Source organism: Cryptomeria japonica, chromosome 7 (genome assembly GCF_030272615.1).
Source record: "Cryptomeria japonica chromosome 7, Sugi_1.0, whole genome shotgun sequence".
Taxonomy (NCBI): domain Eukaryota; kingdom Viridiplantae; phylum Streptophyta; class Pinopsida; order Cupressales; family Cupressaceae; genus Cryptomeria; species Cryptomeria japonica.
This window is the reverse complement of record NC_081411.1, coordinates 659,352,773-659,424,861: the sequence shown is the minus strand read 5'-3', so window position 1 is coordinate 659,424,861 and position 72,089 is coordinate 659,352,773.

The following is a 72,089-nucleotide window of genomic DNA, read 5'->3' as shown; positions in this document are numbered from 1 at the left end:
AATTAAATCTAAGAGTGCTTTTAACTAGAAAATAGTTGAAAGGTGTAACTTTTAATTAGAAAGTTTTAAAGGATCACTAATGCTTCAAAAAATTACAAAATAATAACCTATCTTTCAATCGATTTTCACTCACATCTCAAAGGATGATGGGGATTAGAAGAGAAAACCTATCTTCATAATTAATTAACCATTGTTATCGACATCTATACAAAGATAGATATTTCACAAGAATGAGCTAATGAAAATATTTCAATCACTTACATATACAACAACAAGAATACCAAAATAGTTATGCATTTAACATAAGAAGAATGATATCCATACACCACAACACAAAGTCTCTGATCTTAGGAAATCATTTGAATAATTTTCAATGAAGCGTATCCAAGTAACTGAAAAATAAATTAAAATAGAACATCTACTTCTAACAACATAAAGTTTGCCAAAAGATCCTATATGCATATTGGCTTCTAACATTTATAGCCCATTTAGCATAACCGTTTAAAATCATAATAGCCTCAACAAAATGACCCATTAAAAACCAAGTCTTTAAAACAAGATTAAAAATAAACAGCTCCCTAGAGCCGATAGTTTGAGATGCATGACAAATTAAAGCATAAAGGAAATTGATCTAAGAGAGTATCGCTAGCTTCTTCCGCCTCATCTCTTGATGATGACCCCTCTTCTCTCTCTTCATTGGCTGGTGATCATTGAGCTTCTTAAACCACATAGTTTGCCTACCCAGCCCATGTCTTCACCTTCTTCTTGTAAGCACTAAACCTTAGGATGATTGGTGATAACATGTCAACATTTGGAGTACTAGTAATGTTTAATCTGATTCTTCGTGAGTTGATATTCTAATCTGCTACCACTATTCTTCCTAGTATATCCTTGACACTATCTCTGAAAGTACTGAGAAAGAGAATTGCATATTGTAGCCATTCCAAGGTCACAATTCCAACATTCACCACTAAAAAGTCTTCATCAATTCTTTTTCTGAAATCTCTCTTTACAATGTTAATTTCCAGTAATTCCTGCCCGCTCTTTTTGAAAATGTTTACTCTCAATGTAAAGAAATCACTCCTCAATTATTTGAGGTCATTTGAATGTTGACTGATATCTTTACTAATTTCTCCTTCCAAATCTCAAAGCACATTCAAGCTCCAATCCAACATTTCCTTCCAATTTTGTAGAATTATTTTTCATAGCATTACAAATAATTTGCTTAGTTACCTAAAGATTGGGAGACATGTTTGCAATTTCTTCCAATTCCATAAAAACTGATTCTAAGCTCCCTCTTTCCCTTTTCACACTCTTCAAATCAATATGAAGTGTGTCCAACTTTTCTATGAGAAGGGTGCAAGCCCATAAACTATTTTCAATAAAAACCATGCCACTCAGAACAAATTTTCTCGCCCATGTATCAACTGCCCATGTAACAGCTCGACATATTTTGATTTATTATAGTTTATCAAATCTAATACTCTCCAAAGCTGCTACTCCTAAAGTGATTTCCACAGGTGAAGCATAGGCTTGCAGGATAGGTTGAATGAAGGTTGTTAGGACATTTAGTTGCTACATCAGTTCTCGATTTTTTTTTCTTCCACTTTTATTTTTTTTGACAAACTACTCACCAAGAACTTGGCACGATAAATATCTCCTTCAATGGTGGAGGGACCCATATCAATCCAACTCAATTAGAATTTTGTTTAAGTGATATCATGTTCATCTTTGTTGACTAATGGATCAACAATCTCCAATACATGATTTCTAGTATTTGGTTCAATAATCATCGTGGACATACACATGAATTTGTTTTTTTGGTGTATCCCCTAGTAGTTTGGCCACTATGTCTACATGGATTTTGGACATAGGGATATATCATTTCTTCTTTTCAACAACCTTCTTTAGCCAGGGAGGAGAGGAAATCGTGGCAGAGCTATCGACAACATTGGTGATGATATCTTTAGTGATTGTAGTAGGGATAATTGTAGGTACATGTTATGTTGGGGTCTAAGGGTTAGGGTTCTCAAACAAGGAATTCAAAATATTATCTCCGCTAATCTGGTCAAAGATTAGAGACTCACTATCAAGGGCTGTAATGGTGGGAGTTGGAAAATGCTACCTAGGCAAAGATACAAGTGTTTGTGGCCTACTGTCTTTATTCCTCTTTGGTGAATTAGGTACACTTCCCTCACAGACGGACTTCAAATTTTTATTTTCTTCTGGTGGCTCTTTCTTGCCTCCAACTCGTGAGCTAGATATCTGAGTTACCCCTATATTAGGTGAATTCTTTATGACCAAGGAACCTTGAGAAGAGCTCCTTTTTGAATTGGTGTACCGTATTGTGAGGAAGAGCCAACATGGGTTTTGATTTTTGTTTTCAACCACCTACTTGTTCTTTCTAGCACATCTAAGGACCTAAATTTAATTGTTGTCCTCTCTTCTTCATCTAACCATTGGATTTGGGGAAGTGGAGTAGCAACAACATCTTGATATGATTCATCAATCAAGCCCAATCCATCATTAGTCATGGCTTTTTTTATTGGAAAAGGCAACTCAAAGCTTATAACTTGATCTATGGTCAACCTCATTGAACTCCTCCTTTGGACTTCTCTCTCGTCTGCACAATCCTCCCAAAAATCTTCCAATTGTGGCACACGAAGATACTATTTATCTCCATAAAAATTGTATCTGGTGAAACCCATGCTATCAAAATTGGGTCCTAGAGGCAAGGAACGAAAGCCAAACCCTGCTAATAGTTTATCAATATTCTTGGTAAGCTCAATGTTTCTACAAGAATAATTAAACAGGGCTAGGGGAAAAGAATACCCCTTCTTCTTCACATTCACATATTTGATATTGACAAAGGCCATCTGATGACAAAGTTCTAAGAAAACAAGATAGTCTAAAGCATACCTTGGCAATTGTAATGGGGCCATTTAATAACCCTCGACTCTCAATAAGAGAATGTGTTGAACAAGATGTAATAGCTACAAAACTGCATAATTGAGGCCAAAATTTTGTAAAAATTCTTCTTTCAAGTGACCCTTTAATCCTTTTAATTAGAGTCATGAAGAATGTGTCATGGACACATGAGAAGTTCCTCATTCTCACATCCTTTCACAGCTGAGGGAAACAATTGTATACAAGCGAGCCTGTTGCAAGAGAAACCTTCAACTTTCAAGCCTGGCCAAACTTGCTCGTTACCAGCAAGTACATAGAACAACAAGGAACACAAATAGAATCATGGATTCCTTTGGTAAACCACCAATTTCTCATGTAGGTGTTCACTTATTATTTTGGCCTATTTCACATAGTTGTTCTCATTAGAAATAGTCAACACAAACTAACACATCCATTCTTCAAAGTATTCAGAATTAGGCCTTCTAGCTACTTAATGTAGAAGTACAATCATGTCTAAAATATCCTCCCTAGACAAATCTCTTTTTATCTTGGAGGAAAGTTTGGACTCTACCCCCAACTGGCTCTGAGAAATGCAACCAAAACACCAATCTATCTGATTTTGGAAGAATTCCCAACCCAATTGTACAATTTTGTCTACATATTGCTCCTTTCTTGGAATTTGTAATGTTGAGGCTATTGTATTTGAATCAATTCTCAAAACTACAGACTCATTTAAAGTCCTGATTTCTTGGGCATTTGGGTGATAATTATGAGCACATTCAAGGACTAACTCTGGGCAAGCAACAACTGGTGAGAAACCCTTGGCTTGTAAGAGCCCACTATCCGAGATTTTCTGAGTAATGTGAGACCCATCGTGGCATTGTAATCTTCCCAAGACCTTGCAGAGATGAGTATCACCCATGTCTATGTCTCTCACTTCATCTAAGGTATTGTCTATAGTAGGAGACATTTTTGGGTTTCATCCTACATAAGAGAAGACAAACTAGGGCTTTTGTAACTATATTGGGAATTGGGTTAATTGATAGAGATATGAATTCATGAGCATAGCAGTGGAGACCTCTTTCTAATTTCACCCGTGAAGCCCTAAATATTCATTGAAGTAAAAAGGAAGGAAGAAGAATCTTGTCTCAAACTTGGTTTTCATGTGCCTAAAAATTCACCATGGACATAGTCTTTTAGACTACTTTCTGTTCACCACCCAAAACACGTAATAAAAATTTCAGCTAAAGGTGGTAACTCTATACATGCATGGGGAATTTAAGAATTGCATGCTTGGGATGACACACCATACTGTCCAGCTCGCAGAAATAAGATGACATTCTCTTTGCAAAGAGCACCAACTTTTTTCCCACATGTTGATTTGATTTTTGCATTTAAGGCTTATTAATTCTTTATGCTCACTTAGGTCGTGATTGGAAACATGCCTTGAAACATGTGTGTAAAAGTTCCTAAATAGTGTAATCAACTGATAACGAAAACAAGCTAACGACCTTTACTAACTACTACGACTCACCTAAATCAAGATGCTAGGTGATTGGGGAAAAATAATACTTGGGAACCATAAACTTTTGAGTGATTGTGTTCTGATGAGTTGCAATTCACCAAATATAAAAGGGGCTAGGGCCTTAAAATAAATTTGAACACTGCTAATGTCTAAACACTTCAAGGAATTGGTTGATTGGATGTTTCAAGAACTGAGGGGAACAACAAACTTGGTTCCAAAGATAGGAAAAGGATCGATTAAGCAATCAAAGGTTGGCAAACCAAGAAATGGATTAAGATGAAGTAAACTCAAAAACTAAAAGGTGGGAAACAAGTCCTAAGGTGAAGGGAGTAGTTATTTAAGTGTTTAATTTTGAATTTATTTTCTTGAGGGTATAAATTGGATTTATGTTGGTGTTCTTTGTTTATTTAGTCGATTTTTAATTCTTAGATCATAGGACCATTAGTTAGGAGCATTTTGGAATGCTAAAGTTAACTAAGGGTGTCTTTTATAACCTTCAAATTCACCATTTCCTAAAATGACAAAATTTGAATGTAGTTAAGAGGAGGTTGGGTGAGGTGTAACCACTCTTAAGTTGGTTTCTAGGAAGTTATGATGGGATCTATTTATTTATTCAATTCAAAAGAGTGGAAAGAGGGAATTTTTTCCTTATTTTTATCATCTTTTCATGTAACTTGGAGAGGGAAGAGAAAATTGGAGGAAGAAGGATTAGTAAAAGATGGTGAGGATAAAAGATTTAGGATAGGAGCTTGGAAGGAGATAGCCTTTGTCTTCATCATTTTCCAATTTATGTTTCAAAGGATGAATAGAGTTAGGCATCTTCATCAAATGTTGTAATTAATATTTGGTGTGATGTGTTAAATATTATTAGACCTATGTTTTTATTTCATTTTAATATGTTTCTACATTATGTGAAAGGGTTGTTATGGGAGAGAGAGGTTAACTTCTCCTTTTTCCCTCTTCATTTGAATCTTGTTCATGATTCAAATATTGTGTGTCTTCTTGGTCTTTAAGAGTGTGCCTATTGGTATAATCAAGATTACTATCTATACTTATTTAATATGTGGTGTGAGAGTGAACCCAGGCTACTCAAGGGACTCCTAGATTGGGGACAGGTTGTACTGAACTCAATGGCTAGGAGGTGAGTTCCCATTTGCCATTGTATAATTCTTTTGTTAATTCAAATAATGCAAGTCTAAAGGGTTATGTATGAAGACCATTTTGGGATCATTTTGTTCATAAAAGAAGATCACATAATGTTTATTATTGAGTTTTAAAAGATTCAAGAATTCAAAATTTTATAAGTTTTATAATTTTAAAACAATGGTGAAACATGGTTTTAAAATTATAAATTAGAAAAGATTTTTACCTTTCAAGTATTAAGTGAAAATATTGTTACTTTCAATAAATCATAATTAATATTTGTAAGGAATAAATACAAGTTGTTTTCAATTATCACTCTTATTGTATGCAAAGAAAGAGATAAATAGGTTAATCTGTTAAGTAAATAAATACAATGTGTAATTTATTTTAAAAGCATACCAAGCAATTTCATATTTTTTTCATTTTACTTTGGGTTAATAATCACATTACAAATAAGTTTATCTTATGAGGTAAAAATCTCAAGTTAAATTGGTTTATTTAGATTTTCTTGTGAAAGTTCATTCAACATTAATATAATTAATGATGCATTTAATTATGAAATTTAACAAAATAAAATTTACGAGCATATGTTATATTTTTCTTATTATAAAAACACACAATTTATAACCTTATGCATGGTTATATACAAATATTTTTTTTTGAAAAAATAATTTTAAAATATAGGATTACTGTGCCTAGACAAATTAATTTATAAGTGGAGGGTTGACCCCTTTCAAATAATATTATTTATTTGAGAAATAAATACATTGTTATATATGTGTGCATGGATGTGTAGGGTATACATGCAACTTTTTTTTTTTGATAGGTAATTGGCCGAAGCCTTAATAGCTTTTGACTGGAGCTATGAACCAGTGGGGCCACAGTAGGGGGCCCCATCCCCATTACATATCTTTGAATTGTTATTATTATTATTATTATTATTATTATTGTGTTTGATTAGATTGACCCCAAGACCTTCCCCATCCTATGGAAGGCCAAGAGTCACAACTTAGAATTCCTCTTTAGATGTCCCTATTGGGAGTTGAACTTGGGTCTCCACCATGAGAACCCAGTGTTTTAACCAGTTAAGCTCAACCCCTTGGACGGGTATACATGCAACTTAATATCAATGTTTTAAACAAATTTTTTTAGATTTATGCAATAAATTGTAATGGTTAGTTAGCCTACAAAATTTAATACAAAATTTCTCTCCGCAATAATAGCTCTAGTATCTAAAATAATCTTAAGAGGCTATTAATATGGCATATCTTTGAAGTTTATTATCCAATTTAAACTTGCAAATTGTTGTTCTTGAAAACCCAATGAACCTACAATACAAACAAAAAAAAAAAGGTTAGGGTTTCAAACAATTAAAAAAAAAACAATTAAATCATAGGAAATTCCAAACATAGAACCTACAAGAAATTTATGTACCAAAATTTTAAGTTGTTTCATTCTTCTCATTCTTCCATTGTTTTCACATAAATACAATAATAGTGAATATATAGAAAATAATTTTAAAATAATTTTTTGTTGCATTTAGTTTTTTTAGTTAGTTCTTATTTAATTACCCTAGAATTCAAAGATTAAGAATAAAAATTATATGTGGTTAAATTTTTTATTATTTTTCCTAAATCTTAAAATTATCAATAATTTAAAAGTTAGGCTTTGTTGGAATCATTAGGTACATGCTTAGATGGGTTTAGAAAAAAATTAAGAGACCATAATTTTAGAGGTGCTATAATAAATTAAATAAAATAAAATTAGTAATTTAACTTAGAAGTGATGGAAATAAGGCAAACAACTGAGAGCGGGGTGAATCCGTTGTCACAAAAACATACACTATTTAAACTTATTCTAAGTGATGCACGCTAAAAAGGAGGCATAAGACACAAGTTCAAATGTTAGTATGTTAGTGTCACAAACGAAAGACAAACGAACCTATAATCCTTAACATGCATATCAAGAGAGATATAAAGTAGCCAATGAAAAGCATACAAAAATGAAGGAAGGAAATAAAACCCCCCAAGATGCTCTCCAACATGCTCGTAGTCGCCCCTCCCTTGTTCCTCTCCTCCCCAAGTTCCACATGAGTATAGCCCTCAAATTTTTGCACTAACTATGGATGTCTTATGAAGATTCAAGATTATGAAACTAAGAACAAATGCCTATGCAAGTGTAAATAAATCACTATGAGAAAGCACCTAATTAGTCTATGTTAATTTTAGGAAAATAACAAAGCAAATGCTCCTAAATGCTCTCTCAAAATAACTATAATTTTGATGCATACAAGGTTTCTAGATGCTTTTGAAGAAGGAATGGGCTCTATTTATAGGAAAAATGGAGAAATGGATGGTTGCGATTGAGTAATCTCAACAAGGGCCAGGATTGATGGGTTTGTGATCCATGTGATGGCTTTCAACCCAATCCCACAATGACAAGTGTCAACATGAGATGGCTTGAGAGGAGAGGGAAGAAGCATTAAATACTTGAGATGACATGAAGGTTACCTTGGGAGGGTTTGGTTAGGCTTGAGTTAGTGAATAGAACTTTTATCCAATGAATAATGCCTTTATCCAATGGACAAACTCTTTTGCAAGAGCTAGTGGGATAACCATGGTCAAAGCAATGAATGCTTGAAGAGACCCATGAGTTAAATGAGGGTTAAGTTAGAGGGAAAGTCTCTAACCATGTGGGAAAGTTGAACTAACCATTAATGGTTATGTAAGAGCCATAAATGGTTATGTAAGAACCATTAATGGTTTGGAAGACTTTAGGGGTTAACTTACTGAAGACATAAAGCCTTTAATGATTTTTAAAGACTTTGGAGACTTTGAGAACTGACTTCTCTTTGCTTAGGAATGTGACAATAATTAGGGGATAGGATTAGGTTAATTTGGAATGGATTAGAAGAATCTAGAATGGGTTTAGGATGCAAGTGGGTTTGGTGGGTGAGAGAAAATAGGATTTTAATTAAAATAAAATTCATTTATTTCAACTAAAATTTTGCAACTTGCATTTGTAGGAGAATGCAAGTTGGGGGGGGGGGGAGTTTAGAGATTTAAATAAATATTTATTTATTTATTTAATATGAGGAAAGGGGTTAAATTAAACAAATATGCTTTATTCATTTAATTGATTGTTAGAGTGTGGTTTAATGAATTATTTTAAATAAATTGAATAATTTATTTAGTTAATAGAAGAAGAGGTTGAAGATGAATTAATTAAATATTAAGTTAATTAACTGAATATTGATGGCTAATATAATCAAATAAATACTAAATATTCATTTAATTAAGTGGACAAATTTAGGTGTCTACATTTGCCCCTCTTTGAGATGGTGCGGTTTATCGCATTGTTTCAAAAAAAGAAAGATAGGTGTGAAGAAATATGCCCCAGAAATGTTAATTTAGTGGGTGGTATGCCCCCTTGAGAGATGGGCCGAATTTTTTTGAAAAATCGGGCGATCTCTCAAAAAATTGAAAGAAGTTGGGGGGATGTAGAATAGAAGAAATTTAGAAATAATGGTGAAAGAATGGGAGAAAATGAAGTGAATACGAAGAAATGACAAGCCTCGAAAGTACATGGGGGTCATGGTGCAAACGTAGTGTTTATTCTCTTGATTGATAATATACAATTGATCAAAATTGATTGGACAATCTGGTGCAATCGGTTTAATTTTTCCGATTGAGTCAAAGTGTGATTGTTGATGTCCGTTGTTCACTTGGACAGGATAAAGTCTGAGTAAGTGAGTCAAAGTGACCTATTGTGACTTAGACAAATGATGTAATTGCCCAATGAAGTCAAGGGTAGCTGAAGAAAAATGCTTGTTGAGACTTAGACAATTGATGTAATTGTCCATTTTCATTGTGTTTGATTGGTTGATCAATTGATAGTGTTTGCGTTGTAGGTTGGTTGTGATGAATCATAGCAGCCCCGTTGAGACTAGGTCATTGTAATAAATGCTTGTTGTAGTCTAGGATTGTCATAATTGATTACTTGTTGAGACCCGAAGATACTTGATCAAAAAGTATCTATTGATAGTCTAGGTGTGTGTGAGTCGATGTGCCTGTGTAGATAGAGTAACTGGCTTGATTGGGTTGATGGGAAATGATGAAGGGATTATGATGATGACCCAGATGGAGAGGGTGGGGGGGGATTCGATGTTAGATAGAAGGTATGGAGGACCTAGGACTCATTCCTATGGAAGAAGATTGAAAAAAGAGAGCATCCATTGTCATTACTATGTATGAATGATATGCAGCAATATGCATGGGTGATATGGAATGCAAAAAAATGAAATATATACACATGAGATGAAATGACAATCCATAGATTATTCATAGTGCTTTATTTTCATCATCGAGCATGGTAGTATCGATCTTGGCCAAGGTAGCAGGAACCAAGGTTGAGCGTTTCACCTGTAAGTAAGCATCGCAGACAAGGAAAGTTCCCCTCCATTCTTGTTCATGTGCAAATGGTCGAGGTATATGCTGTAGTCAATAAGCCATAGTGATCCATGACTGTATTGTTGCATAGGATCACGTAGATTAGTGTGTTGGCAAATGCACACTCCAATGAGATATTGTAGGTGATTGAAGGTTTTGTCAATGATGGTAACCTTACAATCCTATGACACTGACAAGACAATTTATTGGCACCAACAAGGTCAGACTCTACACCAGCACACAGACCACCGATAGTGAAAGGAATTATACCGACGCAAAAGCCAACAAGAATTTTGTTTATAATATATTTTGTAAATTATTGTAAAATCATTGTAAGCCGACTTGGCAAGTTGTAAAATGACTCATATATGTATGAGATCACTATAGAACATTTTGTAAGAAAGAAGATAGGCAAAAGAAGGCAGACCTATTATGCGAATTATAGGTTAAGGGTTTATGTATAAAGAAGAGCTTAAACTGGTACTGGATCTGGCATAGTAGATGCTATTTTGAAGCAGTACAAGACATTGGATTTATATAATCCATTTTGTAAGTCAGTGAGACTTCCCATTTTGTAATTGAGCAGTGAGCTCTAGGCACTTGGCCTTCCTGCATGTGAAGGCCCCTCTTCTAGCAATAATATTCTCTTATTGGCCAGTAAGTGAATATTGTGGGTCACAAATCTCACCGAGGTTTTTCCTACACTGGGTTTCCTTGTTAAACCACTGCGTTATGGTGTGTTTTTCATGTGGTTGTTGTTATCTCTGTTTATTGCATTATTTCTTGTTTACCGGTATACAGTATTGATATGCTTTACATGTTTTAAGTTAAGAAAATCTTATAACCGGTTAGATACTGATTCACCCCCCCCCCCCTCTCAGTATCTTTGGGAATTCTAACAATTGGTATCAGAGCCTGGTCCTCTATTTTCAGAAGCCTAACAACTTGAGGAAGATCTTGACACCGGTAGAGATGGAAAACTTGATGAAGCAATTAGAAGCAACTCTCTCAGACTATGATGCAGAAAAGTTGAAAAATATCAAACTTGAAGATGATCTAAAAGCTGCACAGGATATTATTCAAGAACTTCAATAAAATCTTACCATTGCAAGGAACAAGAGAAGAGAACTTTGTGAAAAGATGCAAAATGAGAATGATGAAAAGGAAACTCTTAGTGATCTGATGAATAAGCTGAAACAAGAAAACATGACAACAAAGAATGAGATGCAGGATATGACTATGAGATTTTGTAAAGAAATTGAAGATAGAAAAAAGAATGAAGAAGACTTGACTAGAAGATTGAATGATGTTGCAAATAAAAACACAAGACTTAGTTATGAAAATGATATGTTGAAGACAGATCTGATGCATGCACAAAATAACTCAAATGAACTCATGAGACAGAAAGGTATCTTGGAAAGAGAACTGGATACTGCAAATCAGCACAAAGAAAAATTCAAGAAAAGCTCAAAAGAACTTGGTGACTTGTTGAAGAATCAGAAACCTAATGGCGACACTTGTGGCCTTGGCTTTGAAGTTGGTGAAGGCTCTGGTACTGCAAACACACATGATCATAGAAAACCGGTAAGACAACCTACTGCTTGCAAATTTAATGGCAAATGCTTTAACTGTAACAAGTATGGTCATAAAGAAAATCAGTGTAGATCTAGAAATTATCAAAGCACTAATACACCCACTGGTCAATGTTCCAAATGCAACAAAATTGGTCATAATTTAGAGAATTGTAGAATGAATGTAAGATGTTATGTTTGTGGAAGATTTGGACACTTATCTAATCAATGCAGATCACAAACTGACATAGGATATGGAAAAGATATTCAGAAAAATAATGTGACCTGTTATGCTTGTAACAAGATTGGACATATTGTAAAATTTTGTAGAAGTAAGGCATCACTGACAAGTAACAATGGTGCTAGTTTGAAGGGTAAAGAGAAGGTTGAAGAGGTAAAGCAAGAATTATCAAAACAATGGATTAGGAAATCAGAACTAAATGTTGATAAGAATTCTCCTCCACCAGCAGAACAGAGTAACACTCCACTGGCAGGAGACTCTTCATCCAATTGAAGAAAATTCCTTTGAGGGTTTGGCAATCAAATGTGAAAACATGCTATTATTCCCTTGGTTGATGGTGAGGAGTTGAAATTACTTCTATACCAGCAAATAAGTTAAGTCATTACTTAACCGACAAGCATTAAATGTGGTGGTTGGCAAATTTGACATTATAAAACAAGTGTTTTGGTTCCATTTTCATTTCACCGAGCATTCAAATATTTGAGAGTGCAAAAATTCTTGAGTGAAGGCATTCCAAGCAAAGAAGAGAAGCAATTCATCAAGCAATCATTCCTACGACAGATAAAGGTATTTATATCCATGGCTTCTTCATCTGTTCTTGAATTCATTGCAAATCCCACTGTTGTTGAAGTAATCAAATACCCTAGACCCATATTCCAGTTAGTTCCCGAGATTGCCAAGAAAGATGATAATATTGGTGCATTTTCTCAAATCCCCAAGGGAGTAGTTTTTGCTGAAGACCCTAGAATGTATATTCACTATCATTTAGAAGAATTAGGTGATGAGGAAATCAAGATTATGTATAAAAATGAAATTTGTGATGAATCCGGCAATATCAAACCTGAACACAAGATAGTGGAAACCCTAGGTTTCACTAAAATTCTCAGTATCCCAAATTTTCCTAAGGATGTTATAAGGATAGTTCTAAGTAGGGTACATGGTGCATTCTTTTGGTTGGACTCAGTTCACAAAATCACTAAAGAAGCAGTAAAAGCTGTGACATGGTTACCTTACACCAGCAACAGATCTGATAAAACAAAGAAAGTCTCAAATGACTTAGTGATTAACCTAACCGGTGCGACATCTGACAAGAGATCTTTAAGGGTAAATGATGTAACAGATATCAATGTCAAATTCATCAGTATGATCTTAGGTTACAAAACCACACATGCAAATAGGTTAAACTCAGTCTCTAGCCTATGCATAAAGAGTACCTATGACAAGATTAATGATAATACAAAAATAGATGTGTGTGAATGGCTTAAAGATGAGCTAATTGACAATTTGGGAAAGATTAAAAAAGACAAAAAGGGGACATTCAGATTTAAAAACCTACTTGTCTGTCTAATGCTACACATAACCAAACAAGTACTCGGTATCGGTAACAAAAATCTTGGTTTTGATATATTGGTAGGAAAACAATTGTCAGATTTACTAAACAACATGGGAGAGAATAGAGAAAAGAACATAGATGAGTATTTTCAGGCATTGAAGGCCCGAATGAAGACCAGAGTCAGATTGTCACAAGAAATTGTAAACAAGTATAAGGATGAAATTTGTTTTGTTATAAAGAAGGATGAAATTTGGATGGAGACAGTTATCCCAAGAACCATTTGGGTTACTGAAATGGGGTATGAAACTGATGACCACATAACAGAAACATATGCAAAAGCCCTCCTGGAAGCACCTAAGGAACCTAAAGAAGAGGTATTTGGCAGTGCCGAGACTATTGAAAACCAAATTCAATCAAAGAAAAGGGTTAAGAAGGTTGAAGAAACAGTTAGAAGAGGATCCAGACAAGCAAAACCTATTAAGGATGATGTACTCAAACAAATTGGTATTACTGAAGATGAGTAGAAGCACTTCAACCGGAAAATCACCTTTCATCGGTTGGAAATTCTTCGGAAAGTGATATACCAGCTACATTCAAAAGAGTTGTGAGAAAAAGGAAACCTTCACCAGTATCTACACCTTCTCCAAGAAGAACCAAATAGAAACAACAAGCAGTAAGGCCCATAGCTAGGAAATTAACTCCAAAGAAGAAGTTAACCCCCAAGAAGAAGACTCAACAAACCATTGCTCCAATTGAAAAACTTCTCAATGAAATAACAGAGGATGGAAAGCTGAAAAACATCAACAAATTATATGACTCATTATCAACTGATGACAAGTAAAAAGTTGAAAACAATGTAATCCTACACTTGGATATTTACAAGAAATTTTTGGTGCAAGTTGTGGATGAATTACTGGCAGAACTGTTCAAAAGACTTGAAGTTAGAAGGCAAGCTGTTGTAGAGCTTGATAAGAAAATAAAAATTGAAAAACTACTTGTTGTACATCCTATCAACTCACCGGATGAGATAGATAAATTGATCTCTGAGGCTAACCGATCAGTATTTTCAACTGCACACCAACATGTAGCACTTATGGTTGGTAGAGTGAATGAGGTTGCAGAGGAAACAACTAATGCATGGGACATATTCCTTGTAGAGAAGGAAAAGCAGGAAGAATATCGAAATCCTAAACCCATCAAAGTATACCAAAAAGATAAGGATAAGGGAAAAGGTAAGGTTGGTGGTCCACCCAGCATAAAAATAACAGATAACTTATCCCCACTGCCTCTAGATACTCCACCGGTAGTTACCACTGACAATCAATCGGCTAGTGAGAGTATGGACATACCACATGAGGACACAAATCCTGATTCTGAGGTGTTATATACAATGAACATTGACACTCAAAAAGTCAATATTGTGGTAGATAAGGATTCAATAGGGAAAATAGATGTGGCAAATGATGCACCAACAATTGATAGCATAGAAGGTAAACCGACAGGTGACACCACTGAGAAACAGGCAGAGCAATAGGCTCCCTCACAACAACAGGTTCATGCAGAGACAGTGCTACCGACAATAGCTGAGCAATCCAAACCTTTGTTTAAAGAAATGCAAATACAAACTGACCTACCAGAGGTCACCACAAGCAAAGAAATTGCTCCCACCAGCGAAATATAGATTGTTGGTTCTTCCACTGTAGATTTCAAATCAGCAAATGTCATAGAAGTTCTTTTGGATTCTATCATGAAGATAACATAGTGTAGTTCACAAGCATACAAAGCAATTGATGACACAATTCCAATTTTGAAAATGATAGCACCTAAGTGCAATGTAGATATTAAAGATTCTTTGAATCAACTTGACACATTGTCTAAGTATATTACTGACAACACTGTGACAATTGAACAAATAAAGGAGGAAGCATTCAAGGAGAGACTAGAGAAGGAAAAACACAAATTCTTTGAAGAAGAAATAAAGAAGTGTACAAGACAATTTGACACTTTGAAAACCTTTGTCATTGATGCCAAAGGGGGAGTAGTGGTATGAGAAAAATAATCAGCAAATGGCTCATCAGCTCAGGGGGAGCACATATTCTTTTGGTACACAATTTTTGGCAAGACAATTCTGGCAGATTCTTTTTGGATGACATTTTTTGGATTTTTCACATGAGTGTTGCCATCAATGCCAAAGGGGGAGATTGTTGCCAAATGCACACTCCAATGAGATATTGTAGGTGATTGAAGGTTTTGTCATTGATGGCAACCTTACAATCCTATGACACCGGCAAGACAATTTACCGACACCAGCAAGGTCAGACTCTACACCATCACATCGACCATGGACAGTGAAAGGAAGTATATCAACATAGAAGCTGACAGGAATTTTGTTTATAATATATTTTGTAAATTATTGTAAAATCATTGTAAGCCGACTTGGGAAGTTGTAAAATGACTCATATATGTATGAGATCACTATAGAACATTTTGTAAGAAAGAAGATAGGCGAAAGAAGGCAATCCTATTATGTGAATTATAGGTTAAGGGTTTATGTATAAAGAAGAGCTTAAACTGGTATTGGATCTGGCATAGTAGATGCTATTTTGAAGCAGTACAAGACATTAGATTTATATAATCCATTTTGTAAGTCAGTGAGACTTCCCATTTTGTAATTGAGCAGTGAGCTCTAGGCACTTGGCCTTCCTGCATGTGCAGGCCCCTCTTGTAGCAGTAATATTCTCTTATTGGCTAGTAAGTGAATATTGTGGGTCACAAATCCCAATGAGGTTTTTCCCACACTGGGTTTCCTCGTTAAACTACTGTGTTGTGGTGTGTTTTTCATGTGATTGATGTTATCTCTGTTTATTTCATTATTTCTTGTTTACCGGTATACAGTATTGATATGCTTTACATGTTTTAAGTTAAGAAAATCTTATAACCGGTTAGATACTGATTCACCCCCCCCGCCCTTCTCAGTATCTTTAGGGATCCTAACATAGTGAACTTCCCACGTAGACACCATTAATACATGCCCCAAAACTTCATTGGAACAATCCACAAACAACAAACAAAGAAAAGGATATTAGGAACCATCTTGACTACTCTAATCACTTGTGGATATCCTGGAGTAGCGTAGGAACTTGATATAAATAAACAAATAATAAATCGACCAAGTGCTTATCAGCTAAACAAAATTTTCTTGTCAAAGAAAATGTTACCATGTCTTTGTTTGTGAGGAAGGATGCATCCTTGTGAAGACAGTTGTGTGCAGATGTTTTGATTGGTTGGTTGATTTGATAGGTGGTCATTGTTTGAGTAGCTCAAAATGTTGTTTTGTGTCCCTTGTGATGGGTATGTACAAGGAATAATATGCTTTGCCATGTTTTTGATTGGTTTTTTTGATGTTTTGTCATGTTTTTGGATTTTTTGAATGTTGTGAATATTTTTGGTATTATCTTTAGGAAATTTTTGAATGATTAACTCAATGAATCACAAGGAATGTAGAATCCACTTCCATCGGTAGGTTAAGAGAATTCCCCTAGTTAGATGTCACTATGAAAGTGGGATGCAAGACACATGAAGTACTAACCTTGATTGTAGATCAATAACAAGTCATGGTTTGAATGATAGATGAATGGATGCAATGGATGTGATCGCAACAAGTTTGAAAGAAAATGGAGCCATAGCCTTTATGAATGGTGCCTTTTTACTAGGTTTTCACCACCATACTTACCCAAGGTGCCACCAAAGTGGTTTTCACCGTTTGGATGCATGATTTTTTTGTACTATTTTCTTGATTTTTTGGTATTTTAAATTTTTTTTAGGACTGTTTTTTGAATGTTTTTTGTATTTTCTAATATTGGAGGAGCCTGATGCTCTGCACAAATTTATGTATGAAACCTTTTTATATGCATGCTGTTGATCAGATCTGCCAATAGTTCTCCTTTTGAAGTTGCCAACTGATATGCCCTAGACCCGAAGATGATAGTGATAACATATGGACCCATCCAATTGGATTCAAACTTGCCCTGGTGTTCTTTGTTTGGTAGGTTGTGAGGATTTTCCCTGAGAACAAGATCTCCTACCTCAAATGTGCAAGGTTTGACCTGATGATTGTAGCTTATGCTCATGCACCACTAATATGCTTTTAGGTGGTTGTAGGCAGCTTGTCACTTTTCATCAAGTAGTTCCAAGTCATTAAGACGTGAGACCCGATATGCTTCATCATCTATCAGATTGTGCAAGGAGACCCATAGAGATGGTATTTCAACCTCAATAGGCAGGATGGCTTCTGCTCCATAAACTAGTGAGTATGGGGTTGCACCTGTAGGGGTGCGAATGCTAATTCAATAGGCCCATAGTGCTGGATTCAATCGAATGTGCTAATCATGGCCAACATCATTGCTATCTTTTTGAGGATCCTCGATATGTTCTTATTGGAGGCTTCAACTTGACCATTGCCTTGTGGGTAATATAGAGTGGAAAAATGGTGTTGGATATGAAACTTCTTATAGAGTTCATGAACATCCTGATTTTTGAAAGGGAGCCCATTATCTGTGATGATGGACATGGGTACACCATACTGATAGATGATGTAATTAAGGATGAATGAGGTTATCTTCTTGTCAGTGACTTGGGTAAGTGGAATGGCTTCGATCCACTTTGTGAAGTATTCTGTGGTGGTAATGATAAATTTATGGCCGTTGGACGAAGATGGATGAATTTTACCCACAAGGTCAAGTCCCCATTGACAAAAGGGCCATGGTGTAGTGATAGGTTGTAATTCTTGTGTTGGGGCATGTATCAGGTCTCCATGAACTTGGCATTTTTTGCACTTTTTGACAAAGTAGTAGGAGTCTTTTTCCATGGAGGTCCAATAGTATCCGGTTCACTTGATTTTATTTGCTAGTGAAGGACCACTTGAGTGAGCCCCACAAATTTCTTCATGTACCTCTTCTAAGGCTTTTGTTATCTCATCTTGTTCCAAACATCAAAGGAGAGTACCATCAAGACTTTTCTTGTTTAGGGTTTCGGCAATGATGGTGTATCGAGCAGTTTGGCGGATAAAGGTTTTTTGTTGGTTTTTTAATTGGTTCGGGGGAAGTGTGTGATCACGTAGGTAAGTGAAGAAATCACCATACCATGGGGATTCGGAACCCACAAGGCAACATATCATTTCAATTTCAGGGATATGATAAGCAGGGATCCAAAGCTGTTCCACCAAGAACTCGTAGCGTGTTGAATTTTGTGGAAGATCTAGGAGAGATGAAATTGTAGCCATTGCGTCAACAACTCAATTTTGATCTCTTAATACTTGCTCAAATGTGATAGTTGTAAATGAGTCTTTGAAACTATCCACCATGCTTTTGTATGACATGAGTTTATCATCGTTAGTTTGGTATTCATCAGTGACTTATCAGATGACCAGTTGGGAATCTCCATATACCTATAGCTCTTTCAGATTCCATTGTGTGGCCAATTTGAGTCCTATGATCAAGGTCTCATATTCTGTTATATTATTTGTGCATGGTAAAGTGAGCCTGTATGACTTCAGGGTGCTATCACCTTGAGGTGTGATAAAAAGAATACCTGCCCCTGAGCCATGTTTGGTGTATGAGCCATCAAAATATAGCTTCCAGGGTTGTGTAGCAATCATGAAGATTTATTCATCCAGGAAGTTGGAAATAAGAGGATGGTCACCTTTGAGTGGTGCATCAACTAACTGATCTCCAATAACCTGTCCCTTGATAGCTTTGTGGTCCACATACTCAATATCAAATTCACTCAAGATCTAACCCATCTAGCCAAGCGGCCTGTCAATGCTGCATTGCTAAGTAGCTACTTGAGTGGATCTATTTTGGCAATGAGTTGTACCTTGTGCGTTAATATGTAGTGCCTCAATTTGGTGGCTGCCAAGATAACTGCTAGGCAATCTTGCTCAATAGGTGTGTAATTGAGTTCATAGCCTACCAGTGTTCAAGAGATTTAGTATACAACACATTCTTTTCCTTGTGCATTATGTTGTGCCAACAATACTCCTAATGTTGTATTTGTAGTTGAAATGTATGGAAATAGAGGTTTGCTTGGATCTGGTGGGATCAACAATGGTGTATGCATTAGGTAATCTTTAAGCATTTGGAATGCTTGCTGGCATTTTGTATCCCATTGAAAGCAAATATTCTTGTGTAACAGATGGGTGAAGGGATGACATTTATCAGCCAATTGTACAATGAAACACCAAATGGATTGTAGCCGCCCTTGTAATTTCCTCAACTGACTGATATTCTTTGGAGGTGGCATGTCCATGATCGCCTTGACTTTCACAAGATCTACCTCAATGCCTTTACTTTAGACCATGTATCCTAGGAGTTTCCTAGAAGTTACTCCAAAGGCACATTTTTTTGGATTGAGATGGACATGATATTGTTCTAATATGTCAAATATTTTACCCAGTATTGCAAGATGACCCTCTCTTGTTAATGATTTAGCTAGTAAATCATCGACATAATCTTCCTTTATGGTGTGCATCATATCGTGAAAGATGGTAGTCATGGCTCCTTGATATGTTGCCCCCACATTCTTTAGACCAAATGACATCACATTCCAATAGTATGTTCCCCATGGACATGTGAAAGCAGTTTTGTGTTGATCTTTTGGAGCAATTTTAATCTGGTTGTACCCTGAAAAGTCATCCATAAGAGAAAGCATTGCATGACCTGTTGTTAGATTGACAATCATGTCGATGTTTGGTAAGGGGAATTCATCTTTGGGACATGCTTTGTTCAAATCTCTGAAGTCTGTACAGATACAGATGCCCCCATTAGGTTTTCCAATAGGTACAATATTGGAGATCCACTTTGCATAATCAATTGGTCTAATGAAACCAACATCCAAGAGCTTTTTAAGTTTAGCCTTGACAAGATCAACAATCTGTGGGTGCATCTTTCTGAGCTTTTGTTTGACAGGTTTAGCTCCTTCTGCTATAGTTAGGTGATGCATGACCAAATCTGAATCTAAGCCAGGCATGTCTGCATAAGACCATGCAAAGTTGATTTAGCGCTTCTTGAAGAATTCCACAAATTTTGGCTATTCCTCTTGAGTTAATAAAGATGCCAAATGTATTTGGTGAGGAATTTCAAGGGTCTCCACATTGAATTCTTTTGTTTCCTCTATTAGAATGGCTGATCTCTCCTTATTCATACTAAAGGGGAGGATGACAAACCTTTCATCCTTAGGTGCCTCGGAGAGGTTTTCACCTTTGGATATGCTCTTTGTTTTTACTTTTTTGGGATCAAAAAGTGCCATGGTGTGGTTTTCACTAGAAGATCCATGTTTTATTGTAATATTTTTACAGCTGAAAGGTTTGGCATCTGCCCCAAATTATGCAACGTTGTTGAGTTCAATGGCAAACCCAACTTTATGATCCCCGCTTGGTATGTTATCCCATAAGTCTAGAAAGTCTATGAGTGCCTCATCATTTTGGAAATGGTCAAGGCATGGGGGATTTAGATGGTTCCATTCAATGAGTTCAAGATGGATGATATGAATGACTTCATTGATTAAGTTGAGTTCATGGGAGGCATCGGTAAGGGTTAATACAGAGGTGTGAAGTTCATCGATGGTACTCTCCTTATCAGATTCTGGTGTAGGATTTGATGTAAGGTGTGTGGAAGTTTCTTCTTTCTCAGGAACCCAAAAAGTTTTAATCCATGCCTCTCCATAAACTGGGATATCCTTACGAGGTGGTAGAGGTGATGTGTCATCCTTGTCTGAAGTATTTAGATTCACTGAATCCCATTCCCACTCATGCGAGTCTATCTCTGAATCACTCTCTAACATTAGATTATTGTACCAGGCTGGGATGTCTTTTGAATTGAATAGTGCAGTAGTTATTGGCTTATGCACTTTTGGAGGTGGGATTGTTGGTGTTATTGATGGGGTTATCGACCCTGTTGATTTTGCTGATGGTACTGATGCTACTGACGGGGTTAATGGTGTCGTTGACAGTGCTGATGGTACTGATGTTGCTGATGGGGTTATCGGCTTTGTTGATGTTGTTGGTGCCATTGATAGGGTTGTTGGTGTTATTGGGGTTGTTGGTGTTGTTGGTGTTACTGGTGTTATTGATAGGGTTGTTGGTGCTGCATATATAGTCAAGGATTGCATCCTTGGAGTAACTGGTTGATACATGGGTTTGCTGGGTTTTCCTTAGAATCAAAGCTTAGGAAGATATTCTTTTTGAAAACCTACTTTCATTTTATCTTTTGGTTTCAACTCAGGTTGTAATGGATCATGTCATCCTTGTTTGCAATGTCCCAAAGCACTATGGCCATCATAGCCCATTCTTTGCATTATAGTGAAACCTTTGCCATATTTGGCAGTGGGGAGCTTAGCCTTTGGGCTTTCTTTGTTGATAGGGTCTTGTTGGCAAACAGATTTGTTGCTTTAAGAAACTTTCTTGAAAAACTCTATTTTGCCCTGTAATTAGCAACAAAGCGTTCACAACAATTGAAGAATCACAAAAACAAAAGAATGGTAATTCTTCTTTGCATTTGAGAGGGGCAGCTCCCTCGTATAATGGGGGTATTTGGATTTTTCAAAAATTTAAAGAACGAACAATAAAGAAAGATTGAATGCCATATAAGGTATGAACCTAGATTAAAATAAATCCCATATAATCAAGTTTGAGATACCACAACTTGAAATAAACTTCTTCACATTCAATGTTAAAGGGAAAGCATTAGGTAATCATCAATCAAACATAAGAACATTGATAATAACCCATGAGAATAAGTTGAACACACATCCAAATTGATCTCTATTGCTTAATTGCTTGAATAATACTATCCAAGTCTCTTATACAAAGCTTGTGAAAAAGTGGAATCCCTACATTGAATAATAATGAGGTATATATAGGTGAAGTTGTAACCACCTGAGGTAACTACCCTAACCACCTTTATAACTACTTTATAACTTCCTCAACTACTTGAAATAACTTCCTCAACTTTGGGAGAAATAATTGCTTAGAATAACTACCCAAAATGAGAACTCAGGATAACTACCTCATATGAAAAGAGCCAAGATTATCCTTTATTACAATAGAGAAATAGAGATGAGAGAAAGGAAAATCGATCATAAGAGTTATTTACAAAGAAAGACAAAAACATGATGCGAGTAACACAACAAAAATGAAGACTATACAAAATGCAACTCTGCACTTATTCTAAGCTAACTCCTTGCATTGCTGATGAGGCTGTTGCTTCTGTAGGCACATTAGGTTGTCCAGGTCCTTTGTCTCTGAAGATTCTGAAAAGTCGAATGGCCGAAGTGACGGATTTTCCTTTGGGAATTAGGATGTTAGCTATCCTCATTTTCCATGTCTTCAAGTTTCTATGAATGCCACTTAGTTCTGTCACCATGCTGAGTGTCTGAGGCATAGAAGTTCTCAAGGAATAGTAAATATCAATCAACCTTTCGATGGTATTTTCACTGAAATTTGTCCTGTTAAAAAGCTACTGATCTACCATGTTCTGGAAGCTATTCTGTAACACCTGCAAATCTTCCATCAATGTCACATCTGGGAGAAGAGTAGTGAGTTGTCCTTGGAGTTTGGTACACACTTGATCACATGAAAGCATGAGCTTTTCTAACTCTAATGAAACTTGATCTATGATCACTAGTTTCCAATTAATGCTTTCTATCCATATCTCTGGATAATCTTTTTCATTACTAGGCAAGATTTTCTCAGTTGCAAGGGTGTCCATTCCAATTTCTATCATTTGTTTAAAATCATTCACAATTTCTTTCTAGGCTGCCTCCTCTTTCATGACATTCTTCAAGTCTTTCTCAATAGTATTTTTCTTTATTAAGGCCTCATCATGGATAGATTTTGCTTGGACTAGGAATTCACATGCGAGAGTTTTGACCTTTTCTACCCATCCTTCAGTTACCTTTCCATAGGCTTGGTACTTTTGAAGATTATCCATAACATTCTTTTCAATTACTCCTTTTGGTGTAAATATAATTGGCTGGCAATCTACACTTAGTGGCACAGTGGAGGTATCAACTACGGATCTCAAGTAAGAAGACAAAGTGTACACTTGTTGTTTCAATTGATCCTTGGATTGCTTATCCTTTTCACTTCTCTCCACCATTCTGGCTGCCATCACATTAAAGTTCTAAATATCAGACTCATGAGAAGAAGGTCCCATATCAATCTTTGTCACAACAAAGTCCGCAGAGGTGGCCTCATTTGTATCCTTCTCAGATATGGGTTGAGCAATCTCTAAGCACATATTCCTTGAATTTGGATCAGTCTTTATTCTTGAGGATACTTTGAGTTTCTTCAATTTTTCAACTCTTTCAAAAAGATCAGATATGCTACTAAATTTAGGTACCACTAGCTTTTCTACCTTCCTCTTCTTCAATAGACTTTGTTCTAACCATGGGAATGAAGAATTTTCTGTGGACTCTTGGATGTTTTCCTGTCTTGCTACCAGTGTTGTAGTCACCTCTCTGATTTCTTCAAATTGATCTCTTGGATTGCTTGGAAATGATGAATCCATGACTAAAGTATTTTTTTGTGCTTCTTGTCGTAGAGATTCAATAGGAACTAAGGGAGATATGGAATGCATTCCATCATCAAATCTTGTGTCATCTAGAATTTCCACTGGAACTTGATCCTTTACTTGACTTGCAATAGAATTATCTTCTATGTCTTTTGCTCTGGATTTCTTCCTCTTTTGTCAGGGTTCATCACCACATGTGTTTTGAAGATTGTTCCTCCTCGGAGGATCTTCATCTCCATCACTTCCTTGAGTATTCTGGTAAGAAGGAGTATCCCGAGCTGGAGTATGGGAAGAATGCAATGACGTAGAGCTCTCAAGCTGACTTCCTTTCCTTCTTGGAGTTTCCTTTGTTGGTCTGGTAGTAGTCATTTGAGTAATCTTCTTCTTAATCCAGGCTTCAGAATTCTTGATTACAAAACTTGTTCTTTCTCTGACATCTCTCATTTCCGGATCTGCCTAATTCAAACTGGGAAGTGGCTAGGACTGGACTTGCTCAAAATAGATAGGATCAATCAAATTAGATCCATCATCTTCAATGCCTTCTATGGTCCAATCCATCTTGAAATCTTTCATTTGCTTCAAAGTTAACCTGGTCCAATCTCTTTTTCTAACCTCGAACTCATCTTCGCAATCCTCCCAAAAGTCTTCGAGATTAGGAAAATGAAAATAGCCCGAGCCTAACTTTAAGCTGCTCTTGACATAATCCTTACTATCAAAAGGAAACCTCATCTGATATGGATACAAGTTGACCTTGGATAAAGCTTTTTCTGTCTCATCTACTCTTGAACTTGACTCACATCTATAGTGCCTAAGACAAATGGGAAAGGCTACCCCTTTATTCTTTCTATCTTTGCATTTCTTTTGAACTGAAACCAATTGCCAACAAAGCTCAACTAAAATGAGATTATCATCAACATATCTGGGTAGCTTCTATGGATAACCTTCAAATCCTCCTGCTCGAAGATAGGTAAATCTCGGAAACTGGATGAAGAAACTTCCATATTTCTTTATCAATTTAGCGGCTTCCTTTGATATTCTGGTGGCAATGTCTCCTTGTAATAACCTTACTGCCCACATTGTGAAAGCATCATTCACCCGCCTGAAATACACAAAGCTTTCCTCACGTTGCAATTGCTTGTAATAATGGTAAACTTGAGTTTCTTGATTCAGGACACCATTAGTACTCAACCCTGGCCATGACCTCAAATTAGCAATAGCATATATCAAGTAAGAGATCATATGGAAACGTTGACTTGTTTTGAAGTGCACTAACTGGTCATGTATGTAGTTACTGATGAGATGGCCCCAGTCAATGAATTGCTTACTGGCAGAGATGACTGTTATGAAGAGATACATCCACATTTCAAACTCAGTGGAGTCAGGACTTCCTGTCACTCTATGGAGTAACAAAATCAAGTTACAAATCTCTTTGATGAAAAGAGAACGATGGAGTGTTTTTGGAAGCTGAGACTGTCCTCCCTATGGCACAACCATCCATTATTTAGCCAGATTATTGAGGCATTTGCTTCTATTGTCAGTGAAGTATTTATAAGCTTTTTTCTTATCGATGTGAGTGAACTTTTCCTTATATGGCAAACGAAGAATAATAGCTATTGAAATTCTGTCTAGTTTGGCCATTAAGGATCCGTCTGCAGCTCTTATCTCTCTTGCATCGGGATTATATCTTTTTGAGCATTCTAGTACCAAATCTGCACATTGAATTGATATGGGAAAACATGCTGCTTCAATCAAGCCACTTCCCGCCACTCTACAAGACAATTTTGATATGTCACCTTCCATGAAGAACCTTTTGATCTCCTACAAATTTATGTGCCCAATCTTGGTATCATGAACCTCTGGAATCATGGTGGTGATCATCAGAGCGTACTCATACTCTTGAGCCTTGTACTTCATGATGGTATTTTTGCAGACCCTTTGTATTGAAGTCCTCTATGTCAATGTTACTGAAACTTTGAGACTTTGAAGATTTTTGACTGACTTGATTAAGTGACTATGTCTTGCCCATAAGTAAGATCTATCCACTGTCTTTATCATGGATGATCCATTTGTTCCTCCTTGAATGGCTGCTCATAGAATTTGATATTACTTTATTGGCCTTTAAGTGATCATCATAATGATTCTTAGCTGGCATTTGATATTAATCTGCTCATGATTATCTTGACAATCAATGACACAATGTTACCTTCTTGAAACTGAGGTCTGTGATTGACCTCTCTATCACTTCTTTGTTTTGATCTGTGTATTTTGTTAAGACTGTCTTAATGATCTTTGTGTTGTCTATTTGATGTTTTCTTCTTTGAATGGAAAAATGACTTTTCCTTTGGTGTTTTGGGGCTGATTATGACAAAGACTCAGATCATTATCTTCTCACTGTTTATTGAACTGTGCATTAGATCTATTGGGGTTGTTGTGATAGCTGTGACTATGCTTGATAGATTCTCTACTCATTGATGATTTCTATCAACCATTCATGTTGTCAATGTCTTCAGTATTGTGAATCAGTTGTCCAATAGCTTGGACTGCACTACTTGAGATGTAATGTATGCACTGTCTTAGATCTTTAGATTTGTTAGCACCGTTCTTTATGACTAAGGTTTACCTTTATTCATCATTCAAAACTTCATACCTCTGTTCACTGACCTAAGGCTGATATCTCCTATAGATATGCTACTCACTGTTTTGACAGGTCTATGGTTGGCTTCTATTTGAAATCTTTGGCACTGTATTTACTTTGTTTCTCATTGTATTGGACTAAACCATTGTGTCTTGTTTTTTTTTCTGTCTAAGCCTCCTATCACTGTCTTTGCAACTTTATTGGGCTATTCCTTTGTCAAAATGACTTTGTTTTCAAACTATCTTCTGTCTCTCACATGGTGCCTATGACATTGATGTGTCTCTTGGTCAGTGCAAACTCACTATCCTTCATATACGACTGCACTTTGCTACCTTTAGATTGCTCGCACAAACCCTTATTCTTTCTCGTGGCTATGAAGTGTTGTCTTCTAAAGACCCTAGGCATTCACTGTCATGAAATGTGCTAACCACAACAATTTTGGATTCACCATTATTCTTTGTGTGTGTTCTTGCAAAAAAAAAATCTTTTGGTGACTCAACATTTTGTACTTGTAAGAACTCCCATATTCGGTGCAGTCACAAAGGAATCGCAGAACCTGGCACTATGTTTGCAATTCCATTCACTTGGAAATGAATACCTCTACACGCACCAAGTGCATCTGCATGAAAGGAGCCATTCGGGTATCTGCAGAAATAAGGCGTTTAAACATTTCTTATTCAATACCTGTGAGTGGAGTTCAGAGAGCATGATAGCATGCATATCTATCGGCATGCAAAACAAATGTTAATAGGTAGTTATAAAACAACTTCAGCCTTCTTTCCTGGCCATGTGGTAAGTTTCTTCCGCTAAAAGGGCGTTTAAGGCGAGCTTGGTGGTGCGATTTTGTAGTTAGAAAGGTATCGGCGTGTTGATCAACTTTGCCAAGTTGCCGATATCAACCAAGTCAAGAATCAATACTTAACATGAATCTGCCGCCTAGTTGGGAAGAATGCTCAATATAGCGACTCCATCGCTAGCCTGAGAGTAAGAGTCAACAAGCATTGGACTCCAAAGAAGCCGGGTGTCAATCCTCTACACTTTCGATTCGTAGTCTTCCATTTTGACATCAGTGGAAAGAATATTTGGAAAAGAATTTGGTTTTACATCCACCAATTGCATCAACTTGAGAATTTCTAAAGACTTCTTAATTTTAACAAATCGATTTGTGCATATTCTACAATCTTTGCTTGTCATGAGACCACATTTCTTTGAGTTATGTCACCAAACTGTCCAAGAACCATGTCTACATTGTCAAATGATTTTGATGCTTTGTCTATGATTCCTCATTTTGCATACATGCTGACTGGAGCAATTCCAACAATAATATATGTGCGCTGCATTTGCTTGATCATTTTTGAAGCATGCACAATGAATCCATTTTGTGTAATTCCCTGCAATCTTTTCTTTTATCTTTCCTTTTGGTAAGTTGGAAAATAGTTTATGCACCTTAACTGTGCTTCTTCATTATGCATGTAATCACGATGTGCGAGCTATCTTCACAACTTACGTGTGTCAGCTTGTTTATTCATTTCACCAACGTGCTTATTCTTTGCGGCTTCCATCATTGTTTTGCATAAACATCTTCAGCAACTTAGAAGTTATTATCAAAATATCAAATTGTTTTGAAATGATATCGGCGACTTTTAAAAGTAGCACAAGCTACCATTAAGTTTTCTTCAAATGTTCTTCAGTGCCTTTGTAAACTAGACGAAAATTTTTTGATGGATAAATGAAACTTTGGAAACATGCCACATGCAAGTATATTGGCCTTTTTTTGAAAGTAAACCAGCTCGTCGATGATGAATTTCTCACTCGAAAGTGTTTTAACAAACCTCCAACTTTGCAAACTTAGGTGAACTGTTGATGATGGTGCAAATAGAATGAAATTGCCAACTTACCGCAAATACATATCGGCCCCTTCATCCTTCACTCTAACTCGTCAGTGTATCCTTCTATTGTCAAAGTTTTCCACATAGGCAGTTTCATGTATGCTTGTTAGTCGATTGGATTGGCTTATTTTATTCTTTATTCAGCTCAGCAGTAGGCCGATTGGAGTTAACCTTCTCTTGCTATTGGCATTTGATGGACTTTCCACAACTTGTGTTAGAAACTCAAGTCAATTTGGCAATAAAGACCAATCCAAAATTTCTTTATCCACACTTGGAATTGATTCCACAAGTACTTGAAATGGAACGTTGTCTTGAATGAGATGAATACTCATTACCTTGATGTCTAACAAAATAATTTTATTTTTTTTTTGGTTTTTTGGAAACTCTTTATATCAACATGATTCCATATGTGGATGATAGGAAACTCTCTAGGCGAACATTTATCACACGCAAGATTTCAAAGGCCAAAATTTCAAAATTTTCTAATTTTAAAATTGGGGCTGACAGGTCTATGTAGATCCATTTTTCCGGGTCTTCATCCATGGTTTCCTCCTCTTGAATTTTACCAGGGGTGAATTGTGCCAAAGTGCAAGTTCTTTTGGCTAGTGGTATTTGAAGTAAACCTTGGGGTTTGCCATGAGTTCTAGGGGATGTGAGTAATTGCCCAACACAAAAGATTTGGCTAAGATTATATTCCCCAGGACCTTCCTCAGCCATTTTCATTTTCAACTTCTCCTACTTTGGTATAGGGGTTGTTAAGATGGAAAGAGAGGCTGGATTAACATATGATGAGGAAGGGACAACTTCTCTATTGTTAGGTATGGTGATCTCTGGTTGATGGTTAATATTATTACAATATGCAAATGGATTAGCATCGTCAATGATTGTAATTTCTACCCCATTATGTGGAAACTTGATACATTGGTGATAGGTAGATGGAACAACTTGAATGGCATGTATCCAAGGCCTTCCTAACAAGATATTATATGGAAAAGGAAGGTCTAGAACTTGGAAAACTATATGCTTCATCACTGGCCCAACCCTGATAGGTAATACAATAGCTCCTCTGGAAGAACGTTCTGCATCATCATATGCCTTGATATTTATCATTTTGCTAGCATCCACCGATTCTACTGCATAACCCAATGTTGTGACTAACTGCAAGGTGCATATGTTCAAGCCGACTCCATTGTCAATCAAGACTCGCTTGATTCTATGTTGGTTTACAAATCCTTCAATATTGAGGGAGGCATTATGTGGTTGTTGGAAGGAAGTGTTGTCACTTTCAGTAAAAGTGAGACATGGTAATGACTTTAGACTACCAACCATGGCTTGAAATTGATCTGTGTTGAGGTTGGCAGGGACAGATGCTTCTTGGAGAGCTTGATCCAAGATTGTTTTATGTGAGGGGGACAAGCACAAATATCTAATATGGAGATGTGGGGCCGATGTCTTATCCAATTGCTCAACAAGATTATATTGTTTGGGGAGGGGTGTCATTCCTTGTGCTGCTGCTCGAATAGTAATCTTGCTACAACATGTAACAACATTGCATGCAGGATTTGGATCTTTGATGGTAAGAGTTGCAACTTGTTCATCAACATCATAGAGGTGATTCATAGTATAATTGTATGCAACTTGTGTGTAATTATTTCTAGTATCTGTGTTTCTCCCAGAGGTGGAAGGACCCCTTTGATCATGTGATGGAAGTGGATTCTTGAACATTAAATGATCATCATTGGATGTTTTAGGGTCATGTCCTTCTATTTCAGTTTCTCCTCTATCAATAAGATCTTGAACAAGATCTCAGTCGATGGCAATTGCTTTTTTTATGCCCTCTTCCTTGGTGAAATTCACAATGCTCGTGATCTCGCCACCATGGAGGCTTGACCTGAGGCTCATAATTAGATATTTTTGGTAAGGTCACAAGATTGGAGGATACCAATTGATGTAAGATTGTTTTGATAGGTTCCCCTAAGGGTGTATATGTGCATTTTGGCTTATAGTTTTGTTTCTTTTGTTTTGGTTCCTCTTGTTGTGTATTGTGACCTTGATTTTGTGGATTAGTGATGGTGTTGTTTTTAGGAGGGGGATTTTGTCCTGCAAACCTGACCACAGGTTGTGCATTTTTTACTATTCTTGCATCCACTATCCCGTCATTGACAACGTTCTTGTTTTTGTTCCAAAATTTTGGTTTATCACTATTATAATGTGGCCAAGGACCATCTTTGGGTTCATTGTAAATTTTGATAAGTCCCTTTTTGATGAGGGCTCTTTCACATTTTAGTCCTTGAGTGATCATTTCTTCAAAGGATTTTGTGCCCTTCATGTCCAAATGAAATTCCATTTCATCATTTAAGTTGGAAATGAAAATTTCCACTAATTCTTGCTCAGGTAAATGAAGAGAGCATCTGCTAGATAGTTACCTCCACCATTGTAGGAAAGTTGAGAACAACTCCGCTGGTTTTTGTTTGGTGTTGCACAAATATGCCATGGTGACATCACATTCTATGTTGTGTGCATAATGAGCGATGAATTTTTGGACTAGTTCCTCAAATGTTCTAATGCCACCTGGTAGTTGTGAAAATCATTGTGTGGTTGTGCCTCCCAAACTTTGAGCAAAGAGGCGAATTAGATATGTGTCCTCATAGGCCACCTCTAAACAAGCTGAGTGAAATTCTCGTACATGATCCCTAGGATCTCCTTTGCCTCTTTACTTTTCAAATTTGGGTGTTTTGAACCCTCGTGGAAAAGGTGGCATAAGCATGTTCCTATCAAAAGGATAGGGACAAATGTCATTAAGTGAAAACAAAGTAGTCTTCACACCACTATTCAGTTGTTGAGTGATATTTTCTACTTGTTGCCTCAACATATCTATTTATGAAGGAGGAGGAGGTGGAGGATTCCCTTGATGATTAGGGTCATAATGGAAGTAGTCTCTACCTCCTCCACCATCATGTTGACTATGTTGCTCAGATGTTTGTCGTATCTATGTTGTCTCAAAGTTGGAGGGTAGTTTGGCACCCTCTTGAGCAAGTCTTAAGAAATGAGCATTTGCATTGTTTCTAAGAATTTCATCAAAGAGTCTATTGAATTTGGGATTATGTTGTTCTCTTTCTATATCTTCTGGAGTTGGAGTGCTGGGATTTCCATCATTAGTGCCGCCTCCAATGACCTCATGAAAATCGTTGGGTTTTCTTCCTCCTCTTCAATTTCGGGTTGTTTGTTTCTCATTGATCTTGTTTGAGCCATATTTTTTATGTTTGTGAAGGTGACTATGAGGTGGTGATGAAGTGTTTGATGGAAGACAAGTTTTATGAAATGTTTGTTGGAAGATAGATCTCTAACACTGAAGGTTGGATATCAACAGAGTTCTTTGTGAATTGCTCTTGTGTTTTTCAACAATTGTGATGTGATGAGGTATAACAAGGTCTGAGATGTGTTATAAACCAAGCTACCTAGAAATGAGAGGATGCACTCATAAACTAGTTTTAACCTGTGTAGAAATGCCTCTTAGGATGATTGATCCTAGATGTAGAGACACCCTAAAAGTGATTTGTTGGTTTGATTTAAGCAATATCTGAAAGTACTAAGGACAAGACCTCTTTGTGTTTGAGAGTTTGAATGGATTTGTGATTTTTGAATGTGAAGGTGGATAGTATATATGTCTCAATAAAATTCTTTTGTTATGAAGGGGGTTTCTACATCTTCCTCTCTTACAGGGGTTAGTGGTTCCCCTCGAGCTTTGTTGTATGTGATACAAATTTGAGGAAAGAAAGAAAGATTGATCTTTCCCCCTTTGTTTTTGTGATATTCAAAATCTCTATACTGAGTAAAAGCTCTATTTCTCAAAGGCTCTTTGTCAAATTCATTGGATTTGCCTTGCAGGTACAAGTGCATATGACATAAGAACCCTATGTGAGAGAAATAATTATGTATTGATATAGAAAAACTTCCTTCTTTTGATAAGAGCTTTTGAACCAAGTTGTCTCTTCTTTAATTTGATCTTTTGATGAAGACTACTTTTTCTCAAGATATGAGTGATGGTCATAAAAAATGATACTTTGTTTTCACTTGTTGATGTTGTTTTGTTTATCAATGTTTGAGGTAGATTTGTTGGATGGATACTTGGTTTCAATTGTTTTGAATTTCTTTGACAAGAAAACACAAGCACAATAACCTTGCCCTTTTTCAATAAAAGGCACAATAGGTGTGGGTCTAAATCAACCCAATCATGAACTTTTGACCCTTTACAAATGTATTTTATGTTTCCCAAAGCCTGAATTTGGCCCAAATTGTTACTGATCTGAAACAAGATGAAGACAACTCAAACACTTTTTTATCCCTAAGGTCATGGCCAGTTGCGATATTTTCAGCCCACATCTTGATATTTCTTCGAATTTGGTACTACATACCTTATGAATCCTGCCATGGCAGGTAAAGATGTGATCTACTAAGTCTTGCACGAGCATAACAAATAGATGATCCCTATGATGGGGGAGTCACCACTTTCATCAAGCTACAAGTAGCCTTTCAAAAAGACCTATTTCTACTCAAGGAAATATGTAAGGTGAGTATCTTGGGAGCAAAACCATCTATGTTCTTGCACTGAACTTTTCACAAATATCCTTAATCAATAGAACGGGTGGGCTTCTAAAATAAGAGGTGTCTACTAATGTTCAATGTTTTTGGACGTAAGTTCATTTAGCAGTGACTCACTTAAGAGCCTTGTAACTTGTGGTGGGGCCCATATGTCCTTTCGACAAGTTACATTGTAGAAACAGCTACACCCAAGGCTAAAAATTTCGCTCTCACCTGATTTCTATAGCAGCTCAAAGGATTTACCGTGCAAGGTCATTCCCAAGAGTGATGTTTCTCTTGGCAGACCTCTCTTAAAAATAAAAAATTTAGAGAGTTACTAACACTTTTCTCTTGCACCTAGGACCATGAGAGCCAAGGGAGAGGATAGTGTGTGTTAGAAATGGGACCACTCTACAGTTTTGCACAAGCTGTCAATCATGAAAAAACACTTGTTCTTTTTAACCTTTTTATTGCAATGTGATCTATTTACTATTTGGAGATGTTACTCCAACAACCACGGTGTTCTTTTTAATTCCACAAAGCAATTTGTTTTCTAACTAGGAAAGTGAAAATCCTGGTCAACAAAATTGAAGCACGTTTGCTTGAAGTAAAAATCGCTTTGTAAACAAAACTGGACAAGTTTGTTTATTCTTTTTATGATCCAAATTGAAAAATGAAGTTGATTTTTAAATCCTTTTGTTTGAAAACAAGAAAAATAAACTTTGTTTTAAGCACCAAAAGTGAAAAATGAGGTTTATTTTAAGTGCACCAAAAAGACCATGAGGTTTGTTTTAATCCTTTTTGTTTGAAAAAAATCTGAAAGATGAAGTTTGTTTTAAGCATCAAAAGTGAAAAATGAGGTTTATTTTAGTTACACCAAAAAGACTATGAGATTAATTTTAATCCTTTTGTTTGAACAAAACATGAAAGATTAAATTTTAAACTCCAAGATTTAAACAAAAATGTTTCAAACTTAACTTCTCCAAAACCTGCAAGAAATTGTTAGTAACTTGCAAAATAAAGGAGTAGGTAAAAATAAAAAATCTCATGGGGGCTTCCACAAGCCTAAATTTAGTTTTTTGGTTACAATTTTTTTTTCGAACTCTCTGATACAAAAGCACTACAATATGAGAACACAGAAGCGCTACTTCAGACAAAAACGCCAAAGTATTTGCAAAAGCATCAAAACAATTCACAACAACGTTAAACTATGAACAAAAGTGCTATTTTAACAGTTCTAACTGAATTAACAGACGAACAAAACAAAGAGCACAAAAGCACTAGATTATTACAATAGCGCTAATAAATGACCAAAAGTGCTAAATCTACAACAAAAGCACTGAATCTAATGCAAAAGCGCTAAAAATAGGACAAAAGTGCTAGAACTCTTCTGTCAATAGTGCCAAAACGTGACACAAAAGTGCTAAAGGGCAACCTGTGTGTGCAAATTTAAGAAAATCACAAAAAGTTAATTTTTTGGAAACAAATCAGAATTGTGTGTTCGATTCACGTCGGGTTCACCAAATGATGCATGCTAAAAAGGAGACATAAGACACAAGTTCAAATGTTAGTATGTTAGTGATGTTAGGATTAATGATAGTCCCAAAGATACTGAGAGGGGGGGGGGTGAATCAATATCTAACCGATTAACAAAATATTTAACCTTATTAAGTATTTTGCATCCCAAAATAGTGTACTGGTAAATAAGAATTAATGCAGTAAACATGAACAATAAAGACAACAAAAAATACACCATAACACAAGATATTTAACGAGGAAACCCAGTGTGGGAAAAAACTCAGTGGGATTTGTGACCCACAATATTCACTCATTGGCCAATGAATAAATATTACTTACAATGAGGGGCCTACACATGCAAGAAGGCCAACTGCCTAGAGCTCACTGCTCAATAAGAGTCTCATTGACTATAAAAGTGGATTATCAAAATCCAATACAATGTACTGCTTCAAATCAACATCAACTATGCCAGGTTCAGTACTGGTTTAAGCTCATTCTATAACCAAAACCTTCGCTGTCAACTTATATCTCCTTATACAAAAATATCATTCATTCATGCTATCCTTCTATCATACTTCTTACCAAAATGACCTATAAGATCTCATACATATATATGAGTCTTTTACAATATGCCTGGTCGGCTTTACAAAAGATAATTACATTAAATACAATAAACAAATGTTTATTCCCTGTCGACTGGGGTGCCAGTGAAGTGCCGACCGATGTATGTAGATGTCTATGGCGGTGTCGGTGCCTGCTGGTGGATTTACCAGATGAATGCCAGAAGGTTTCCAGAAGGTTGCCATCAATGACAACACCATCATTTCTCATTAGAGTGTAGAATGCCAACAATCTCCCCCTTTGGCATTGATGTCAACACTCATGAGAAAAATCAAAAAAATGTTTCCAAAAAGTGAAGTCCAAAAATTTACCAAAAAGATGTGCTCCTCCTGAGTAGATGATCTCCTTTGAATGATCATTTTTCTCTATCCACTACTCTCCCTTTGACATCAATGACAAAGGTTGTCAAAAATTGTCAAACGAGTTCAAAAATTTTACCTCAAAGTTTGTAATCGGTTGGTTACAATCTGAAATATGTCTGGCAAAACCAAATTTAAACTCTGCAGGAATTTGTTGTTGTTGTTTAAGGTTGCCTCAGTTTGTTGGATCATGTAAGTGAGATGATGCATATTCTCCTCTGGTGATCTTTCCCCTTGAATTAATGCCTTAGCTAACACATTTCTCAGAGAGGTAAGATTATCCAACTTAGGACTAAGTTTATACTTAAGCTCTCTGGCATTTGCCTTGATCCTTGCTTTTTCCTTTTCAAATTTCTCCAACTTTCCCTCAAATCCTACTATTTCTTGCTCAATAACTGATATAGATTTGGATGAACCAATTATGTTATCAGCTATATCATCAATCTCCTTCTGTACTCTGCTTATTTCATTTTCAATGTCCTTTGTCAACATATGTGGCTTACATGTTTCTCTGTACAATTCCTTATATTCCAAAATTGTAATATTAAGTGCCAGTAAAAGTGTGTTAATGTGTTCTGTGCACTTCTTTATTGTATCCTCAAAGAATTTTTCCTTTTCCTTTTCAACTTTCTCTTTGAATGTGTCCTCATTCACCTTATCAACTATCATTACATTGTCGGTAATGAATTTGGACAATGTGTCCAATTGACCTAAAGAATCCTTTACATGATCTATATTACATTTTGGTGCAATAATTTTAAGAATTGGTATTGTATCATCAATTGCCTTGTAGGCCAATGCATTATAATTAGTTATCTTCTTGATAGAGTCCAAGAGTACCTTTGTCACATTGGTAGGCCTGAATTCACTTAATGAAGTACCAGATGTCTGACCAACTGCCTTAATTACCTCAGTTCTTCCAACATTTGTTACCAATTTGCTTGTATTATCCTCTGGTGGATCAATCTGAGTTTGTGTTTCAACCTGTAATGGTTTGGGTTTCTTAGTGATTACCGGTTTCACTATCTCAATATATACCTATGTCTCTATTGGTTTCTCTATGTGTTCACCTGCCGATATCTCTGTCTTAGTAGATTTCTCAGTGCCAGTCCCTGTACCTTCAGTATTCATACCAGTGTCCAATGGTTGTTTTGTTTGTAGTGTATGCTCTGTTTGTGTCTCAACCACAACATTCTCTATGGGTTGCTTAGTAATGTTTCCACTGTTAGCAATATTATTCTTAGCCTCTGTATTGTCCTTATCCACAACAATGTTCACTTCTTGAGTATCCCCATTCATGGAGGATAGAATTTCTGAATTAGGATTAGTGTCATCATGTGTTACACCTATACTGTCAGTAACTGGTGGATCATCAAAATGTACCGGTGCAATATCCAAGGGCAGTGGTAAGTTGTCAGTTATTTTGATGTTTGGTATTCCACCAACTTTACCTTTCCCTTTGTCCTTATCCTTCTAATAATCCTTGAATATTTTCTTCGACCTGTTCAATTCCTCTTGGTTTTTTTTTCCACAAAAAAGATCCCATTTATCAGTCATTTCCTTAGTAATCTCATTAACTCTACCAGCCATCAAACTCACTTGCCGGTGACCACTAACAAAAACTGATATATTAGCTTCATAGATTAGGTCGTCAATTTCTTCTTTAAAGTTAACTGGATGTACAGCTAGAAGTTTTTCAATTTTAAGTTTCTTGTCTAACTCCATTACTGCAATCCTCTTTGCATCTAACCTCCTATATAATTCATTTAGCAAGTCATCTACAACTTCAATTAGCACTTTCTTGTATATGTCTAGATGTAGAATTATACTATTTTAAATACTTTCCTTTTCTGAATCAGTGAATGTGTTATACAATTTTCTCACATTTGCCAAGTTACCATCATTAGTTATTTCATTCAACAAATTATCCAATGGTTGTATAACCTATTTTTGTTTCTTCTTGGGTGTAAGTTTCTTTGCCGGTTGCCTTACTGCTTGTTCTTTCTTTCTCAAGGTTCTTGTTTTCTTGGGTGGAGGAGAGGGTACCGGTGAGGGTTTTCTCTTCCTATCAACTCTCTTGAATTCTGTAGGTATCTCATTGTCAAATGATGTGCCAACCGATGAAATGTGTGCCTTCGGTTGCAGTCCTTCTAGTTCACTTGCCTTTATACCAGTAAGGTTCATAACATTTTCTTTTATTTCCTTTACCTATTTAGAAGCATCTCTTATATACTTTTCTCTTCTCTTCCTTTGTTTCATTGTTTGTACACCACTTTCAATTATTTCAGCATTACCAAAAACTTCTTCTCATGGATCTCTAGGTGCATCTAATAAGGCTTTTGCATAAGTTTCAACAATGTTCAGATCTACCTCATAAGCCATTTATGTTACCTATACAGTTCTAGGTAATACAACTTCCATCCATGTTTCATCTTTCTTAATTACAAAACAGATTTCCTTATCATATTTATCTACTACACTCTGTGGTAGTCTCTCTCTTGTTTTCATCTTGGTTTGGAAAGTTTTGAAATATTCAGTTATATTGTTTTCCTTAGTCGTACCCATGTCGGTGAAAGCTTCTTGCAATTGTTTTCCTACCGGTATGTCATATCCAAAGTCTTTCTATCCAATTTCGGGGATTTCTTTTGTGAAATACAACATAAGGCATACCAAGAGATTACCAAAATGAAATGTCCCTTTCTTATCACCTTTTTTTCTTCTTCAAGTTATCAATTAGTTCATCCTTCAGCCATTCACACACATCTATTTTTGCATTATTGTTTACCATTTCATAAGCACTATTAATGCAAAGACTAGAAACTGAATTGAGTCTGTTTGCATGAGTAGTTTTGTAACCTAAAATCATACTTATGAATCTCACATTGATGTCCTTGATGTCATCACTCTCAGAGATCTACTATCAGATGTTGCTCCGGTTAAGGTCATGACTTTGTTATTAGGAACCTTCTTAGTTTTGTCTGGTCTGCTGCCGGTTGAGGGTAAACCTGTTACTACCCTAATTGCTTGCCGGGTGAATTTGCAGACTGAGTCTTGTGTGTGTGAAAAAGTGAACTTGTAGCTACAAGCACAACACTTCAATTAAGTCATTATATGCATGGTTATTAATCAGTAATCAATAAGAAATAAACCATAGCAAAGCGACCAATTGCCTTCTAAAAGATGTGAGTATAAGATTGCTCTCAAATTTTTATAAGCAATACCAATGACTAGACTACACCAAGATGAAGGATTTAATCTATATGATATTAAGCTATATGGATGCAAGATCGATGAATAATTCAAGCAAATAATCAATTTCAAGCAACAATGGATGCAATAATGGATGGAAAATGGATGCAAATAATCTAAAAAGCACAATAATCTTCAATGACTCCAGAGTGAAATTAGCGCGATAATAATCTCCAAGTGTATTCTCAAAAATCTCTGGGGTGAATTGGAATGAGAGTTGAAGACTGAATTTATAGAGAATCACAAGAGAAAAAGCTCAATTTAGGATTAATTGAAATAATTGAGAAATCAGATTCAGTTAACCTTGAGATAGATTCCAATTATAGTTTAATTGAAATGCATTCAAATTAGAAGTTCAAGTTGCATTGGAAAATAATAATAAATTAATTCCATGCATATATGATAAAAATAGATAATTCTTTGCATATATTTGATTTATTCAAGAAAAAGGTCTTTTCAATGCAACTGAACTTCTTTTTCTGAAAAAGCTTTGAGTTCCAATTTTAGAGAATAATTCAATAATTCAATTAAATTGCTTTTCTGATTTCAAGTTCTAAATTTAGAAAAAAGAAATAATATCTCAAGTTTGATTCCTCTCTCAATTCAATCTTTTTTTGTTTTATTTTCAATTCAACTCTTTGTAATAAATTAATTCATCTTTTGTAATAAATTAATCCTTTTTGCATGATTGAATGGCAAATTTATTTATTAATTAAATATGCAAGGATATTTAATAAATTAAAATGGGATAATTGATCAAAATGATATTATTGGAAATGATTTGATTAATTAAATAAATATTTAATTAATATTGAGTAGTTGATTTGCCATGTGATATTTGATGATTAAAGAATTAATAATGTGCTCAAGATTGATTTAATTGCCTTTGGTTAGGACCTTAGTGATGTTGTCGAGATTAGGGGCCCATGGTTTAGATGACCAATTTTAGGGTATTGCAAGTCTAACCAAAGAAATTCACCATGTGCCCTACTTAGGACAATTCTCACAACTTCCTCCGGAAATTCAGGGATGTTCGAGATTTCCACAAAACCTAAAGTCTCAATAATTTTGTGCTCGGGTTTGACAATGCCATTTTCATCACAAATTACGGTTCTAAACATCTTTAACACTTCCTCATAACCTAATTCTACAATATTGTAGTGAGTATAAATCCTAGGGTCTTCAGCATAAGCTACACCTTTAGGAATCTTTGAAAATGCGCCTAAGGAATCATCTTGATTAGCTATCTCGAGAATAATTTTGAATACGGGCGGGCCTAGGGCGTTTTATGTTTTCCATGATAGTAGTGTTTGCAATAAATTCAGGAGTAGAAGAAGAAGCCATTTGAAAAATACCTTTAGCTGCCTGATGATGTTTGGGTGCTTGAAAGAAATCGCTTCACAACTTTGCCTTGAATGCCTTCGCTCGGATTTCACGCTCTCTTCTAATTTGAATTCTCAGTGGATCAAAAATGAGGGAAAACTGATGATATATAATGACTTTTCTTTCAACAACCACATTAAATGCTCACCGGTTAAGTGAAAACTTAGCACATCTGTCGGTGAAGAAGAAATCTATCTTCTCACCATCAACTGAGGGTAAACTGCATGATATTCAATTTGCTGCAATACCCCCAAGGGTTACTTCTCAGTTGGATGAAGAATTTCATGCCGGTGGACTAATACTCTGTTCTATCGGTGAAGGAATAGTCTCATCAACATCCTGACCTTCCTTTCTAATCCATTGTTTTGAAAATTCTTGCTTTACCTCATCAATCTTTTCTTTGCCTTTTAAACTAGGTCCTTTATTATGTGCCGGTGAAGTCTTGCTTCTAAATATTTTTGCAATATGTCCAATTTTGTTACAAGCATAACAAGTCACATTATTATTTTGAATAGCCTTTCCATATCTTATGTTGGTTTGTGTTCTGCATTGATTAGACAAGTGCCCAAATCTTCCACAAACATAACATCTTACATTCATTCTATAGTTTTCTGAATTATGACCAACTTTGTTGCATTTGAAACATTGACCAGTGGGTGCATTAATGTTCCGATTGTTTCTAGATCTACACTAATTTTCTCTATGACCATACTTGTTACAGTTAGAGCATTTCCCATTAAATTTGTAAGCATTAGGTTGTCTTACTAGTTTACTGGGATCATGATTGTTTGCAGTACCAAAACTTTCACCAACTTCAAATCCAAGTCCATTAGTATCTCCATTAGGTTTCTAACTTTTTAGCATATCATCAAGTTCCTTTGAGCTTTTCTTGAATTTCTCTTTGTGTTGATTTGCAGTAGCCAACTCATTTTCCAGAATTCCCATTTGTCTCATAAGTTCAGTTTTATCATGTTGCATGTGAATTAGATCTGTCTTTAACATATCATTTTCATGACTGAGTCTTAGATTTTCATTTCCAGTATCATTGAGTCTCCTAGTCAAGTCATCTTCATTCTTCTTCATGTCTTCAATGTCTTTACAAAATCTCATAGTCATATCTTGCATTTCATTCCTCATAGTACTGTTTTCTTGTCTCATCTTGTTCACAAGTTCATTAAGAGTTTCCTTTTCATCATTATCAATCTACATCTTCTCATGAAGTTATTTTCTTTTATTTCTGGCTATAGTAGGATTCTCTTGAAGTCCTTGAATGAATTCCTGTGCAGTCCTTAGATCATCTTCAAGTTTGATATTCTTCAACTTCTCTAAATCATAGTCTACAAGAGCTCCTTCCAATTGCTTTCTTAAGTTCTCCATCTGTACCGGTGTCAGAATCTTCCTCAAGCTGTTAGGTGTTTGAAAATAGAGGACCAGGCTCTGATACCAATTGTTAGGATTAATGATAGTCCCAAAGATATTGAGAGTGGGGGGGGGGGGGTGAATCAATATCTAATCGGTTAATAGAATAGTTAACCTTATTAAGTATTTTGCATCCCAAAATAGTGTACCGGTAAATAAGAATTAATGTAGTAAATAGGAAAAATAAAGACAACATAAAAATACACCATAACACAAGATGTTTAACAAGGAAACCCAGTGTGGGAAAAACCTCGATGGGATTTGTGACCCACAATATTCACTCATTGGCCAATGAATAAATATTACTTACAATGAGGGGCCTGCACATGCAGGAAAGCCAACTGCCTAGAGCTCACTTCTCAATAAGAGTCTCACTAACTACAAAAGTGGATTATCAAAATCCAATACAATGTATTGCTTCAAATCAGCATCAACTATGCCAGGTTCAGTACCGGTTTAAGCTCATTCTATAACCAAAACCTTCATTGTCAATTTATATCTCCTTATACAAAAATATCATTCATTCATGCTATCTTTCTACCATACTTCTTACCAAAATGACCTATAAGATCTCATACATATATATGAGTCTTTTACAATATGCCTTTTTCGGCTTTACAAAAGTTTATTCCCTATCGGCTGGGGTGCCAGTATGCATTGTAGTCGCTGCCGGTGAAGTGCCTGCCGGTGTATGTAGATGTCTATACCCATGCCGGTGCCTACCAGTGGCTTTACCAAATGAATGCTAGAAGGTTGCCATCAATGACAACACCATCATTTCTCATTAGAGTGTAGGATGCCAACAAGTGACACAAACGAAAGACAAACAAACCTATAATCCTTAACATGCATATCAAGAGAGATATAAAGAAGACAATGAAAATCATACAAAAATGAAGGAAGGAAATAAAACCCCCCAAGATGCTCTCCAACATGCTCATAATTGCTCCTCCCATGTTCCTCTCCTTTCCAAGTTCCACATGAGTGTAGCCCTCACCTTTTTGCACTTACTATGAATGTCTTATGAAGATTCAAGATTATGAAACTAAGAACAAATGCCTATGCAAGTGTAAATAAATCACTATGAGAAAGCACCTAATTAGTCTATGTTAATTTTAGCAAAATAACAAAGCAAATGCTCCTAAATTCTCTCTCAAAATAACTATAAGTTTGATGCATACAAGGTTTCTGGATGCTTCTGAAGAAGGAATGGGCTCTATTTATAGGAAAAATGGAGAAATGGATGGTTGAGATTGAATAATCTCAACAAGGGCCAGGATTGATGGGTTTGTGATCCATGTGATGGCTTTCAACCCAATCCCACAATGACAAGTGTCAACATGAGATGGCTTGAGAGGAGAGGGAAGAAGCATTAAATGCTTGGGATGACATGAAGGTTACCTTGGGAGGGTTTGGTTAGGCTTGAGTTAGTGAGTAAAGATTTTATCCAATGAATAATGCCTTTATCCAATGGACAAACTCTTCTGAAAGAGTTAGTGGGGATAACCGTGGTCAAAGCAATGAATGCTTGAAGAGACCCATGAGTTGAATGAGAGTTAAGTTAGAGGAAAAGTCTCTAACCATGTGGGCAAGTTGAACTAACCATTAATGGTTATGTAAGAGCCATAAATGGTTATGTAAGAACCATTAATGGCTTGGAAGACTTTAGGGGTTAACTTGTTGAAGACATAAAGCCTTTAATGCTTTTTAAAGACTTTGGAGGCTTTGAGAAGTGACTTCTCTTTGCTTAGGAATGTGACAATAATTAGGGGATATGATTAGGCTAATTTGGAATGGTTTAGAAGAATCTAGAATGGGTTTAAGATGCAAGTGAGTTTGGTGGGTGAGAGAAAATAGGATTTTAATTAAAATAAAATTCATTTATTTCAACTAAAATTGTGAAACTTGCATTTGTAGGAGAATGCAAGGGGGGGGGGGAGAGTTTAGAGATTTAAATAAATATTTATTTATTTATTTAATATGAGGAAAGGATTTAAATTAAACAAATATGCTTTATTCATTTAATTGATTGTTAGAGTGTGGTTTGATGAATTAATTTAAATAAATTGAATAATTTATTTAGTTAATAGAAGAAGAGGTTGAAGATGAATTAATTAAATATTAATTTAATTAAATGATTATTGATGGCTAATATAATCAAATAAATACTAAATATTCATTTAATTAAGTGGACAAATTTATGTGTCTACACTAAGATTTGATGATTAGACATGAAAACATAGATCAACAAGACATCATAAACACACATAACACTAATATTTTTGACGTGGAAAATCCAATAAAGGGAAAAACCACAGTGGGAATACACCCACAATATGAGTATACTCTATTAGAAGTATAGAATTATTACACTAGCGAATGCACATGCATTCAGGCACACTGCCTAGAGCTCATTGCTCAAAAACAAAATGGGCTCTAACCCAGGGAAGGCTCACTGCCTTACAAACCAATTCAGATCACATTCGAAAGTAATGAATTAAAAAATAACATCTCCTTAATGTTTGGTTATAGTTTTGGTTAAGCACATAACAAGTTCCATTTTCTTCTTCACACTTCTTCTCTGCTTCTGAAAGGTCAGTACATTATTCGCACATATACTCACTCTCTCATCCATGACACCACACAAATATAATGATTATTACATTTATTTATACATGACATCAACCTTGGAAAGATCATGAAGGTCGGCTCAACACTCACCATTTAATTACAAAAATATAATCACACACAATACAATATCACATGTGGATCAAGCAATGTCGGCCAAGACATAGCACGAACCCAAATCTTTCACCTTGAATACAAAACACCTCCAAGAATTATGCATCGAACATCCGCAACACGTTACCAGCATCTAGCTAGCCAAAAACATAAAGAATGCTAACATACTAGAGAAACTAATCAATTATGAGCCCAACGATCAATACAGACCACCAACACAAAAGACACACAATCCATAAAGTTCCACAAGCATCATGAATTACCACTGCAACATCCACACCAACTCAAATTACTAGAATCATCTATATAATCATACCAAACTTTAAGAACACTAACTACAATGATTGTCAACCTTCAAAAATCACTTGTAGAGCTCTAAACCATGAACCACTTGAATTGAGGAATCACATCGACATCCCAAGCATATCTCCAAATCCGCAGATCAAGATATTACAATGCGGAGTAATGCAGATCAAAATACTAACACTCTGTCACCATTGAACAACTGAAAAACCAGCCACAACATAGATACCCATAACTCATTCAAATCTTCATGTAGACCTCATAAATCTGAACTGGATCATCTACAAACAATCCTCTAAAAACCCTTTAATCTGTAAACACTGATCTTCATCATGCTGGACAAACCAACTCACTAAACTTCAGAACATCACTGTCAGAAATAGAGAAATATGTTGACATACATGACAAAACATCTCTCAAATATCCCTCAAGCACATATTTGCAACATACTTCTAACAATCTCTAATAATCTCCCCCTTTGGCATTGATGGCAACATATGATGTGAAAAATAATCAATGACAAAGAAATCAACAACTCCCTCTTAGCACTTGCATACTATTCTCTCCCCCTTAAATTACTTCACATGACTTTCTCTCAACACTTTTTTTCACATGACTCTCTCCCCCTTTGACATAAATGGCAAAGAAACATATTTGCAATCAAACCACAAAACTTACTTACTGACTACTCCCCCTGAGTAGCAACCACCACTCATCAATCTGGATCACAAAATATGACAGTGAAATGCACCAGACTAATGCATACCAATGCATTTTAGTTCTAATCAGGAGGGGCAATCACCCCTAACTTCCCTCTAAGATACTCAAAAGTATCCTTAGGAAAAGGCTTCATAAAAATGTTTGCAATTTGTTCCTTTGTAGACACATACACCAATCTGACTTTTTTTCTCATTTATCTTATTTGTCAAAAAATGAAACTTGATAGATATATGTTTAGTCTTGGAATGCAACACTAGATTCTTAGAAATGTTAATTGCACTTGAATTGTCATAGTAGATAGCAATAGGCTCATCATACACTACTATGATATCTTTCAACATCTTCTTCATCCATACCACCTCAGTACAATTTTTAGTAGCAACAATATATTCTACCTCTACAGTAGATAGAGAAATATAATTATGTTTTTTTCTCAACCAAGAAATCAAACTTCTTCCCAAGAAAAAAACACCACCACTAGTACTCTTCTGGTCATCAACATATCTTGCCCAATCAACATCAGTGAAAGCACTCAAAGTAAAATCATTCTCTTTAGGATACCATAGGCCAAAATCAACAGTTCCTTTTAAATATCTGAAAATTATTTTAACAACAACAGGAGATTCCTTAAGATCAACTTGAAATGTAGCAACAAGACAAATGGTATTCATGATATCAAGTCTAGTCTGAGTCAAATAAAGTAATCCACCAATCATAGATTTGTATCTAATCTAATTTTCTTTAGGGGAATCATCATCCTTAGTCAGTTTACATCTGGTCACCATAGGAGTTCCAATTGGATTTATATCTCCCAAACCAAACTTCTTCAATAACTCTTTTACATACTTGGATTGAGATATAAAGATTCCTTTTTTTGACAGTGTGATTTATAAACCCAGAAACAATTTCATCTCTCCAATCATAGACATTTCAAATTCATTTTTCATTTCATTAGAACATTCTTTGCACAAACTATCATTCCATCCAAAAATAATGTCATCAACAAAAACTTCAACAATCAGAATGGTATCATGATCAATCTTGAAGTACAAATTAATATCATTAGTACCTTTGTTAAATCCTAGCTTCAACATATACTTATCCCATCTAGCATACCATGCTCTTGGGGCTTGCTTCAATCCATACAATGCTTTCTTCAACTTGCAAACCACATCTCCTTGATCAGTCAATTGAAATCCATCTGGTTGCTCTATGTACACCTCTTCTTCCAATTCACCATTTAGGAATGTTGACTTGACATCCATCTGATAAACTTTAAAATTCTTGTAAGCAACATAAGAAAGAAACAATCTTACAGCTTCAATTCTTGCCACTAGAGAAAAAGTATCTTCAAAGTCAATTCCTTCCATTTGAGAATATCCTTTGTGAACAAGTCTTGCTTTGTTTCTAACAGCTTCTCCTTTCTCATTCAATTTGTTTTGGAAGACCCATTCAGTTCCAATTACATTTTTGTTCATAGGTCTAGGAACAAGAATCCATGTATTATTCTTTTCAATCTTCTTCCATTTTCTTTTACCCAATGTTCATCTTTACATGCTTCATTCACATCTTTAGGTTCAATCTTTGAAATCAAACAATACTCAACTTGATCATCAACAATTATTCTTCTTGTTTGAACACCTTTATTTCTATATCCTATAATCTGATTTTCAAAATGATTAAATCTTACATACTTGGGAGTCTTAAGATTTTCTTGAACTTCAAACTCTTATGTTCTTTCTTTAGCACTTGCACTAGTTCCTTCTCCTTGAGTTACTGGATTCACCAAAATGATCTGAACTTGATTTTGGGTCTGAGGTTGATTCCCTTTGTCTATACTATCATTTTGATCATTTGAATCATATCTACATGATCTGTACTATTTCTCATTGCTTTCATCAACCTTGACATTCGCACTCTCAACTATCTTCCTCGGTATCTTATTATAACATCGGCAGCCCTCACTTTTAGTAGAATAACCAAGAAATATTTCTTCATCACATCTAGCATCAAAATTTTCTATATCTTCATCCCTCTTGATATAACATTTACTTCCAAAAATTCTAAAATATTTATCAGTAGGAGCATGACCAAACCATAATTTATAAGGAGTCTTACTAGTATCACCTTTGATATACACCCGGTTAAGAGTGTAAACAATAGTACTCACAACTTCTTTCCAATAGACATGCAGAACATTTCCCTGCAACATCATTGTTTTAGCATCTTCTTGAATGGTTTTGTTCTTCCTTTTTACAACTCCATTTTGCTAAGGGGTTCTTGGAGCAAATAATTGTCTTCTTATCCTACGTTCTTCACAAAATGCATTAAACTCACTAGAAGTGAATTCACCACCTCTATCAGATCTCAAACACTTTAGCTTCAAAACTATCTCACTCTCAACCATAGCCTTGAAAATCTTGAACTTCTCTAGAGCTTCAGACTTCTCCCTCAAGAAGGTAACCCACATCATCCTTGAATAATCGTCAATCAAAAACATGAAATATATGTCTCCTTGCAAGCTTCTAACTCTACAAGGTCCACACAAATCAGTATGCACAAGATCCGATAATCCATTTGAAAAATGCTTCTTAATCTTGAAAGTAACTCTGGTTTGTTTCCCTAACTGACATTCCTTGCACATAGGATTAGTAGGTTTCATCAATCTAGGAAGATCTCTCACAACCAGAGTAGAACTTATCTTAACAATGTTATCTAAATTCACATGACACATCCTTCTATGCCACAACCAACTTTCATCAACCTGAGCAATTAAACATCTTTTATCGACAGTGTTTGAGTGAAAGATATTACCTTTAGTCTTTGTACCTGATGCAATCTCAATTTCCAAGCTACCTAAGATTCTGCACTTGTCATTCTTGAATTGAAGATCATATCCCTTGTCAACCATCTATCCAACACTCAAAAGATTATTCTTTAGACCTTCTACATACAAGGTATCATTAGTATTGTGCTTACAATCAAGATAAATAGATCCTCTACCATAGATTATACCATCTTTATCATCACCAAACTTCACAACTCCACCTTTATACTTTTCCAAGCTCACAAAATTACTCTTATGATCACTCATATGATGAGAGATTTCATTGTCTATCACCCGTTCATCTTTCTCTTCAACTTGTGTAGCCAATTCTTTTTCCACATTCATGCAGCTAGTAGAATCAGTAGGCATTGGATCATCTTCCTTGATAGCAATAAACACCCATTCATTATCACTTGTATTTCCTTTATTTGATTCATCATCTGACACAACTTCATCAACAACATAATAACATCTATTCTAAAATTTAGGCTTGTAAGATTTTCTAGAAACTTTTTTTGGACACCTTGAGGCAAAATGACCTATCTTATTGCAAGAAAAACATTTAAGAGGCAATTTTCCTTCATACTTACCAACTCCTTTGGGTAATATTTTGGCAATAAGTGCTTCAAGCTCCTCAATCTCTCGCTCTTCTTCTTCAAATTCCATTCTCTCCTCATATCTGGATATCCACCTTGAAGAACTTTCTCCTGGATCATATCTCTTCTTATCCTTTCCGAAAACAATGGCTTTGAATGCAGACTCTGCCTTAGGAAGAGAATCACCAAACTCACTCAACTCAAAGGCTGAAAGCTTACCAATCAACATGTCCTTGGTTACATCTATCATAGTTGTGAGCTCCTCGATAGCAACAACTTTATGCTTACAGAATGCAAGCAAATATCTGAGCACTTTAGCAACAACTGATTCTTCTAACTTTCCTTTGACTCATCTGATATTGTACACAAGTTCATTTGGCTTCTACATGAAAGAAGTGATGTTCTCATCTTTGACCATCCTCAACATCTCATACTTTACTTTTAGGCTTTGCACCTTGGCAATGTTTACACAATTGTCTCCTTCATATAAAGTTCCTAACTTCTTCTAGATCTCATGAGTAGTCTGCAATTCCATAACAATTGTCATCTTAGAGCTAGAGAAAGCACTCAACAATGCTTCCTTAGCTCTAATATTGCATTTAGCTTCCTTTATATCATCTGGAGTTGAAGGACCATTTTCAAGAATGGTATACTTGTTTTTGGCAATAGTCTAGTAAGATTCGCCAATATATCTCAGATGACACTCCATGCGATTCTTCCAAAGAGAGTAGTTGGTACCATAAAATCTTGGACTGTCCTTCTTGTAAGATACTATATCGGATCACCTCAAGTGATTAAGCTTCTTCAGAGGAACCTGCTCTGATACTAATTGATGGAAATAAGACAAACAACTGAGAGTGGGGGGGGGTGAATCAGTTGTCACAAAATTTCACACTATTTAAACTTATTCTAAGATCTGATGATTAGACATGAAAGCATAGATCAACAACACTGTTAGGTCCCATGAAGGACAACTGAGACGGGGGGTGAATTAGTTGTGAACCAGTTTACAATAATTTATAATCCAAATGCAAATTATTTTAACTTAAACTTAATGTCGATAAACTAAACTTAAGTGCCGGTAAAACAGATTAATAGATATAGCAATACCGGTATAACTTAGTGCATGAAACATAAAGAGAAACAACATCCACAACATATAACACAAAGATTTTGACATGGAAACCTGATAAGGGAAAAACCATGGTGGAAAACCTTACCCACAATCAGATGATACTATTGCGGATAGTATGTGCATACAAATGGGGTATGCACATGTAGAAAGGCCAACTGCCTAGAGCTCACTGCTCAATCACAAAATAGGAGTCACACTGACTACACAATTGGCTGGTTAAATCCAATGATAATGTACTACTCAAATTAGCATCTACAATGCTAGATTCATTACTGGTTAAGTTCTAAACATGAGTGTCAAAACACCTTCATAACCTTCCTTCAACCTTCAAATAATGTCTTCGTTATTCGCACAAGGATCTACTTATTTTTGCTCTTCAATATTCGAACACACTCATACCATATCTATATCCCGATCTTGAATAAGATCTTACAATCATTTATACAAAACCTAAGACCAAATGTATAGGTCGGCTCACTAAAGATATTACAATTAAATCAATTACAAATAAGTCTTGATACGATACAACATGTCGGATCAATACATTTACTACAATATCCAATCAATAAACAATCTCCATAATGTGTCGTGCTGATTTGGAATGGATAACATGTACTGGTCCATAACCTAGACCTATCTGCCAATAAAGGCAAATCTGTCTACCCAATTAGACCAATAAGCAAAACACTAAATCCAAACTTCCAATCCATGTCTTTGACATAACCAAGCGATCTCCAAGTTATCATCGCTGCCCATGAACCATATAACCTACTGGTGAACACATACTAGTGATTGTGCATAAGTCACTAACCATACCGGTGAACACAATGTAAACCTCCAAGAAGACAAGTGTTGACATCAATGAGAAAACCAATGCAACACATGATGAAGTCATCCATAATACCAACAAACACATCATAAACACACATAACACCAAGATTTTTGATGTGGAAAAACTAGTCAAGGGAAAAACCACAGTGGGAACACACCTCCAATATGAGTATAATCTATTAAAAGTATAGAAGTATTACAATGGTGAATGCACATGCATTCAAGCACACTGCCTAGAGCTCACTGCTCAAAAACAAAAAGGGCTACAACCCAGCGAAGGCTCATTACGTTATAAACACATTTGGATCACATCTGGAAGTAATGAACTAGAAAATAGCACCTCCATAAAGCCTGGTTACAGTTCCAATTAAGCACATAACAACTTTCATTTCCTTCTTCACACTTCTTCTCTACTTTCAAAAGATCAATACATTATTTGCACATATACTCAATCTCTTATCCACAACACCACACAAATACAATGATTATTACATTTATTTATACATGACATCAACCTTGGAAATATCATCAAGGTTGTCTCAACACTCACCACCTAATTACAAAAATAAAACCACACACATTATGATATCTTATATGGATCAAGCAATGTTGGCCAAGACATAGCACAGACCCAAATATTTTGCCTCGAATATGAAACACCTCTAATAATTATGCATCGAACATCCACAACATGTTACCAACATTTCGTTGGCCAAAAACATGAAGAACACTAACATACCAGAGAAAATAATCAATTACGAGCTCAACAATCAATGCGGACCACCAACACAAAAGGCGCATGATCCATAAAATTCTACAAGCATCATGAATTACCACAACAACATCCACACCAGCTCAAATTACTAGAATCATCAACATCATCATACTGAACCTTAAGAACACTAACTGCAATGACTGAAAACCTTGAAAAATCACTTCTAGAGCTCCAAACCACAAATCACTTGAATTGAGGATTCACATCAACGTCCCAAATATATCTCCAAATTCGTAGATCAAGATATTACAATGTGAAGAATTACAAATTAAAATATTGACACTCTGTCACCACTCAACAACTAAAAAACTATACACAACAAAGATACCCATAACTCATTCAAATCTTCATGCGGACCTCAAAAATCTGAACTGGAGCATCTATAAACAATCCTCTAAAAACCCTTTAATCCACAAACACTCATCTTCGTCATGCTGGAAAAACCAACTCACTAAAATTCACTACATCACTATCATAGATAGAGAAATATGTTGACATCAATGACAACACATCTCTCAAATATCTCTCAATCACATATTTGCAACATACTTCTATAAAGGGGAAAACTAGGTGACTTGGTAATTTGCAACATAGAAGGAGAACTCACTAAATCACCTATTTTTGCTTGAATGGGGAGATGTCTTTACATTCAAAAGAGGGGGAGCGGGAGGGGGGGGGATAACCCACTAGATTTAGTCACTAATTAGATTAGGACTGAATACTAAGTAGATTGGTTGAAACATAATGTGCTTGACCCTCTTTTGTAAGTTGACTAGTTAAATTAAGACTAATTTCTAGAAATGAAGATAAATTTGAGTAAATAGTGAGTTATAAATTTTGGATTGTGTCGTGCACCTGGATATGAGAAGTATGAAATGATTCAAAAATGCTTTGTGAAAACTACCAAAAATAGCAGGGACCGTGTGCATGGACCAGGATGCCCTCCTCTTGGTCCTTTGAAATTTCCGATCACCGAAAAGGTTTTTTTCGTCTCTAAGTCTGAAGCTTATCCTGAGACATATAGTTGCACACCTATTTTTTGCACATAGATGGAAAGGGAAATGTGGTTGGGATAGGGGTTTTCCTTTAGGTCAAACCCCGGTTTTGGAATTAACTAAGTGGTTGAAATAATGTAATTGAAATGACTGAAAGTAGAAATCCTCCTCTTTGAGGGGATGTTGAATTGACTGAAAATGAAATGCTTTTACCTCCTTGTGAAGTTTTTCTTGCCTCCACATGGAATTAGGACTTCATGAACTAGGATGATGATCTCCTCTTCAATGCTTGAAATTTTGACTCTATAGCTACTCCAAAGCTTGAAGGAAGACTGAAAATACTCAATTTCTCTTGAATTCTTGAATTCTTGATCTCTTGGATGCTTGAAGACCTCTTGTGTGTGCTTGTGGATTCTTTGCCTTCAAATGAGAGGGGAAATCCCTTTTATATACTTTCCCATAGGGAAAATAAATTAATTATCTGACATGATCTGACATGGAGGGGTTTTTCTTGCTCAAATTTGAGATAGGCCATGGGGGCCAAAATAGGTCCCTATTAGGGAGGACTAGGGTGCCATGCCCTAGTCCTACCCTATTTTGGGGCAGGATCAAGGTGGTAATGAGGTGCATCTTTGAGCTAGATGGTGTTTATGACATGTATGAGCATAATCAGGTCTTTGCTCAGGACAAGGGGCACATACACCAAGGCGAAGACCCAAATGTGATTAAAAATTTGAAGGGGTGAAATTTTAGGATGCTACATTTAGCCCCCACTTTAGTGGGAGTATGAGTTTATGCAAATACTCATGATAAAATACAAGGAGTTCAGATTGAAAGACTTTCACCACATCAAAGAGGCAAGATACACTAAGCTCCCAATGGACTTCAGGATCTTACGACTTCAATGATAAGGTAAAAGGGAAGATCATGAGAGAGATAACCATGACTACAACTAGTAAGGTTCTATTACTATGAGTCATGAAAAGAAAAAATACCAAAAATTATAAAGCGAAGACAATGTTTGCTAAGTAACTTTAAGTATCAAGAGAGAGAATCATGAGCGGAGTGTATGCCCCCACGTTAAAGTGATTGCACACACCTTGTCAAGAGAAATTGCTTTAAGGTAGGATACACCAAAAAATACAAGCATGTTATAACCATAATTTTGCCCTCGAGAGAGGGTAAACCAAAGGACAATGAACACAAAACACAAAGCATGGGGTGACTTCACTTAACTTTGGGGTTAGTATTCTTTTTATGATAACTCATGTATATCATGTATATATATGTACATATAATTATCCTCATCCCCCAAAGGTAGGAAACCACTATGGAAGAAGGGAACACATGTGTTTTTTGAGTCAACATGAAGAGACCAAAAGAGATCTCAATGCTTTGCATCGTCCTCAAGTAGACAACACTAGGGACAACAAATAGAAGAAGGATCACAAACAAGAAAGAGAGGAGAGAGAAAGAGAATCTATGGTGTTAATGAAGATAATAAATAACGTCATCCTCCCCTCAATCTTGTCGATCACTGTTTTGGGAAGGTGGACAATATGCAAGAGGAGCCAAATCGAGCACAGTTTATGGAGCTACCACAAGTTCCAAACAAGGACCATACTCTAATGATGAATCACTTTGTTCATTACTAGGAGTTAGGATTTATGCTTTTGAAAATTTTGTGGATAAATCATTGTCAACATCAACATATTCATATTCTTCATCAAAAATATAAGGATCAACATTTTCATCATTAACAACATTTTCATCTATTTCTTCATCAAGGTTAATAAAAATAGGATCTCTAACATGAATATAAATTAAACCATCATTTGTCTTAAGCATTTTGCATCTTGGAGAATTAGGTTGAACATCTTGTTTAGGAGAAAATGGAATCATGCCAATAGTTGGTGTTTTAGGAGAAGAAATGGTTTGGGAAGAAATTTCACAAGCTCTAGCACAACATCTCCATCGATGTTCTCTCGCACACTGGTTTTGTCTAGTTTTGGCTAAAGGTTTAGGTTCATTGGGTATAGGCTTTGTCTCTTCTTTTAAGGAATGATGAATGGGCTGAGGTCTTTTAGGTTGGACAATAGGAAAGTCCTTGCTATCCTTGGGAGGAAGAGTGGACTCATCCATAGGAGAAGGAATAGATTCCTCTTTGGGAAGAAGATTACATCTTTCCTTAGGAGGAAGAATAACTTTATCCTCAGGAAGAGGCATATGATCATCATGAGGAAGGCTAAGTGTTGGATTTATTGGTTTATTCAAGAATAAAATCATCTCATTTTTCCAATTTTGATATGATTTAAAGAGAGCATCACTTCTAGGTTGAAGAGGCTAGAATTGTTCAGACCAAAAGTAATCAAGACAAACGTCTCGATGCCTCACTATAGGTTGATACATGCTATGATTAATAGTTATGATTTTACCATTATGAGGAAATTTCAAACACTTATGAATAGTATAAGTAATCACTTTCATGGAAGAGAACCAAGGATGTCCCAACTTCACATGAAATTGATCGGATGTAGTAATAATAACAAATTTAACATCTAAGCATTTAGTGTTGTCATCAATAGGAAGTATGATAGAACCAACAATACAACAATACGACAAGAGAATCCATAAAAAACTCTAACTACCACATCAGTATCATCATATATCACTTGATGCAATTGCAAAGTATAAATAAATTCTTCAATTATCACATTAACCATGCAAGCGGGATCAATATGCACTCCTCTAGAAGGTATACCTTTGATATTTGTACTTATGAATAATGGGCCATCAGGTGCTTTAATGGTCTCACTAGGATCAAATGTGATACACAAGTCCTTAGGAGGTTTTGTTGATCTACAAGGTTCACCACATTATTAGATTCAAGGCCAACATCATTGGGAGAGACAACAAGATGATCAATCTCAATCACATTAGTGGAATGTGATGGTAAAGGATTAGTGAAAATATAAATAATTTGATTAGGGGGAGTTACGGATTTGTTTCCTTTAGCATTCACACCTACCACAGATATGGTATTGTTATCAATCAATTCTTGAAACTTACTTCTCAATGAAAAACACTTTTCAGTGTCATGACCAAGTTGACAGTGGTATTAACAAAATGATTTAGCCTCAAAGTAAAGTGAAGTTGTCTTAGATGGATCAATTGTTTTGATTGGGGGAAGTTTTAACACATTCCTTTGTAATAATTGAGACATAATGTCGTGCAAAGATTCATTCAGAGGAGTAAATTATTTTTCTCTTTTAAAGTATTTAGACAAAGGAGGCACACTTGTAGTGGTTGTTACTTGAATGCTGTTGTTGTCATTAAATTTGATGAATCCTTTGTTTGGTTTGAACTTTGCAAATAGTTTTTGAGAACTATCATCCTTATCACTCGAAACCATGGAAGGAGATTGCTCCAATTGACTCACAATTAGTTGGTAATTGTGAAGTACCGCACACAACTACATAAAGGTAGTAAAATCAGTTAAGAGAAGTTTATCCCTAATTTCTTTTTGCAAATTAGCAATAAAAATTCTTTGGATATCTAAATCAAACACAGGAAAAGAAATCTAAGAATACAAATTCTTATATCTACTAATAAAATCAGTCACCTTTTCTTTAACACCTTGTTTACAATGCATCAAATCAGTCAAAGTAATTTTAGGACCAATGTTATTGTGAAATTGTTGAATAAAAGCTTTAGCCAATTGTTGAAAAGAGGTAATAGAATAAGGAGGAAAAGACCAATACCATTTCAAATCTTTATCCCTTAATGTTCTAGTAAACAATTTTGCTAACAATCTTTGATCACGAGAAAAGTCACTACACAAAGTTTGGAATGTTTTAACATGATTTAAGGGATCACCTTTTCCATTATAAAGTTCTAGTTGAGGGAGTTATACATGTTTTGGAGGGGCAAGTCTAACAATATCATTGGATAATGGGCTCTCTATATCAAATGTGGGCACATTATACTTAGATTGATTCATAGAAGCTATTTGTTGTTGTAAGGAAGACATTGTTTGAGCTAGATTATTGATTGTAGCTTTGGTACAAGGATTGAAATTAGTCATATTAGATTGAGAAGGAGGAGTAACATTGTTGAATAAAGGAAGAGAATAAGGAGGTGGGACACTATGGTAGGTAGGTATTGGAGAAGATTTGGTAACAAATGGAAGACACATAGGAGGAATGAAAGAGTTGTGATTGAAGGAGTTTCTCCCTTGACTAACATTTATAAGTGGTGAAGGTGATTGGGTAACAAGGGGAACACTCATAGTAGGAGGAATGAAAGAAGAGGTATTGGCCCCATGATTAACACTTGTAAGTATGACATTCTGTGTAAAGGTAGCCATGATGTTTGATGTGAAGGTGGGAACACTAGTCATACGAGTTGTCAAAGGAATGTAATGATTAACGTGACTATGAGGTTGTATATAACCTAGGGCTTCAATACAACTCTTGACAGGCATAATATTAGAATCAACAATATGAGCAATACCACACAAGATATCAACACCATGTTCATCACTTTGAATCATTTGTTTATTTCCTCCAATCAATGGGAGAGCCTCGGTTTATGGGTATTCTTGGCTCATCCATTTTTGAAGGCTGTCAAATTGATTATCCATCTTTGCTAATTGGTCAACGGATACCCTAGTTAGTTATTCCTCCTCATCATGACAATTATCAAGAGTGAAGAACACAAATGGACACTAAGAGGGAGGTGAATCAATATATTATTAAAAAATATTAACTATGTGTGCAAGAAATAAAACAACAAATTAATTAAGAACACAGATACACACACAAATCAAACTAAAACACAAAATATACGAGAAAAAACCAATGTGGGAAAAACCTAGGTGAGAATAGCTGTTGGAGTCTACTGCTCCAATCTAGCCTTATAGTAAATAATAGATTAAAAATTTTAGGGCACCAACACAAGGAACACCAAACCTTGATTTTATGAGCACCTACTCAAAGGAGCACCTACCCCTTCTCTAAGCACCCACTTAGAGATTTACAATGGTTATCAAAAGTTAAAATACAACGATAATGCCTTGTTAAAAATGAGCTTTGTAACACTTACAAATTTCTCATAACTTGAGAATGAATTTCTCCCTACTGAATCTCTTCATTCGTTTCTTTTTCTTCTTCCTTTGTTTAGTTATCTTCTTGTTTCTGCTACAACTTCACCTTGCAGTATACTCTCTTCTTGCTATGTTCTTACTTTCTCCATTTTTGTTGATTTCTCTCTTTTCTGTCGGTAGCAATACCACACTATTTAGCACATACCCTGCACAGTCGACTAGTTGAGATATTTTTATTTCCCCTCTTTCTCTGCCTTGACAACCCTACTTCTGTCAAATCACATTTGTAGCCTTGCACAATTAGCTCTGCATAAAAGAATGTTTTCCCTCCAAATCTACAATTCAAAATTAATTCATTTATCTCTCTAGGATTCGGTCTATAGTAGATTGGATTTTCTTTCCTAGATCAACCATTTGCATTAAATGGCTCTTCTTTGATTTTCTGAAAGTTCTTTGTACTGGGTTGCTATATTTAGTGAACTCAATCTATCCAATTGATTTGATTTTGCCTTTGTTGATCACCTTGAGCCCTTTAACCATCTGCAACTTGGTTGCCATTAATGTGTTTTTCATCCTCTATTGACCTACTCTGAAAAGATTGATAACTACCACCCTTGAATCCATCGTCGCCGACATCTGCATATCAGATATTCTCATCAACAAGCTAGGAAGGCACATGTCTCCATTTTCTTTGTCCAAATCATTTGGTCAAGGTCGGTCAACTGCCACATAAAACTTTGTGACCATCGGCATCCACTTGTAGCATCAAAATCCTCTCAATCGACATCCAAACCACTTGGTCAAAATTGGTCAACCATCACATGGACCTTTGTGCATATCGGGCTACCAATGTATTGACCAAATCATCTCCCATGATCAAACTGCTCAGCTTATTTTGCCTCGCGTGGTCACTTTTGTCTAGATCTCCATGGTGCGAGATAGCGGGAGACTTCATTCTCCATGGTCTTACCCCATGTGACCATTTTCTCATCCTTCTTAGCACTATGGGACAACAGGATACATCTCTCACTTCTCCTTGTGTTACCCGCATGACCATCACTTCTCACATTTTGACAACGCGGGATAGTGGGGACTCTCTATCCTTCCATCTATTTCTTATCCCACAGGACCAATTTTCTTTGGTCATCAGTGATGCGGGATGGTGGGGGATACATTTCCCTTGAATTTTCTTGTCCCGCACAGTTATATATTTTAGGTCTTCTACAGTGCGGGATAGTGGGGAACTTAGTTTACCTTTGTTATTATTATGTCACGCAGTCACAAATCTCTTGTTCATCACATCATGAGATAGGGGGGTCTTCAACCTCTATGAAACTCTTATCCTGCATGCCTAGTGCATCTCACTTTTCAATGTTGCGGGGTAGTTGCAGATGACTTTCTCTTCGCTCAAGTATTATCCCACACAGTCTCTTTCCTTCATTCAAACACTATGGGACCCATCGAGACACTTGAACCAAATGACTGTTGCCATGTGGAAATCGCGGTTCACCACACCCAACTCGCGACTCAATCAAACAGTGAAGACTTCCCTACTGAGTGCCAAGTGCAACAACCGACGTACAAAAAAAGGCCCCACATGTACAACTCACCAACACGTAACTCCAGACCACTGCCAATATGTGGATACAGTGAGCCTAGCCAAAGACCCTATAGCATAACACGTGTTATGTGCAATTACATGCATGACTACATAACCTACGTGTTATGTGCTTCACATGTCTTCTCCTGTCTTCCTGTTATGCATGACACCTACCTACTTCTCTACAAGCTTTTGGCATCCCTTTACATCAATGACAGTAATTACAACAATATCCCCCTTTAGAATTGATGTCAACACACTCGTAGACACCTTCACTGACCCTTTTCTCCCCCTTTGACAACAATGACAAATGGTGAAATGACCAACTGTTCTGACACCAATTTTCAACTCCTCACATTGTCCCCCTTTGATTTTCTATAGAAATGAATGGAACTTCCAATTTTGATCATGACACATCTACAATACAGTAGAAATTTCCTTTACAACTTCTTGAAAGATGTCCTATCTTCATGTTGGTCTACCTATGCTGCGTGTAGCGAGATGAACCATTATAACAATATAAAAAGCAATGCTAATACTACTTATAAAAATTCAAAACTCCCCCCTAAGACTGTACATGAGGTTCCAAGGTGGAAAGTGTAAAATAGTATGCTCCCCCTGAACCATGGACTACACAAAAACTCCTAAGTGTTGAAGATGGGTGGAAGAACACCCAATTTCTATTTGAGATATTCAAAGTTGTCCTTAGTTAGGGGCTTAGTAAAAATATTAGCAACTTTTTCACCAATGCACACATATTCAACTTTTACCTCTTTCTTTGCAACCTTTTCCCTAAGAAAATGATATGTGATTGCAGTGTGCTTTATCCTTGAGTGCATGACAAGGTTCTTTGATATATTTATTTCACTTGAGTTGTCACACATGATGGAGATAAGATTTGAAAACTCTGCCTGAATGTCCTTCAATGTTTGTTTCATCCACAAGACTTGAGAACAACATGTGGCAGCTACTATATACTCAACTTTAGCAGTTGATAATGAAATGGAATCTTGTTTCTTGCTATGCCATGACACTAACATATCTCCAAGGAAGAAAGCTCCACCACTGGTTCTCTTCCTTCCATCAACACATCTTGCCCAATCAACATCAGTATAGGCTTGCAAAGTGAAATCTCCTTTCTTTGGATACCATAAGCCATAAGTAAGCGTCCCCTAGAGATACTTGAATATCCTCATAACAACATTGGGATGTGATTTCTTAGGAGCTACTTGGAATATTAACACCATGCACATTTCTTGAACTATATTAGTCCTTGATGTTGTAAGATACAATAGGCTTCCAATCATGGATCTATATAAGGTTTGATCTACACTAGGTGACTCATCATCTTTTCTTAACTTTCATCCTATCACCATGGGAGTGCTAACTAGTTTGTTGTCCTCCATCTGAAATTTCTTCAACATGTCTTTGGCAGACTTGGTTTGAGAGATGAATATGCCTTTATTCTGCTGTGATATTTGCAAACCAAGAAAATATGATAACTCTCCCAGCATGGACATTTCAAACTCTGACTACATCTGATCAACAAATTCTTTACATAGTATCTTTATTTCCTTTAAAGATGATGTCATTCACATATACCACGACTATGATCATGTGATATCCATCCACCTTAATGTACATGTTTCTATAAACATTTCCTTTTCTAAAACCTTGCTAAGAGAGACACTTATCCAGTCTAGAATACCATGCTCAAGGTGCCTGCTTTAGACCATATAATGCTTTCTTCAGTCTGCAAACAAAGTTCTCATCTTCATGCAGTTGAAACCCTTCAAGTTGTTCTATGTACACTTCTTCCTCAGGATTATCATTAAGAAACCAAAGTTAACATCCATTTGGTATACTTTATATCCTTTAAACGCAAAGAGTGCCGAGAACATTCTTATTGTCTCAAGTCTTGCAATAGGAGAAAAAGTTTCTTCAAAATCTATGTCCTCTACTTGAGCATATCCCTTGCATCTAAGTCTTACCTTGTTCCTTACTACCTTGCCTTCTTCTTTGATCTTGTTCCTGTACACCCATTTAGTCCCAATGACATTTTTGTTTGCAGGTCTAGGAACCAATTCCCATGTTTTGTTCTTCTCAACCTACTGCAACTCTTCTTCAATAGCCTAATCCACTTCTCACTCTCGTTGGCTTCATCATATGTCTTGGGTTCCATCTCTATCATGAGGTAAAACTTTACTTGCTCAGTGTTTTTTGCTTTCCTTCTAGTTTGCACACCATCATTCTTGTTGTCGATAATTTGATCCTCAAGGTGGTTCTTTTGCACATATATGTTTGGGGATTTTCTTGGTGCTTCTTCTTCAAGTTCACTCTCAAGTTGATCTACATCTTCAACATATGGTTCTTCAGTTTGAGTTACTAAGTTTTATTTTCCTTTATGCATATCCTCATCAATTCTCATATGTACACTCTCAACTACTTTCTTTAGTCTTTTGTTGAAACGCTTATAGGCCTTTCTATGAGTAGAGTATCCTAAGAAGGTACCTTCATCACATCTTGATTCAAAGCTACCTAATCCATCTTCATTTCTTGTGATGAAACATTTGCTGCCAAACACTTTGAAATACTCAATTGAGGGTCTCCTATCATACCATAGTTCATAAGGTGTCATATTGTTGTTCACCCTTAGTTGTACTTTGTTTAAGGTGTATATAGTTGTGTGAACTGCCTCTTTCCAAAAGACCTCAGGTGGATTTACTTCATTTAACACTATTCTTGCCATTTCCTTGATTGTTCTATTTTTCCTTTTCACAACACCATTTTGTTGTGGTGTCCTAGGGGCTGAATAATCTCTTCTGATTCCATGTCTCTCACAGTAGTCTTCAAACTCATTTGATGTAAACTCACCTCCATGGTTTGAACTTAGACATTTCATCTTGTATCCACTTTCCTTAACCATTTTATTGAAGACCTTGAATCTCTCAGATGCTTGTGACTTGTCTTGCAAGAAGGTGACCCATGTCATCCTTGAAAAATCATCTGTAAGCACCATGAAGTATCTTTCTCCATTTAGGGCTCTTGTTCTTGTAGGCCCACACAAATTAGTATGCACAGGCTCAAGAGGTCTTGTTCTTGAGCATTATTTTCTCTTGAAGCTGACCTTAGTTTGTTTTCCTTTTTGACATTCATCACAAAAAGTGCTTGCAGGTTTGATAATCTATGGTATGTGCCTTACATATCCTTTCTTTCTCACTTCGACCAAATTGTCAAAATTAACGTGTCCTAACCTTCTATACCACAACCAACTCTCATCAACTTGCCCCATCATGCATTGAGACTCAAAACATTCCTTCAATTTGTATACATTTCCATCTGTTCTTTTACCTTCTACAACTAGTTGACCATTACTCTCTTTTCTGATTTCATAGCCCTTGGAATCAAACGTAAAATTATATCCTTTGTCACACATTTGACTCACACTTAGAAGATTGTGTTTTAGACCTTCCACATAATAAAAATCATGAGCTTTCAGCTTGCCATCAATGTTTAGTGTAGCTTTACCCTTGATTTTGATTGATGAATTATATCTCCAAACCTTACTAAGCCTCCATTCCAATCTTCAAGCTTAATAAATTTATTCTTATCACCAGTCATGTGGTTGGAGCAGCCACTATCTACTACCCATAAGTTTTTCCTTTCAGCATGTAGGGCAGTTTGACCAATCAAACTTGACTCAACCTTGTCTTTTTCTTTTTCTACCCTAACTTATTTTGATTCTATCTTGCTCTCTACTGTTGTTTCTTGATCTAGATTGACTTTTGGTTCCAAGGTTGACACTACTTTCTTTTGCTTAATAGTCCTAAGCTTACAATGTTTTGCAAAATGGCCTAAGTTTTGACAATGATAGCATTTAACATTTACATTAAATGATGAATTTGAAAAACTAGTGTAGGACTGAGATACTTTTCTCCTACATTCATGAATCCTATGATTGTACCAATTACAATGATAATAAATAACATTCCTATCCCTAAGAGAAGCAAATTGATTTCTACTTCCAAAACTGGGTGGAGACCTATGCATAAGATTACAATTAACAATTCTATGACCATAAGTATTACATTTATAGCAGTAGCCATGGAATTGAGGTACATAGCAATCATTGTTGAAGTTGTTTCTCTTTGGTCTCCTTGGAGTAGCATAGTTCAGTCTTCTTGAGCTCTTCCTTCTTGTATCCTTGACCTTTGTGAAGCCTCCATTATCAACATTGGCTTTTCTTTTAGGATCAACATGTTGGTTCATTGATTGATTCTTTGTAGCAGCAACATATGTCATCTTCTCATTGGGCTTGCTAACTATGAATGTTTGTTTGACCTCACTTTTGTTGGCATTGTGTTGTCATTGTTGTCAATAGGTGTAGGAAGGCTACCAGTATAAGAGATGTATGTGCAACACTGTCATTGTTGCATACTAGTTGTGATGTCTTTGATATCACCTAGTGTTGCAGAACACCGGTAAGGTAAGGGAGAGAATGTCATTCAGTACAATGACCACTGAAGTTATTGGTACACAAGTTAGTGTTTGACTTGTGTGGATGAAATGGACAGGTTACCAGTAAGGAAAGGGTGTCAATTGGTAAGTGTTGTGTTGATAGTGAGTAGTTGCCAACTAGCAAGCTTGTGACTGGTGTACAAGCAGGGTGAGCAAGATGCTTGGATGTTGATTGTGATGAAGAGGCAAAATGTTATCTTAATCACATCAATACCAGAGGAGAAGGATGTACAGGTCACTGGTACACTATGTGGATGCAACACAATAGGACTCCCACTAGATAAAGATGCAATCATCATATGAAGAGATGACTGACAATGAATGTGCCTCACACTTGATCACATGTGCCTGTTTGAAGATATGTTGCACAAATAGGGAAGCCACATGAGTGCATTGTAGGATGTAGATGACATGGATCCACTACCACCGATAAGAGGAGCTTATCTCCTATTATGCAAATTGTGCATCATAGTTCTGTGAGATAAGCCAAAAGAGTTAAAGGAAGGAGTTTGAAGGCTCGCACCGAATCTGCCAGTGAATCACAAAGATGCCTTAGGTGCATGAAATCAAAGATGTGCATCGGATCAGAAAGAATTGGCATATTATACCACTGGGATAAAAAAAGGTAGAATGAGGTACCAAGACAGGTAAAGAAGTGATGGGTTTGTCACCTTGAAAAACTAGTTGAGATGATGTCCAAGCTAAGGATGAAGAAGGCAAAGTTGTAACAGTTGTAGACAAAGGACATTGTCAGATTGAAGATTGAGTTTGTTGAAGGTTGATGACATGGTGTCATCAAAGTGGTTTATCGGTAAGTTTATCCACCGGTAATGCTGACATAGTGCAGATGCAAAAGACTACCATCTGAAAAAGATGTGCATAAGGTAGGTTAGCAAATGTGCTGACTGGTTGACTGTTACACAGGAAGAGAAGTAGAGTGCAAGGTAGAAAGAAGATAGGTTAGGGTATAACTGACAAGGTTTGTGAACCAGTAGTTGAATATGGTATTGTGTGTTGTCTGGTGACTGACACAGATGAATCAAAAAAGTTGGATGCCAACATAATGGCCACATGGAGGTGAAGTGGCAAGCATGCACAGGTCAGTGTGATGGGGCTGTGAGGTAGTTGTCAACTAAGTCTGCATTTATGGTTGACCTCGAAAATCATAAAAGTATTGCAGAGGTTTGTGGCTTGAGGGCAAATGGACAACATAGATCCAACACAAACTATTTGATAAAATCAAGGTAGGTGAAGGGAACCGCAAAACCATTTTTGGTGATCGACCAATAAATTCACTAACAGGTTAAAAGCAGATTGCTAAATAAGGAAGGCATGATCAGGAAGGCACGAAAATGATAGGATTGATTGATGAGTTATAGTTCATCAATCTAGGTGATCAGATCTTATGAGATCTAATTGGATTTGGTTTTCCTTGAGGTCGATGAGGAAACCCTAACCGCCCAAAATTTGAATTGGCTTTTGGCAGGAAAACCAGTTTATAAATATGGAAGCCAAAATTGATGAAGGTTGTCACTGGATGAGAGAGTATTACTGCTGAAGGAGTGAAATCAGTCAAGTGCTCATCAAGAAGAAGAAGAGACTAAGTGTGAGGAAAAATAGGGTTGAAGTGTTCAACCAACATTAGTGAGGCTACTGACAGCCAGCCATTAAGTCTAACAGAGGAGAGAACCGACAGTGACCATACTAGCAGAGAAGAGTTACATAACATTGTAGAGAAGGCAAGCATAGAACCGATACAGTGTAGTACCGGTGGAGAGCAGTGGTGTAGCAGAGAGAAGAGATAACTGATAGAGTGCAAAACCAGCAGAGATCTCTAGAGAGAAGAACCAATGAAGAGACATACTTGAGAGTTACAAAGGTCTTTTGTAAGAAGAAGATAACTTTGGTATACAAACATGATTTTGTAATCACTGAGCTGGAGCTCGATGCAGGGGTTGTAGCTCCTTGGGTTGGTACCCTAAATAAAGTGTTGGTGCTCATTGGGTTGGTGCCCTAAACATTGTAATCAAAGATTCATTGTGAGGTTGGATTGGAGTAGTAGACTCCAACAACATTTCTCACCAAGGTTTTTCCCATCTTGGGTTTTCCTCATATATGTTGGTGTTATGTGATGTCCCCTTTATATGTGAGTGCATTTGTGATTGTCCCCCATCTAACCAGTAAGACTACTTTCTATTAGAACATAGAACCGGTATACACACATAGGATAAATAAAGGGAAAAGTTTGGAAACCACTGAATCACCCCCCTCTCAGTGGTACATTGTGCCTAACAACTTTCACTTGAAGAGGTGAATTTTATCTCCTTGCATGAATCTTCATGATTAGAACATTGTCTCTTCTCAGATCCAACACCATTGATGTCCATGTTAAGGTTTTGCTTACTTAACATTTTGTCCAATGCTTCAATGTTTCCAGCATACTAAATATTCATGTGCAGTTCATCCTTATTCTTTTCAAATTTCTTTCTCAGATTTACAAGATTTTCTTCCAATTTTTTACCCTCCTTATCCTTCTTTTCTAAATCTGATTTTGTTACTTCATACATCCTTTTGTCTTCTTCCAACTGGATTCTCAAATAAGAAATTATTGTCTTTGACTCCTCAAGTGATTTGTTTAGTAGATCTTGTTCTTCAGCAAAAACATTCTTGTACCTTTTATATTCCTTTCTCACTTTTCTAAGTTATTCTAGTGCATTCACAAGTTCACCTTCAAGGTCCACTTTAGCTTCAATTTCCTCTTCTTCATCATCAAAAATATGTTCAATAGATAACTCTTCTTGTGCCATTAAGAGATTGAATTCTCTTTCATCTTCACTATAGCAATCTTCAGAGAGACTTTCTTCATCAGAGGCATCATCTTCAAATGTGTAAAGGCTTCTCTTTCTCCTAAAATTTCTTCTCCTTGGCTTATAAGAATTCTTCATCTTAGCCTTTCCAAGAGCCTTCATGTTTTTCTTTTCATCTTCATCCTTCTCTCCATAAGGGCATTTAGAGGCAAAATGCCCAATCTTGCCACAGTTGAAACATTTGAAAGGCAACTTACCTTTGTACTTCCCTGAGCCTCTTTTGAGCTTCCTTACAAAGTTTGCTACAATAGCATCAGATTCATTTTTATCCTCATTTATAGCTTGTTCTTTTCCTTTCTATGTGGTATTAAAGGCAACCTCTCTCTTTGTAGGCTCAACACTTATTGTCCTCATCTTATAGGTTGAAAGAGAACCAAACAATTAATCCATTCAGAAACCTTTTAGATTTTTAAATTATTCAATAGAATAAACTTTTGTGTCATACCTTGTAGTCAATGATCTTAGTACCTTTTTGACTGTGACTTCATCTGTTACATCTTCTCCAAGTCCTCTTATTGCGCTCACAATCTCATCCACTCTTTGCAAATAATCATCTATCTTCTCTTCTTCTTTCATTTTCAAATTTTTAAACTAAGTTCTTAAATTTTGTAGCTTGTCTTCTTTCACTTTAGTATCTCCTTCACATATGATTTGTATCTTATCCCATGTTGCTTTTGCAAAAGTGTAGTGCATGACTTTGACAAACTTTTTATTAGACAGACCACTTAAGATTGTGTTCTTAGCTTTGCATTATTTTCATACTCCCTTTTAGCATCAAGATCAGTAGGAGGAGTGGATGGAATTGTATATTCATTCTTTAATGACATCCAAACATCAAACCCAAGGGAAGACAAGTATGTCTCCATTCTTCTACTCTAGAAGGCATAATTTATGCCATCAAGCATAGCTGCTTTAGAGGAGGATTCATTTCTGACCATTGCGTTCACAAGACAAGATCTACCCAAGCTAGAGAAAGCTTTTCACTAAGGTAACCTACTACTCTGATACCAATTGAAGAACACAAATGGACACTCAGAGGGGGGTGAATTAGTGTATTTAAAAAAAAATCCTAGCTATGTGTGCAAGTACTAAAATTACAAATTAATTAGGAACACACACACAAATCAAACCACAACATAGAATATACGAGGAAAACCCAATATGGGAAAAACCTTAGTGAGTATAGCTATTGGAGTCTATTGCTCCAATCCAGCCTCACAGTAAATAACATATTACAAAGTTTAGGGTACCAACCCCTGAAATTTAGGGCACCCACCCAAGGAGAACCAACCCCTGATTTTATGAGCACCTACTCAAAGGAGCACTACCCACCCCTGCTCTGAGAACTCACTCAGAGATTTACAATGGTTATCAAAAGTTACAATACAGTGATAATGCCTTGTTACAAATGAGTTTTGTAACACTTACAAATTTCTCATAACTTGAGAATGAATTTCTCCCTATTGAATCTCTTCATCTGTTTCTTCTTCTTCCTTTGTTTGGTTGTATTCTTCTTTCTGCTATAGCTTCACCTTACAGTATACTCTCTTCTTTCTCTATTCTTACTTTCTTCACTTTTATAGATTTCTCTCCTTTCTCTTAGTAGCAACACCACACTATTTAGCGCATACACTCCATAGTCAACTAGTTGAGATATTTTTATTTCCTCTTTCTTTGCCTCAACAACCCTACTTCAGTCAAGTCACATTTGCAGCCCTGCACAATCAACTTTGCATAGAAGAATGTTTTTCTCTCCAAATCTGTAATTTAAAATTAATTCATTTGTCTCTCTGGGATTCAGTCTATAACAGATTGGATTTTATTTCTTGGATTGACCATCTACATTAAATCACTCTTCTCTAATTTTCTAAAAGTTCTGTGTACTGGGTTGCTATATTTATCAAATTCAATATGTCCAACTGATTTGATTTTTCCTTTGTCGATCACCTTGAGCCCTTCAACCATCTACAACTTGGTTGCCATTAATGTGTTTTCCATCCTCTGTTGACCTACCCTAAAAAGATTGACAACTACCGTAGTCAAATCCATCATTGTTGACTTCTGTATATCAAATATTCTCATCGACAAGACATGGAGCCACATGTCTCTATTTTCTTTGTCTAGATCATTTGGTCAAGGTTGATCAGATGCCACGTAAAATTTGTGAGTATCGACATGCACCTGTGGCATCACAATCATCTCAATCGACATCCAAACCACTTGGTCAAACTTGGTCAACCACCACATGGACCTCTGTGCATATTAGGCTGCCAACGTGTCGACTAAATCATCTCCCATGATCAAACTGCTCAGCTTATTTTTCCCTACGCGGTCAGTTTTGTCTAGATATTTATGGTGCGGGATAGTGGGAGACTTCATTCTCCATGGTCTTACTTACCCTGCATGACCATTTTATCATCCTTCTTAGCACTATAGGATAGCATGATACATCTCTTGCTTCTCTTTTTGTTACCCTACACAACCATTGCTTCTCACATTTTGATGACGTGGGATAACGAGGAGCCTTTATCCTTCCATCTATTTCTTATCCCGTAGGACCAGTTTTCTTTGGTCATCAGTGGTGCAGGATGGTGGGGATACATTTCCCTTGACTTTTCTTATCCTATATGGTTATATATTTTAAGTCTTCTACAGTGAGAGATAGCGGGGAACCTAGTTTTCCTTTGTTGATGTTATCTCACACGGTCACAAATCTCTTACTCATCACATTGTGGGATCGCAGGGGGTCTTCAACCTCTATGAAACTCTTATCCCCCATGACTAGTGCATCTCACTTTTAAACGTTGTGGGGTAGTTGCAGATGACTTTCTCTTTGCTCAAGTGTTATCTCACATGGTCTCTTTCCATCATTCCAATATTGCGGGACCCACCAACACACTTGAACCAAACGAATGTTGCTGCATGGAAATCATGGCTCACGACACCCAACTTGTGACTTGGTCAAACACTGAAGACTTCCTTGCCGAGTGTCGAGTGCCAAGTGCAACAACAGATGTACCAAAAAAGGCCCCACATGTACAACTCACCAACATGTAACTCCAGACCATTGTTGACACGTGGAGACAATGAGCTCAGTTGAAGCCCCTGCATCATAACACAATGTGTTATGCACAATTACATGCATGACTGCATAACCTGCATGTTATGCATTTCACATGTCTTCTCCTATCTTCGTGTTATGCATGACTACTGACTACTTCTCTGCAACCTCTTGACATCCCTTGAGTACATCAATGATAATAATGCCAACAAAGAGGATAAACAGGGATATTTGTAGGATTGGAAGAACCACCAATATCCTCATTGAAAAAGATAGCCAAATTAGGCTCCATTTCCTTGGTAATTAAACCTTGGGCAGCCTTAATTCTACAACTTCTTCTTATGTGGATACTATAGGTAGGAATAATAGTAGTAAAACTCATGCACTAAGGGAGGGAAATTAGAAATTTTAATTTTGGAATCTAATTTGCAAAATAATTGAATAATGCAAAATTCTAGGAAAAATGATTACCCAATTAGATGAACAAATTGATTGAAAGAATAAAGAGCAATAATTCAACTTCCTAAGAATTTGAGAATTATCCAAAGGTGACTGAATTTTAAAATTAGGGCCAACTGAAAATAACTTTTTAATTTTAAAATTGAAAATTTAAAGGGGGGGATATTTAAATTTAAAATTAGAGTTGTCCAAAACTAACCTCTTAATTTTAAAATTTTGAAATTTTGAAATATTGAAGAAGTCAATTTTATTTTAAAAATTAGGATATATGTTAGTAACCACTTAATTTTTAAAATTTAAATTAAAAATTAAAATGTCGAAATTCATATTTGCTTTCGACCTAAGGGTGACCTAAAAACAATAAAATTTCACAAACCTCTAGAATTGAATAAAAAAATACAGCCAAAACAAGCTCCCGAAATTTGAGGAGAAAAAGTCAGGACCAAGTAGCCCCCTCCTGGTCCAACCAACTTTTTACCAAATTTTCAGGGAAGCAAGATATTGTGATTTTAATGTGAATTCGAGAAGGATATGGAAATTGGAGATGTCTAGATATGTGAAATAAGGCCTTGAAGGTCTAAATAGGACACACTTAGGATGTTCAATAAGATGATTAATTGAAAGAATGAATCAAAAAAGGGCACACTTAAGGTTAAGGACAAAAGAAAGCTTTAGATTTAACTAAATTGATTAAATTCTTAAAGGAAAATTGGAAATTGCACAAGATTAATTTAAATTTAAAAATTAGGGTTTGTTGCATTAACCACTTAATTTAAAAAATTTAATTTTGAAAATTTAAATGTTATAAGGTGAGAATGTGAATTTGAAATTGAAGCAAGAACTCAAATCTGAAAATTAATTCAAGATCTACACAATCCACAAGTTCAATTTTAAAATTAAAAAATAGGGTTTTTTTATTTAACCACTTAATTTTAAAAATTTTGCTGAAAGTTGAACATGTAATTGAAAACTTGAATTCTAAAATTGGAGAGTTCGTGGATATGAAACAATTAATCCAATTTAGACAAATATAGAGATTAAAATCGTGATTAAAATTAGGTTTGTCGTGATTTTAATCTCTATATTTTGGAAAATTGCAAGGAAATTAAACTTGTAATTGAAAATTTGAATTGTAAATTGCATATGAATCAAATCTGAAAAATGAAAATCAGAAGTAAGGATAAGACATGTAGGGAAAATAAAAATTAGGTGACTTGGCAATTTGCATTATAGAAGGAGAAGTCATCAAATTACCTATTTTTCGCTTGAATGGGGAGATGTCTTTACCTTCAAAAGAAGGGGGGGGGGGTAATCCACTAGATTCAGTCACTAATCAGTTTAGGACTAAACATTAAGTAGATTGATTGAAATAGAATGTGCTTGACCCTTTTTTGTAAGTTGACTAGTTAAATTAAGACTAAGTGCTAAAAATCAACACAAATCTAAGAAAATAGTGAGTTGTAAATTCGAGATTGTGTCGTGCACCTGGATTTTAGAAGTATGAGATGATTCAGAACTACTCTGTGAAAACTATAAAAAAATAGTAGGGACTGCATGCAGGGACCAGGATGCCCTCCTCTTGGTCCTTCAAAATTTCCGATCACTGAAAAGGGTTTTTTTGTCTCTGTGTCTGAATCTTATCCCGAGAGTTACAGTTGTGCACCTATTTTCTGCACACATAAGGAAAGGGAAATGTGTTGGGGATAGGGGTTTGCCTTTATGTTAAACCCTAGTTTTGGAATTAACTAAGTGGTTGAAATAATGTAATTGAAATGACCGAAAGTAGAAATCCTCCTCTTTTAGGGGATGTTGAATTGATTGAAAATGAAATACTTATACCTCCTTGTGAAGTTTTGCTTGCCTCCACATGGAATTAGGACTACATGAATTAGGATTATGATCTCCACTTCAATGCTTGAAATCTTGACTCTATTCCTGCTCCAAAGCTTGAAGGAAGATTGAAAATGCTCAATTTATCTTCAATTCTAGAATGCTTGATCTCTTGGATGCGTGAAGACCTCTTGTGTGTGCTTGTGGACACTTCCCCTTCAAATGAGAGGGTAAATCCTTCTTATATACTTGCATGTAGGGAAAATGAATTAATTTTCCGACATGATGCGCATATTTGAGCTAGATGTTGTTTATGACATGTATGAGCATAATCAG